General features: G+C 34.0%; 6 protein-coding genes and 2 long non-coding RNA genes across 13 annotated transcripts; 7 read left to right on the top strand and 1 right to left on the bottom strand.

Moving 5' to 3' along the window:
- The first annotated feature begins 4,450 nt into the window (after nucleotides 1–4,450).
- On the top strand, nucleotides 4,451–7,587 carry LOC142615245 (protein WHAT'S THIS FACTOR 1 homolog, chloroplastic-like). 2 transcript variants are annotated; one of them, XM_075787970.1, is made up of 2 exons: nucleotides 4,451–5,678; nucleotides 7,573–7,587. In XM_075787970.1, the coding sequence occupies exons 1-2, from the start codon at nucleotides 4,670–4,672 to the stop codon at nucleotides 7,578–7,580; spliced, it is 1,017 nt and encodes a 338-aa protein (XP_075644085.1). In that variant the 5' UTR covers nucleotides 4,451–4,669; the 3' UTR covers nucleotides 7,581–7,587. The 2 variants fall into 2 exon arrangements, with proteins under 2 accessions (XP_075644085.1, XP_075644084.1); XM_075787969.1 differs by lacking the exon at nucleotides 7,573–7,587 and having other exon boundaries at nucleotides 4,452–6,110.
- Nucleotides 7,588–21,154: 13,567 nt separating this feature from the next.
- LOC142616099 (serine/threonine-protein phosphatase 7 long form homolog) lies at nucleotides 21,155–23,763 on the top strand. The gene is made up of 6 exons (XM_075788986.1): nucleotides 21,155–21,525; nucleotides 21,729–21,819; nucleotides 21,994–22,392; nucleotides 22,616–23,329; nucleotides 23,430–23,570; nucleotides 23,720–23,763. The coding sequence occupies exons 1-4, from the start codon at nucleotides 21,155–21,157 to the stop codon at nucleotides 23,219–23,221; spliced, it is 1,467 nt and encodes a 488-aa protein (XP_075645101.1). The 3' UTR covers nucleotides 23,222–23,329; nucleotides 23,430–23,570; nucleotides 23,720–23,763.
- A 470-nt stretch (nucleotides 23,764–24,233) lies between these two features.
- On the top strand, nucleotides 24,234–25,859 carry LOC142616098 (acetyl-CoA carboxylase 1-like). Its single transcript, XM_075788985.1, has 4 exons — nucleotides 24,234–24,296; nucleotides 25,183–25,269; nucleotides 25,362–25,553; nucleotides 25,626–25,859. Exons 1-4 carry the CDS (start codon nucleotides 24,234–24,236, stop codon nucleotides 25,857–25,859), a joined length of 576 nt encoding a protein of 191 aa, XP_075645100.1.
- A 176-nt stretch (nucleotides 25,860–26,035) lies between these two features.
- Nucleotides 26,036–26,557, top strand: LOC142615576 (uncharacterized). Its single transcript, XR_012840790.1, has 3 exons — nucleotides 26,036–26,137; nucleotides 26,227–26,313; nucleotides 26,405–26,557. It is a non-coding gene; the product is annotated as an uncharacterized LOC142615576 (long non-coding RNA).
- Nucleotides 26,558–28,353: 1,796 nt separating this feature from the next.
- On the top strand, nucleotides 28,354–33,201 carry LOC142617414 (vesicle transport protein GOT1-like). Of its 2 annotated transcripts, none has more exons than XM_075790285.1 (6): nucleotides 28,354–28,429; nucleotides 30,874–30,965; nucleotides 31,054–31,134; nucleotides 32,104–32,201; nucleotides 32,288–32,363; nucleotides 32,845–33,201. In XM_075790285.1, exons 1-6 carry the CDS (start codon nucleotides 28,402–28,404, stop codon nucleotides 32,875–32,877), a joined length of 408 nt encoding a protein of 135 aa, XP_075646400.1. In that variant the 5' UTR covers nucleotides 28,354–28,401; the 3' UTR covers nucleotides 32,878–33,201. The 2 variants fall into 2 exon arrangements, with proteins under 2 accessions (XP_075646400.1, XP_075646401.1); XM_075790286.1 differs by having other exon boundaries at nucleotides 32,848–33,192.
- A 586-nt stretch (nucleotides 33,202–33,787) lies between these two features.
- LOC142618081 (uncharacterized) lies at nucleotides 33,788–35,901 on the top strand. The gene is made up of 3 exons (XR_012841152.1): nucleotides 33,788–33,928; nucleotides 34,889–35,008; nucleotides 35,457–35,901. It is a non-coding gene; the product is annotated as an uncharacterized LOC142618081 (long non-coding RNA).
- An 8,117-nt stretch (nucleotides 35,902–44,018) lies between these two features.
- On the top strand, nucleotides 44,019–55,300 carry LOC142615809 (UDP-glycosyltransferase TURAN). Of its 4 annotated transcripts, XR_012840860.1 has the most exons (18): nucleotides 44,019–44,210; nucleotides 44,332–44,459; nucleotides 46,074–46,107; nucleotides 46,368–46,423; nucleotides 46,521–46,661; nucleotides 48,360–48,508; nucleotides 48,592–48,681; nucleotides 48,793–48,859; nucleotides 49,248–49,311; nucleotides 49,402–49,516; nucleotides 51,670–51,836; nucleotides 51,962–52,072; nucleotides 52,155–52,216; nucleotides 52,532–52,584; nucleotides 52,707–52,782; nucleotides 54,253–54,381; nucleotides 54,986–55,136; nucleotides 55,255–55,300. XR_012840860.1 is itself a non-coding variant. In XM_075788652.1 (17 exons), the coding sequence occupies exons 1-17, from the start codon at nucleotides 44,204–44,206 to the stop codon at nucleotides 55,007–55,009; spliced, it is 1,473 nt and encodes a 490-aa protein (XP_075644767.1). In that variant the 5' UTR covers nucleotides 44,019–44,203; the 3' UTR covers nucleotides 55,010–55,244. The 4 variants fall into 4 exon arrangements, 3 of the variants coding, with proteins under 3 accessions (XP_075644767.1, XP_075644769.1, XP_075644768.1); XM_075788652.1 differs by lacking the exon at nucleotides 55,255–55,300 and having other exon boundaries at nucleotides 54,986–55,244; XM_075788654.1 differs by lacking the exon at nucleotides 55,255–55,300 and having other exon boundaries at nucleotides 44,073–44,210; nucleotides 44,362–44,459; nucleotides 54,986–55,244.
- Nucleotides 55,301–56,014: 714 nt separating this feature from the next.
- Nucleotides 56,015–59,885, bottom strand: LOC142615810 (xylan O-acetyltransferase 1-like). Its single transcript, XM_075788655.1, has 5 exons — nucleotides 59,063–59,885; nucleotides 58,741–58,912; nucleotides 58,049–58,248; nucleotides 57,499–57,657; nucleotides 56,015–56,485 (listed from the first exon to the last, which is right to left on the bottom strand). The coding sequence occupies exons 1-5, from the start codon at nucleotides 59,500–59,502 to the stop codon at nucleotides 56,137–56,139; spliced, it is 1,320 nt and encodes a 439-aa protein (XP_075644770.1). The 5' UTR covers nucleotides 59,503–59,885; the 3' UTR covers nucleotides 56,015–56,136.
- Nucleotides 59,886–62,354: the final 2,469 nt, after the last annotated feature.

Raw genomic sequence — 62,354 nt, 5'->3', positions numbered from 1 at the left:
CTGTCTCAATTTGTTTGTCATGTTTGAAAAGTCAAACTTTTTAAGTGAACATCATTTATTGTCTTATCTATCTTATAAAAATGTATAAGTTTACAAATCTAGCCTTAAATAAATTTATCAAATTTTTTTAAAAGTTATTCTTAATGAGGTAACTAAAAAAGTGTCCCAATTAGATTAATTTTTTTAAATATTTGTTATTTTTTTTCAAATTGTTTTGAAAATAAAGTAGGGTATAATATGAACATTAGTAAATTAATGACTTTTATTTTTAGAAACAAGACAATATTTTGGAACATTCCAAAATGGAATAGAGGACAAATATACTGGGACGGAGGGAGTAACTTACAACTAAACTAATGAATAGGTTTAGTTATTACATTACAATACTCTTTATTACTAGTAATAAAGTTACAATTTCTGTCGTAATCCTCATTCAGTGTACCAAACGTACCCTTAAAATTTTTCTAAAATAAATAATTAATGTGTACCTTAAAGACATGAGTTAACCGAACCCTTTTCAAAAAACGCCAATTTATCTCAATCACGTTTTCGCAACAAAAATGTCTCAATACCTAAAATACCCTCAAGTAATTTGCTTAATAATAAATTTATCAACTTGTAAAATTCTCATATATTCCTATGACTGCGACACACACCAGACGCTGATTTTTTTGCCATTTAGCTTGATTTTACTAACGATGTCATTAGTTAATAGGAAAACGAAACATATTTGTTAAGTAACATCTCAAGTTTTTAGAGACTCGATTTTGGTACTCTAGCAAAGGTTGATGTGGATTTTTTTTATCTACATGGAAATCAAGCCTTAGAGTCTCATTTTTCTTAAAGCGAACTCAAGTTTCTTAATGGAAAAAATGACAACACCACAGAGTCTCATTGTACCCAAACACAACACTCAACACTCTTTCCTCTCTTTGTCATTCTCCTCTAGTGGGTGTCTCCTCTCCTCGGTCTCTCCTCACTATCACTCTCCTTTTTATCTTCACCATCTCTTTGAGTCTCATTAGGTCACTCTTAGCCAACTCTGCCTGCCATTATCCATTCTTGCCTCACCATCTCATTATCATTACTTGCGTTCTTTGATTCCGTTTTTTCCCCTAGTAATTGATTCTCTCACTAATTGATTTTTTAATTTTACGTAGTTCTTTGATTTTTTTTTTAGGGTTTTGACCAAATATCTCAGATTCTATATATATATTTTGTGGCTATGATACTATTTTTGGGTATGTTTCCTTTTAGTGTAATTGTTGACACTCTATTTTTATTTTGCAACCTGCATTTAACCTAAAATGAAGAATAAAAGAGTAATTTCATCCTGGAAATAGGCATATGAATTGTGGCCATTAGATTCTTCATTTCATTTTCGAAATAATTTTGATATTGTAACGATCAAATTGACTGGTCATAAGCCTTAATCGAACCATCAGATTGAAAGTTATCATCAAATCGAATTTTAATGGTCAAGATGCACTATCACAAATCGAGTCCGACTATATGTGACTAGCATGTAACCCATACAAAAGCATAGGCACATTAAACATAATTTTATTATAAAATATAAATAATTAGTCAAATTATTAAAAAAATAGCATCTAACACATGCATACATATAGATACATTTAAAATTAAACACAAATTTTATCATAAAAATATAAATAATTAGTCAATTTTTTTTTTAAGTAAATGTAATTAGTCACATATTAAAATTCTTACTTAAATTTAATACTACTGATGATCATTTTTTTCTTCTAATTTTTAATAAGATAGAATGTGTAGTGATCTTTATTCTGTTGTAATTTTTATTGAGTATATGTGATTAGTTTTTTATTATTATTAATTTTTAGTTCATTAATAATAATTTTTTTAGTATTTTGCACTCATTAATAACTCACTTAGCATAAAGATTAAAAAATTGAAGTGAACATATGACACAAACTTAAGCAGATAATTATAAAATGATCTCCACATAAATTTAGACACATGACACAAAATTGAATTCTAATTGAACTTTCTTTGAGTTTTATCTATTAATATATATAGATTATGAACAATTTATCCTAATTGATTATAATTATAATCAATTTGAAATTAATGATGTGTCATAATTAGATTGGCTAGAACTATATGTTATGGTAAGGCTGCACACACTTGATTAATTATATAATCAAACATTAATTATTCAATGAGTAATTTGTGTAATTATCTTTTTAATTAGGATAATTTTGGGACTTATTAATTTTGAAATTTAAGTAATTGGAAACTAATTTGGGGCATATTAATGTTCAATATGTTGAAACTATTTTCCAACAAATGACCTTTGCTCAGTTTTCATTAGACAAAGAGAGATTCAGATCCTCTAGATTTCCACATACAGTTTTGGTGTTGGCGTGTGAGTGTATTCTCTTATCTTATCTCACTTCCCCTATATATATATATATATATATATATATATATGTGTGTGTGTGTGTGTGTGCGTGTGTGTCTCAAATAAAAAAAAGATCCTCTAAATTTCCTAGAGTACTCTACAAAATAGATTTCCTTAAATCTTAATAATTATTTAATAATTTAATGGTCTAGATTCTGCCATGTGAACATTCCACTAACAATAATCTTAATTGTTTTGTTTGTAACATTATTTTATTATTTTAATAATATTGTTAGTGGAATGCTGATATGGCAGAATCAAGACCTTTAAATCATTAAAGAGTGGTTATGATTTAAGGAAATCTATTGGTAGAGTATTCTAGGAAATCTAGAGGATCTAAATTCGACAAAGAGATACTCTTTTAATAATGACTTTTGGTATATCTAAATAAATAAATAATGACTTTTGGAAAAGTTTTATAGATTTTTTTTTTTAGAAATAATTACAACATGCTGTTAGCTTTGCAGCTAGAATCCTTTCCCTCTAGATTCTAAGCACTTTGTAATTTGTACATGAAGAGGTGCCAATAAAGAATAAAGATTGGTCTATTCACTTATGCACAAAATTACTATGCCTTAGAAAAGAATCATCATAATTTCTGATCGTAGAACTATTGCGTGTGATATTGCTGGAAGTCTATAGGTAAATTATATCGATGGAAAAGCAAATAAAGTAGCTGACTTCATTGCTTTCATTGGGCAAGACCTTCAAATGCACGTAGGTTAATTTGGAATTTCAATCCTCTTTACTTTTTATTGATAATTGTTGTAAACCCTATAAGTGGAATTGTTCTAGTAAATTTTCCTACACACCTAAAAAATATATATATATATATATATATATATATATATATATATATATATTTCTCTTTATTTGTACTATTAAATTTTCAAGAGTTATCATGTAATAACTTTCCCACACGCCTAAAAAAAGTATTGGGCATGACCTTCAATTTTTTTTTTTTTTTTTATAATCTATTTATTATAACAAGCGTTGAAAGAAGGTTCAGAATTTAGTTCTTCTTAGAAATGAGACCAAACAATGCTAATAAGTTAGCATGGTCATTAAGATTAAGAGATATTATTCTCATGAAATATATATATATATATATATATATATATTTATTGTTGAATTATTCTCATGAAATTGATATTTTCATTTTAATAACAACCTCATGCAAATAATCTATTTATTATAAAAAGTGTTGAAGGAAGGTTCGAAATTTAGTTCTTCCTAGAAATGAGACCAAACAATGCTAATAAGTTAGCATGGTCATTAAGGTTAAGAGATATTATTCTCATGAAATATATATTGCTGAATTATTCTCATGAAATTTATATTTTCTTTTTAATAACAACCTCATGCAAATCTTTTTTTGAGAACAACCTCATGCAAATCTTAACTATGTGGAAGGATCGTTTCAAAAAAAAAGAAAAAAAAAACTATGTGGAAGGATATAAAATATTAAGCTTATTTGGCTTATGTATATCTTTTTAAAACTTTATTTTTTTTAGATACAATTATAACTTTTTACATTGCTTTGGTTTTTCTTTTTCTTTTTTTTGGGTAAAATGCAAAATCATTCCCTATTCTTAATTTCTGGGACAAAATTAAACAGATCCTTGATCTTCTAATTTGAATTTAAAAGCCACTTTTAACTTTATTTCTTTTGATAATTTGGAAGATAGGGAATTTCAATTCCAAAATTCTCCATCAAAAACATCCATAAGTGACTTCCTCATTTGAGAAGAAGCATTAAAAATAGATCTTTAATCAAATTTTAATTTGAATAGTTTTTTTATTAAATTTATTTTAAAATAAGGTTTTTTTTTAATAAAAATGAAATGTAAGAAGACGAAAATTAGATGGAAGAATCAATTAGACTAATTTTCAAAATTCATGGATTCGTAGTTCTTAATTTAAAAAAATAGCAGAAAATCAGTTTTTTTTTACCCTAAAAAATCAGTTAAAAAAAAGTCCAAAATGTATTACTGAAAAAAAAAATGACACGGCTTATAAATTCCCAAACTAAAGTGCTGAGGTCCGATGAGGTCTGAGAGAGTTGTGATTTCGAAGAAACTTTTCAGATGTCAGCTAAACTCTTCTATTTCTATGTTAATTTCAACCTCCAAAGAAAGAAGCTCTCTACATGTGACCCTTAAAAGACCCTGCACTCCAACTGTTCGACGATTGGTCCCAGAGACACCTCTCTGTTCTTATTCGTAAATGCAGGGGACATTCATGTTCTTGAGCTTAAACAAGCTTCTCAAATGTTCAAAAACTGGTTCTATGACATGGGTTCCAGTGAGGCACAAATCAAGTGGAGGAAGAAGACCCAAGAAGAAAATCTACCACAGGGTCCATGAACTTGACAGAGTCATGGACTTGCAAAAGAAACCATCTTTGATCCTTCAGCTCAAGTCCATCATCCAATCCCAGAGACAGCAGTCTCTCTTTCTCAGGGACCTTGAAAAAGAAGTTGGGTTTGTTCAGAAATGGAATTTCATGGCTGTCATTGAGAAGTACCCTGCTATATTTTGTGTTGAAGGGGGTGGCAGTACTAACAGAACACCCCCTTCTGTTAGGCTCACTGATAAGGCCCAAAAGATTGCCAGTGAAGAAGGTGAAGCTAGGAACTTGATGGAACCAATTCTGGTTAACAATTTGAGGAAGTTGTTAATGTTATCAGTTGATTGTAGAGTACCACTTGAAAAGATAGAATTCATTGAATCTGAATTGGGTTTGCCAAATGACTTTAAGGAGTCATTGATTCCAAAGTACCCGGATTACTTTTCTGTGAAGGATGTCAATGGGAAGCCTTATCTTAATTTGGAAAATTGGGACTCTTCATTGACAGTCACTGCCCGTGAGGAAAGAGCAGCACAGGATGGGATTCCGGACTTTAATGGGAGTCGAAAGCGGGTTAGAATCTCGAAAGATGGTAACTATCGAGGTCCGAATGCATTTAGATTGAGTTTTCCTGTAGGCTTTAGGCCTAACAAGAGTTATCTTGAGGAAATTGAGAGGTGGCAGAAAATGGATTTCCCTTCTCCATACTTAAATGCAAGGAGATTTGAAGCTAAAGATCCAAAGGCCAGAAAACGGGTGGTGGCAGTCCTCCATGAGCTTCTCAGTTTGACTATGGAGAAGAGAATGACATCTGCACAATTGGATGCATTTCATTCTGAGAATCTGTTACCATCTCGATTATTGCTTTGCTTGATAAGGCATCATGGTATGTTTTACATCACTAATAAAGGTGCAAAAAGCACTGTTTTTCTCAAAGAAGCTTACGATGGTTCAAATTTGATAGATAAATGTCCTTTGTTGTTGTTTTATGACAAATTCATATCACTTAGTGGTAGAAGAGAGATCAATTTGAACGGCGAGATGCCTTCTTCACAAGTTGTTACCTGAGAATTTGCTTAGCTGAGAGAGATTCTGTGTAATGCTGGTAGATATGGACTATGCCTGTGAGACTTGCTTTGATGCCAGAATTAAGTCAGTCATTTTGTAGTTCATGATTTTGGTCTAGCTAACTGGTTTTGATCTACCCCAACAATCAAACTTATTTGCGTTGATTCATTTTATTGCCAGGGCTTGATATCTGTGTGTATAAGTACGCAGTTTCCATATATGTAAGCATATTTATATATCATTTTGCTTTTGATATCCACTGTTGTGTCTGAGCATTGGGTGATTACTGGAAGTTCTGTTTAAAAATCATACTTACAAAAGATCATTTTTAGTCAAGGTTATCTATGCAAGTATTTTGATCAACATGAGTTTTAGTATTATGGTGACTGCCTGACTGGGATCTATAGAATCTCTATGTTTAGGCTGTTGTACCTTCATTTCTATGCTTCTTGAGGCTTATAACTTCTTCCAATTATTGCCCCCCCCCCCCCCCCCCTCTTGTCTTCTGTATTATCCTTAATTAAACTGCATCTTCTGGTTGTTTACCTCATGTTGAATTTGATTGGGAATCCATGGTTAGACACTATTGCAGTTATATGTAGTGCATGAGCAAATTTTGAGAGCAATATCTGTTGAGTATGTAGTGGCCACTGCTACTCTCTGCTTCTTCCTCTTATCCACCATCTCTTAAATATCCAAAATTTGAATTTATTTCTTTAAGTTAGTTATCAATTTCGAAGACCTATCCAATATGTTCTGGAAAATTTAATAAAATTGCAATTTAATAATAAAAAAAAAAAATTGATCATATGCATATTGATGTATCCCTTTAAAATTCACATCTTATTTTCATTATCAACATATTTGTGTGAAATCCATCTCCCATATCTATAAGTGCTTCAAAGGCAGTGACTTTGGTCTATTAGATGGCTCCCCCCCCCCCCCCGAAAATTATACTGTGGGGCCCGCCCCTGTGTGAGACACCCGGCATATATGCTTGGGTGCAGGGATATACCGCCTCCCCCCCCCCCCGCCCTCTCTCCCCTCCCCAAATTTGTTACTATGATGTAAAAGAATTTATACCTTTTCTTTTTTGAGTACAAATAAGAAAAGATTTTCTTATAAAAAAAATAGAAAAGCTTTGATGTATATAATCTGTCCCATTTCTTTAAGAGATGTAAAGTGCTAGAAGGATGTTGTGAGGATATGACTGAAATTCATGAAACAGTCCAATCATCTGTCTTAGATTAGCTTAGAGAGCCAGAGACAACCAAACGAAATGGAGGGTTTCACCAGATGGTTCTATGTCTGTGCCATCTGTTTTTGCAGAAGATGTTGTGAAGTGGTATGTTTTCTTTCTTGTTCGTGTTTGGGGCACAAATATATCCAACAAAACCCAATTCAAATCAATAGATTATGGTGTTTGGTGGACAATAGCTGCTCTTTATGTGGTAGGGAATGTGACTTTGCTAGAGTAGCGTGGTTTGGATTAGGTTGGTGCCTTTTGTATTGATGCAATTAATGTGAATTTGAGTATTTATCTGATAATGTTGGTAGTTGCTCCCCCAGCTCAAGTCCTGGATGGCAGAGTAACAAACCAGTTGCCATTATTTGCTGCTGTGGTTATAGATTAATTACTGAAGCTAAGGAGCTTAACTTGATCTAATTCCGCTGAAGTTTTAACTATGAAGCTACCTGCCAGAGTAATGCAGAATTTTGAAAGCTTTGCTAAACTCAGACAAGATCTCTACTCAGGCAACTATGGAGCAGACAGAAACCTCCTGCATTAAGTTCAAGATGAGCTGTGATGTCGCTCTCGATTCAAAGTAGGCATGCATAGCCGGCTGTTTTGCGAGACTGGGAAGGCGGTGTTCTAAAAGGGTGGGCAATGAGGATTCCAAGTTTCCAAAGAAAAGGGTGTAAGGGAGCTGACAATGGAAGGGGAATCCAAGATGTGCATGGATGTTTTAAGAAAGGAGGCAAAGTCCAAGCTGGGAAATGTCTTCCATCCTCGAGACTATTATGTGCCTCCAGCCTCCAGCCTCCAGCATATATGTTTGATTGGGTTAGTAGGAATGCTAATGGCGTGGCTCACTCCCATAGCAATTGGGCTATTACTCGTTGTCCTTGTGGGTTTTTTTTTTTTTTTTTTTTTTTCACCAGAGGTTCCATCAGTCATGTGAAAGGATGAATGTACTCTAGTTGTTGATATTTAATGAATATCTCTGGTAGCTCCTCTGATTCCATCAGTCATTAAAAAACTGGATAATTGAATTGAATGCACATACACTAAAGTAGTTATTTTGTCAATTCATTGGCAGTGAAAAGTATATAGACTAGGACTCACCAGAGTTTCCAGTGATAAATATCTTTCCTTTGGGCCATCAAACTGAGGGGAAACATTGGTGGCGCGTATGAGTGAAACAAAAAGCAAGAATTTTGCAAGCCTCCAAGCTATTAAATATCTGCAGCAGCAACATGCTTATGACTGAAACTAGTTGATTTTTTGTAGTTGACTGCTGATATGAAAATTACTTGTGAAACTAAATGCAATATTTTAGTTTATAGGTTGACCACTGTCAGTGTATTACAGGATTTAGTTCAGTTGCACACAACTGAGGTGAATATGTGTATACAAGTGCAGAAAAAATTTAGAACTTGATTGTACCATATCTAAATGCTTCAACCCTAATTGGCTGAATTAGTTCAAAGAATTGACAACACAAAAGATGTGAAGAAGAATAATGAATTTCCTGAATGGCTTCTAGTTGGTGATTGTATTGAAAATTCTTAGACAGCTGCTTCCGGATTGTTCATCACCCTCGGCAATAGCTTGTCCGTCTGGACTACTATGGTGTGTTCTTGGAAGTACAGCCTAAGTTTTTGGGCAGCCGTGATCAATCCAAATGCCAGCTTTTTCATGGGGGGATACCTTCCTTCTGTCATAGTGATGACTCTAGAGAGGCACAATGAAGAAATTGCAAGATTCAAACACAAAGTCTAATGCATTTGCAATTCTAGAAGCAAACAAGTTTTGTCAAATTGCTCCACGACAATTTCTTGCAATTAATATTTTTATACCTATTCTACAATATCTCATGCAAGGATACAAAGAAGAAACAAATATAGAGAGACCCCATTTGTACTAAACTCCAACAAAAAAAATTTCATTAATCAAGATAATGTACAATGGTTACATGAGCAGAAAATACAGAAACAAGCCTTGTATTCACCCAACAAAAAAAATGACCCTACAGCCTTGCATTCACCCTTGCTAATGAGGTACTTTTACAAAAAAACAAGCTACCACCAGCCTAAGCATTTTCACAAACACCTTCACAGCAATTCATGGGTTACTATTGCTTCTTTTCACAAGTTACTCAACTTAGTCCTCAACCTCAAGGGTAGTAAATTTCAATCAGAGAAGGGAAGCTTTCAATACATTTGCTGTGCTACATAGTAATGCAAAATGAAGAAAGTCATAAGTATACTCAAATTTTTGCCACATGTACTCCACCGCTATCTTTTCATTCTCTATGGAAATCATTAATAATTTTAACACAAACTGAAAAAAGAGCTCCAGCTTCAGCAAGAGATGACTTCTTTGATCAAATTTCTCCCTTTCAAAAATTAAGGATAGGAAAAAGTAAGAAATACCGTGCAAGAGTGATGTTCAAGCTGTATCAAAAATATGAGAGAGATGGAGAGCGATATTACAGGATTTTAGTGGGAGGCAAATGATGGAAGGAGTCAAGGAGTCTTTGTGAAATATGATGTGGCTTGATAATTGATCCTTTGATTCAGTCTTGCTAGATGTCATGCATCTATTTAAAAACTGAAGAGAACGAGAGAAAAATAAACGGGAGAGGAGCCCATCCCATTTGAAATTGAAACTGGTCATTTTTTTCCAACTCTCACGTAGTGGCATTAAAATTCAAATAAGAGAAGTAATTTTTCTAAAATATATATAGATAACCGTGTGTGTGTGTGTGTTTTTTTTTTTAAACAAAAATGTAAGGTAGCTTGAAATGATGTTTAAAAGTGAGATGGAGATGGTGTCCTAATTTTGAGACAAAATGGAGAAGGTAATGAAAAAAATGTAAAATTTAAAAATAGTAAATTACTCTTTTAACCAATTTGTGTTTTTTAATTTAAAATTATTTAACTAAAAGATAAGTGTATTTTAAAAAGTTTAAGAATTTGTATCAGAATATTTTAGTACACAAAATTATGAAACCCAAACAGGAAATCCTATTATTAGCAGTATAAATTATCAACTCTTTCTTTGCTATTTTCTCTATTCTTTTCATTATCACTTTTTCTTCTACTATTTTATTGCATCCTTAGATAAACTATAAAGTAACAATGAGCATTTTCTCAAAACATACAGAGTTTTTTTCATAGTAACTTTTTTTTTTTTTTGAAAAAGCAACCATTTTTGTTCACAATAACTTCTTCTTATTCTTTTATTTCTTTTGATTAACAACTTCTTCTTATTCATGTTTGTTTGTTCCGGTTACCATATTTGTACGTTGGAATGTGACAATGTTTTTAATACACAGTTTCTTTTTCTACTTTTTCTTTTCTTCTTCTTCTTCTTTTTTAATGAAAACACCACCTTTAATTTTTTTTATCGACTTATTTTTTCACCATTATTAATAATTATCCTTCTTTTATATAATTCTTAAATTGATTAAAATATAATTACATTTTATATCTAAATTATAATGAAACATTTATAAATTCTCTATTAGTACATTGGAATTGTGCCTAGTGCTTATCTAACAATAAACTAAACTCTCATTAATTAGTTATTGCTAAATAAATAAATAAAAAAGAAATCGCAATCACAAAGTTTTTAATTTACAAAAAAGGAAGAATCATAAAATGTCCTATATAATTAAATGGGTAAACTCCAATAACATATTATGAGGTATGAGCTAAACTTAATCAGGTTTAAGAATTTTTATAATTGACCAATTTGATCCCTAAAGCTTACTTAGTCCCTAAGACAAGTGAGAAAATTGACCACCAAACCTAACCATGTTTAGGAATTAAGTTGATTTTAAGAATCAAATTAATCAGTTTTAAAAAGTTGTAAACTTGGTCGGTATTTATTGGATTTTACCCTAAATAAATTGATAAATTAAAAAAAAAAAGTTATATGGGCTAGGCAAATCCAAGTCCAAACAAGTCAAGTAGTCCATAACTTAAGCCCATTCTCTGCACATAATTTCTGGGTTGGGTTTGCTGTGAATTCGAAATCACCATCTCTTTCTAGGTTTCACATTTCCTGTAAAACAAGAGAGAGAGAGAGAGAGAGAGAGAGAGAGAGAGAGAGAGAGAGAGAGAGAGAGAGAGAGAGAGAGAGAAACTGAGTTTGTGTACAGAGAGAGAATTTGATTTTTCTAGTGGCCGGATTTGATTTTCTCAAATGTCAGGTAAACACAACAACAAAAAAAAATCATTTCTAATTTTACTTTTTTTGTTTTTTGGTTGAATTGATTCATACAATTACAAAACTACCGATACAACAGCTCATTTTTAATTCAGAATTTGATGTAATAATGAACAATTATGAAGGGCAAACCAGGAAGAAAATGGGTCAGGCACACTGACCTATTAAACACATGTAAACTCAAGGGGTTTATGTGTGAAGAAGGCTTAATTGATCTACGATCTTCGGGAAGCCCTTAAAAAAAAAACAAACTTAAGATATGGGTTCTGCAATTTGATTTTTTTTTTTTTTTTTGGGGGGATAATTCAATAGCTGGGGGAATGAGAATTTGAACAATGGAAACTAGAAGGTGCTAGATGAGCGACAGCCTTGTGAATGTACTAAGGTAGTTTATTCATAGCCTTGACATTCTAATTCTTGTTTATGTGGCAAAATTTGACAAATTCACGTAACGCTCCTCTATTATAACGGAAAGGTTAGAGAAGGACTAACTTGGTAAGTTTGCATTTTTTTTTTTAAGACTATAAACGAACTTTTCAAATTTTAGGGACTAAAATAGAACCCAAATCAGATTTTAGGGACCATCATATATTTCACATTTTTTTTGGGGTACTAGTTTAGTATTGTTAATCAAAGTTAGAGTTCGGCACTTGTATTATAACTTCAAATTTTGGTAAAGTAATTTTTTTGATGGAATGACATAAAGTATAACATGAGAAATATTATAAGGTTTGTAGTTTGTGGAGGTGACTCTACTTTAATTTTTGTTGTTGCAATATTTTTGTTGTACGTGTTCAAAGCATTATGCTATTAAAAAGAATTTTTCTTATTACTTTATTTTTTATTATGTCCTTAGCATTACCATATTAAAAATTTAACTATTCTCAAATTTTTTTGTTTTTGCATTTTTGTTGTGTCAACAACATTATTTTTGTTGTCACTGTTTTTCTGTTTTTACATTTATCAGTCTTTGTAATTTTCCAATTTCCTTTACTCTTTTATTTATCAACTAGCCATAATATTTTCAGAGTGCCAGCCATATTGACTTTGTCATTTAAAACAATCAATTTTTTTCCTTTAAGATTTAACATCAGCATACTATAAATTTTTGTTGTTGGGCTTGCTTCTTTTTTATTTTTTCTCCAAATTTTAGATAAATATAATTTGTTGTTGGATCTTTTCTTTTTGTTTTAAAATGTCAATAATATTGTTAAGGGATGCCAACTTTTAATTTTGTTGGACTTAATTCTGTAAATCAATCACCTAAAAAATTTAGGGTATTCATTTTTTTTTTTTTTATGATGAACAAAAAAATATTTAAAAAAAATATAAATTAATTTATTTTTCATGGTGAGGGTGTTCATTTGAAAACCCTCACCAGAACATTGAACCGTCCCTGGGTCCAACACTCCACATCAGTTGTCCACGGTCATATATGCAAAGATTCCTCAATTCTTAATAGTAATAAATATAGATGAACTCAATGTTTGATTTATTTATTGCTTTGTGTATAACATCATATAAAATCATGCATATAAGGAATTAATGCATAAAATTATTTAATTTTCTCGTATGTGTAAGTATACGTTTATGTTTAGATAAATGTTATGTTTAAAAAAGTTTATTACATTCATTAAAGATTAACAAATAATTAACATGCAAGTTGATCGATTTGTAATTTGATGTTATACGTGAAAAGGTATTAAATTCTTTGGAGTACAAGTTGAACATCATTTGTTGTAATAATTGTATTAATTTCTAAAAAGAGTATTTATTGATTTTATCTTTGGAGTACAAGTTGGACATTATTTGTTGTAATAGGGGTTCTTATACATATATAGTGTTTTGTGCATTAAAAAATAAAAAGACAAATGGAAATATTAATTTTTAAGTTAGTATGCTAAAAGTGGGAAAATCTCTGAAGCAATTTAGTCACGCATAATTCATAGAGGAGAAGTTTCCTAGAGACATATAATAGAAGTGTTTGGAACTTATCTAGTCACCATCTTAATCATCGATCAACATTGTTATGCATTACTTCCAAAAGAAGAATGCTGCATGCTAATAATGTCACAGTTTGAAGAACAATTTTACCCCAAAAAAGCTTTTTGAAAGATATTCTAGAATATTTGAAAATCCAACCAAATTTAAGGGATCTTTTGTAAAATGTTCAAAAACTTCATTAGGTTTTGATGAATTCTAGTTCAGAGTTTTGCTGGATGATAAATCGACAAAAAATAAATATTTGCAATTGAAGTGGCAAAATCTAAAATTCCCTCACACAAATTATTAAACTCTCTAAAATACCCATATCTTTTAGTTAAATAATTTTATATTAAAAAACACAAACTGGTTAAAAGAATAATATATTGTTCCTAATTAGGCTATAACAACTTGTCACTTAATTAAATTTGTTGTAGAATTTTTCTTATTCAAGTTGTTACCGGTAAGCAGGTAATATCTCAATTGTAATCACTTCCTACCTACATGACCTTAGACCCACTTTTTACACCTATCTTTATCATAAACAGCTCGGGTGCAACGGAACTATTATATATATATATATATATATATATATATATATATATATATATATATATAAACTTTAGTTTTTGCTTAATGGATGAAAGCTAAAACAGAATGAACAAATTTACCATATAACACTATAATCTGTTATATAAATAACAAATTTAATTGTTGTCCAAGTAGCTTAAATTTTATACGAACATTGATCGTAGTGTAAAAGCCATGTTTTACAGCACCTAATGAATAAACACCTATAAAATTACCATGAATAAGTAAAAGGTTTTTATAGTAACTTTATCTAGCACATAAAGTCTAAGTATAAAGGTTTTATACTAGATAATTAAACTTCTTTTATTATCATGGATTCCTTTGTTGTGGTAGTAGGTCAGTGATTTTTCTCTTGGAAATGTTTTCCGTGTACTTTTCATTTCTTCACCATATCATGTGTTCATTGTTTGATTTATTTACAATTTTTTATATAACATAGTATAAAATCATGCATATAAGGAATGAATATATAAAATTATTTAATTTTCTTATATGTTTAAGATCACGTTTATGTTTAGATAAATATTATGTTTATAAAACGTTTTTTTTTTTTTTTTGTTGAGAAACCATGTTTATAAAACGTTTATTACACTCTTTGAAGATTAGAAAATAATTAAATGCAAGTTGATAGTTTTGTTATTTGATGTACTTGTAAAAGGTTTTTAAATTCTTTCAAGTACAAGTTGAATATTATTTGTTGTAATAATTGTATTAAAAAGAGTATTCAATGATTTTACTTTTACTTGAATTTTTTTAATTTTGAAAAAATGGATGGACTTAATAAATGTTAGGAATAAGAGGTTCCACTACATGTATAGTGCATTGGGTTAAAAATAAATAAATAAAAGACAGATGAAAATTGTTTAAGTAATAGGATGGCAAAAGTGGGGAAATCTCTAAAGCAATCAATTCAACCCCTAAGTTGCGGATAAGAAATCTTTAGGAGATATATAATAGAAGTCTCCAATCCCTTGATTTGTATTTATTTCCAAAAAAGCGAGGCCACATACATAATTATAGGCAACATCAAATTATTAAACTATCAACTTGCATTTAATTAATTGTTAATCTTTAATGAATGTAATAAGTATTTTTTAAAACACTAAAAGTATTTAAAATTAAACTTGTACTTTAAACATATGTGAAAAATTATTTATTTTTATACATTTGTTTGTTATATGCGTGTTTTTATTCAACTTAGACATTTCGCCCAATTCCATTATAAAATAGTTGTTAAGTATGCAATTAACTAATAAAAAATCTTTTTTTTTTAATTCTTAGATAAAAGAATCTATAAATTTTTTTATTAATTTTATAAAAAATTTCATGTGAGAAAAATATTTTTTTAATGGCAAATTTTTTACGAAATTGGACAAAATGGCTAAATGAATAAATATGAAATTTAGATAACTCAATTTAATGAAAGTATAGTTAGAAGACTAAAATAAATTTCAATCAAACTTAAATAATGTAACTTACATTCTAATCTTTTTTTTAAAGCTCAGCTAAGTTTGACCTTGGATTAAGATTCTAGTTTAAAGCCATGTATCATGATTCGAGTTGCTAGGATACTCTAGATTTGCTTAATAAAAATATGTAAGCTGCCTTCTTGTTTTAGTTTTGTATAATAAATAATTGTATTTTTAACTTTTTTTTTGAAATAAATGTAAGACCAAGATAATATTTTCGCCATACTTTTTTTTGTAACCTATCATATCATATTATATTATGTACTAATAAATTTTGGGCTTAAAAGTTGTGGTTAGCCAAATAGTTGTTCCAAATACTATATAATAAAAGTTAGACTTACAAATTATGGACTAAATCAAATTACAGTAATTTTTTAAAATAAAATCAATATGTTATTTTTTACTTGAATACTTCTCTATGTGATTTTTTTTGTTCTAATTCGTTATTTGTACATAAGTTAGTGGATGATGTGAATGGAAGAAACTATTTGAAATTGAAATTGGTATTTTTTTTTTCCTAACTCTCATGTAGAGGCATTAAAATTCAAATAGGAGAGGCAATTTTTCTAAAGTATATATTAACAACCGTGTGTGTGTGTGTTTTAAAGGTAAGGTAACTTGAAATGATGTTTAAAAGTGAGATAGATATGGTGTCCTAATTTTGAGACAAAATGGAGAAAAGAAAGGAGAAAAATCTAAAACTTAAGAACAATAAATTACTCTTTTAAGTAGTCTGTGTTTTTTAAATTAAAATGATTTAACTAAAAGATATGGGTATTTTATAAAGTTTAAGAATTTGTATCAGAATATTTTCGTATGCAAAATGATAAAATCTAAACAGGAAGTCCTATTATTAATAGTATAAATTATCAACTCTTTCTTTGCTATTTTCGCAATTCATTTCATTCTCACTTTCCTCTACTATTTTATCGCATCCTTAGATAAACTATAAAGTAACAATGAGTGTTTTCTCAAAACATAGAGAGCTTTGTTCATAGTAACTTCTTTTTATTTATTTATTTATTTTTGTTGATAAAGCAACCATTTTTGTCACAAATAACTTCTTCTTCTTCTTTTTTTTGAGTGACAACTTCTTCTTATTCATGTTTGTTTGTTCCGGTTACCATATTAGTACATTGGAATGTGACAATGTTTTTAATACACAGTTTCTTTTTCTACTTTTCCTTCTTCTTCTTTAATAAAAATAAACACCACCTTTAATTTTTATCAACTTTTTTCTTCACCATTATTAATAATTATCCTTCTTTTATATAATTCTTAAATTGATTAAAAATCTAATTACTTTTTATACCTAAATTATAATGAAACATTTATAAATTCTCTATTAGTACATTGGAATATGCTTGTGCCTAGTGGTTATCTAACAATCAACTAAACTCTCATTAATTAGTTATTGCTAAATAAATAAATAAATAAGAAATTGCAATTGCAATGTTCTAAAAAAATAAAATAAAAGGAAAAATCATAAAATGTCCTATATAATTAAATAGGTAAACTCCAATAACGTATTCTAAAGTATGAAATAAAGCTAATCAGGTTTAAGAATTATTAACCACCGCTCTCTCTTAGTGCGGTGGTCACTCTACAAGTATAAATGCTTGTGGGGTGTGGGGGGCAAGGACCAGGGTTCAAGTCTCTAAGAGGGAACTTCACACACATATACACTTAGATTAGGCTAGAGTAGAAATTCTATCGTGTATAAAAAAAATAAAAAAAAATTCAAGAATTATTAAAACTGACCAATTTCATCCTTAAAGCCTACTCAATCCCTAGGTGAGAAAATTGAGTACTAGACCTAAACTTATTTAGGAATTAAATTGATTTTAAGAATCAAATTGGTCAGTTTTAAAAAGTTATGAACTTGGTATGTATTTATTGAAAAAGTAAATTCTAATAAACTACCTGAGGTTTGAGTTTAATACCAACAAGTTCCAAAACTTTTTAAAAGCGACCGAAGTGGTCCCTCTAAACGGCGTTAGGCCCGTTACTCATTGTCAACTTAACCTATCTTTTCTAATCTATATTCGAACACCCTTTCCAAATAACGTTACTGTGCTAATGATTTCGTTAGTTGGCTGGTTTTGAGAGAATTTGGGAAACTAACATCTCGAGTTTTAGAAACTCGAGATTTAATTAAAAATCGAGCTTTTAAAACTCGAGTTATGGCGTTTGTTATGGTCTTCGTTACTCCCATTACGTGGACAAATTTTCCACCTGGAGGAACTTAGCCACGTAGAAATCGAGTTTATAAGACTCGAAATCTTCACAATATTCCCCCTTTCAAACGCCTAACTCAAACACTCTCACTCTCCAAAAAATCTTGAAACACTTTCTCAATCTCTCAACTCTCAGTGTCTCAAACGCTCTCTCTCAATCTCTCAACTCTCAGTCTCTCAAACGCTCTCTCTCAATCTCTCAAACACCGAAACCAGTCACCCTCTAACACTTCTCGGCTCAGAACCCTCTAACGCTCTCCTCTTTCAGAACCCTCTCTCTCTCGCTTCTCAGCTGCTGCTACACCGACTGCCGGTCCGCCATAACACCGCCGGTAAGCCTCTCTCTCTTCCCTAATTCCATGGGTGCATCCTGTTTCTATACCTACCAAGCTGGTGGGGTTTTCTGTTAATGGATTTTTGTTGCTTGCGTTTTTGTGGGTTTTGAAGGCTTTTATTGAGGTAATTGTTTTCTGCTTTTGTTTTTATGAATTGGGTTGTTTTTAGTTTTCATTTTGGAATTCACTGTGATTCTTGCTCCTTACTAATTCTTCCATGTTCTACATTAGCTAATGGTGAGTTGCTTGTGATAATTTTTAGTGATAGTAAGTAGTCATTTTCTTCTCAAAAAAGAAAAAATAAAAGTTTTTTTTTTTTTTTTGTCATTTGTGAAGCTCAATCTTTAGTTATATAGGTTGGTGTTATGAGTCTAACTTATCTTGATTAAATAAATAATGATAGCGATGTGTTTTACTGATTCAAATAAATTAGTTAGGATTAGAATTAGGATGATTTATGATTAGTCTTATTTATATAGATTATAGGAACTAGGAAGTTAGAATTCATTTTTATCTAACTGGAAGTCTCTCTCTTATAAATTAAGATCTTGAAAATGTATGAAGAATAGTATGATATATTCAGTTATAAATTGTTAGTTAATCTAACTTGGAGGTTTGGGCTCCCTCGAAGTAGTCAATTTATCAAATTTTGAGGCCCAACCAAAAAAAAAATCATGCACTTAACAATTGGATTGATAGATGGATTGGGAGTTTTCTCAAAAAAGAAGAAGCAGAGAGAGAGCGAGAGAGTTGAAAATGTAATTTCAAACTGTGGAGGAATAACTTGGAGTCAGAGGGTTCTGAGATATGTCGGGTCTAAGTGGAAGAGGAATTTTTTGTAATAGGAGTACCAGTCCAAGTGAACTTTTATGGTTAAAGCTAGGTGGGCAGAAGAAATTACTCATATTGACTAATTGTAGTAGCTGACTTGACATAACATCAGAAAGATTGTGAGAATGTTGCCCACACAATAAGAGGTGGGTGCTGGTTGTAAATTTTCAGTTTCTGCTCCTTGTGTTTCACTGTTTCATGACTGCAAATTTTGTTCAATGACTCAAATTGTTCAGGACTTTGTTATGTGCACTCATGTGCATGTGTGCTAGGCAGTTGATTAGTCTAGACTGTATATTTTGCTACGTAGAGATAGAGCTCAGTTAATTGTATCCTTTATCTTGTTCCTAGGGTTCTATGGTTTCAGTTTGCTCTTCCTAGATTTTCGTGATTGTATGTCTACTTTTTGACATTTCCATGTTTGGATGGGTCCATGGACATGATCTACATTTGCTGGTACAAAATGCCGATTGGTCTTATTGCTAAAATGCATCACGAATGTTTTGGCTTTATAATCAGTGGTCTCAATGTTGTTTTGCTTATGTATGAAGAGTTCCAGTTGTGGGGTATCAGCTTCTTCCTTTTAATTGGCCTATCTTAATTAGGGATGTCCAACTTCAACTTCAACTGACAGTATCTTGTTTAAATGCCACGATAATTTTTTTGGGGGAGAGATGCTACCAAATTTTTTTAATGTTCATGGAGACATTAACTATACAATTGCTTAATTTTCATACAACATGATGCTAATTGAGACCCACAAAAAATTTAAATATAATTTTATAAGGATGTCTATAAAAATTGGCGAAAATGTAATTTTGTTCTAGTGTTAAAACCAAAAACATGAATAAGAATAATTATTCAATTACAAACTTTTATTCCTCGTAATACCAAATCCAATTCCTTAACTAATTTACATCAAATGTACTAAACCCTTTGTTTCAAGCCTATCATTTTCTGGTTTGGAACTTGCCTAAAGCAACAAGTTCAGCTACTCCTCAGCTTTAATTACTTTCAGACCATTATACTGATTTGGAACTAACCCAAATCATCAAGTTCAATTACTCCTCATCTTGGACAAGCATGACCAACATCCAACTCTTCAACCGGAATAGCATATGGCGAACTCCAGTCAGCATCAAAGATTTGTTGAAGTTGTGAAACAATGGCAGGGTTGTATGTTCCAAAGTTGACACCAGCTGTTGTATAGAAGTAATCCCAAATAAGATTGCTTGTGCCAATGTGGGCTCGCACATCACTAACTGCATACTTTCCATGGTTTACCCTAGTATACCCAGGGTAAACATTTCCTGTACTAGTTCCCTTTTGAGTAGCAGGTCCTGTCAAATTGAAACCTGGAACCCTATAGTACTTAATCTCAACTTTTCCAAAACACTTGTTGTACTTTGATGAATTGCAGAGAACATTGGAGTAAAGGAGAGACTTCAGATACTGATCAGTATTGTCGATAAAATGTGCCCAGTAGGCTACTAATATCTTCACTGTTGCATCCTTGGAGAAGACAACCTACTAATCATAAATTTTGTAAGACTATAAAACCTGGAACGTTGAAGGTTCTAATAAAGATATAAACAGGTGAAAATCTATTAAATGAGTAAAATCATGTTTGGTAACAATGAAAGATAATCCATTCCACCTTTTGGTAGCATTTGAAATAAGTCTCTCTTTTGGTAGCATTTGGTAACAATGAAAGATAATCCATTCCACAACTGCTCCAAAATTTTGACTTGGGATATATGTTCTTCATATCTTGTTTGTTGAGGTTATGTAACTAGGCTTAATATAATTGTTTGTGGGCATTAGAGTTATTTATGAAGACCTAATTCTATGGAATATTGTTGCACTCTTTGCAGTATGGAGCCTGGGATCGATGAGGAGCCAGAGATTGTGCGCCCTGGTCCAGAAGATCCTTCATTGTTGACGCGACAATGAAATCATCGATCAGAGGACATTTGGAATGGCGAGGTGAAATATCTAGTTTTAACAACTGCTTTAATTTTTACGCTGTCTTTGACTTTTAGCAAGTTCTTTGAAAGTTGTATATCTAATTCTAACAACCGCTATAATTTTTATCCATTTTACAGGACTCGGGCTCACTTACATGCCGTGGTCGCGCTAAGGAGATGGCAAAGATAACGATGCAAGATAATCGGGTGATTGATATTATCAAGTTGGTGGGGTTAGAAGGATTGTTTAGGGTCCTTTCCAGAGAGATAGATCATTGCCTAATATCGGCCCTAGTTGAGTGATGGCGGCCAGAGACTCATACGTTCCATCTTCCACATGGTGAGATGTCAATCACCCTAGAAGATGTGGAGGTCATTTTTGGACTTCCTATAGACGGTGAGGTCTTGGTTGGGCCGACTACTATGGTGGATGGGAATTGGAGGCAACTATGCGTGGAGTTGCTTGGTTTTGGCGTTCCGGAGAATGACAACCAAACTTTGGTGGGGCAAAGAATTCTTATTAGCCGCCTTGTTGAGCGCATTGCAAAGCCACTGCCTCATGATGCAACGGAGGAGCAAGTACATCAGTATGCCCGGTGCTATATTTTAGCACTACTAGGGGATAAGATTTTCATGGACAAGTCGGGAGATAGGGTGCATCTGATGTTCTTGGAGTTCCTGCGGAACCTTCATGATCCGCCAAAGTATAGTTGGGGTAGTGGTTGCCTGGCATGGTTGTATAGAGAGTTGTGCCGGGCAAGTGATAAAGAGGCATCGCAGATTGGTGGGGCGTTGTAATTGGTCCAGTATTGGGCATGGGCGAGGTTGCCATTCTTGTGCCCGAGGATAGAGCCACCACCTGGATGCGATTATGGCCCATGGCCAAAAGCTCCACTTGCATTTAAGTAAGTATTTTCCTGATACTTAGTGTGTTATGCAATGTACTATTCTTAGTAACTAAGTGGTAATATCTTATGTTATTCGATCGTAACTGTAGGTGGGTGCGGGTGCCAAGCCCGAAGAGTAGGCCATCCGGCACGACGTTGATCCATTATCGTGAACAATTAGTTAGAATGCAGCCGGACCAAGTAATAATATACAAAATTTCTGTGGAAGTTATGTTAATTTTCCTTAAGAATATGTTGAAATCATTGCTTTAACATATCTTCTATTTTAATTTTTGTTTTTCCCTTTTATCTATGTATTCTCCTTTGTTTCACATTTTAAGATATTATGATAATTGTTTTTTGTTTCTATTGTAGATTATATGGCAGCCATATGAGGCAGACTTCGGCCACCTTCCTGACTTCTACGTTGCAGGGAGGGATACGTGGACGGCAAGGGTGCCACTTGTGTGTTTTTGCATAGTAGAGACACACCACCCAGATCGTGTCCTTCGACAGTTTGGGTTGGCGCAAGAGCGGCCCGATCATGTTGTGTACGATGATAGACTGCATAGAATAGACTTGCGTGGGAAGGTGGAAAAGAATTGGAGGGAGGAGCATGGACCGTATATCCTTACATGGGATACGAGACAACAACGACTTTGCCATGCACCTCCTCAGACTGGTGAGATGCCTCGCAATCATGATTATTACCGCTGGTACCATCTAGTCACTCGAAAGTATGTCGATCGCAACAGCGCTAAATTAGATATAATGGTAATGTGTTAAATTAGATTTTATTGCCTACTTTGTTTTTTCTTCAGTACATGTAGGAACGTAGAATCAATTGATTTCTTTTTTCAGCAAATCTAGTTTGATCTGACTGACCTCCAATTAAAAAGACTTTCTATTACATATAGTATTCTAATAACACTTTTTGTTCTTAGTTGAGTATTTGAGTAGATCAAATCTGATTGTACTGGTTCTTTCTCCGTTTTAGGTTGAAAGCCATTTAGCACTGTTGGAGATGCTTCCTGTAGGCAGCCGAGCACACAACCATGTCCGACGTGTCCTAAATAATGTAGCTGGGCTTGGTGGTGGTCTTGCAGTAAATGGGCAGGCAAACAATGGGCATGAGACTGAGTTAACAACTATTGCAACCCCAAGCACAAACGCAGCACCGCGAAGTACATCGACCTGTGGTCAAGGTGCTACTGCAAGCCCAAGCACAAGTGCAGCTAGGGGCCGTGGTCGGCATGCAACAACCCCTCGGGTTGTAACTAGTCCCGAGGTACCTGCACCCATCCCACACGCATCTCCTCCACCTGAGGTTCCTCCACCCATCCCAGATGCATCTCCTCAGCTCGAGGTCCCTTCACCCACCCCACCTTCGCAGCCCAATTTTGATCTTGGTTTTGATTTTCATATGACCCCTCCTACGCACCCTGAGACACCCTCATACCCACCCACCAGCTACAATGCACCCACTTTGCCCATGACAATGATCCCCACTCCTAGCTATACAGAGCATCATTACCCACCTACCTCATCCTCATCCGACCCTTTAGGACCTCCAGTTAGGATTGACACTGATGTACCGGACTAGCATCCCCCTCAGCAGCCCTCACCCCCACGAGGTAGACCATAACGTACTAGAAGAGCACCCACTTGTGAGACTGGTGGACACAAAATAGGACACAAAGGCAGCTCTATGGTATGATAACATTACCAACAATGTAATGATATATCTTGTGGTTCACTTTATTCTTATCATTACACCGAATATTGATTGTATGCATCTAATGTCTTTGCAGCACGATGATGAGCCTAAGGATGATGCCCCACAGCCTCCTCCCCTCGCGCCCAAACATTACATAAGGGTTAAAAAACGCAAAATTGGTGAATCTTGAAAAAGAAGCAATACCTGAAATGTGGTGGATGTGGATGTGGATAATGTGAGGCAATGAGTTACAGTAAAATTAATTCCAAGCTTGGCTGCTTTTTAATTCATTTTTGCCACATGCTTTTTAGGAATTTTTTGATTTCTTTACTTGTTCAATTGTTTGTGATAGTGCTTCTAAATCACCTTTTATTTGTGATATAGGTTGTTCTTGCTGCTTCCATTGTAGGCAAGTCTGGGAAAGGTGAGTTTTTACTTGTTACTTACATTTAACACTTTCTTTTTTTTACTTGTCAAAAAAAAAAAAACTCATAAATTATATTTTGGAATTTTTTTTTTCATTCTATTTTATGATGCTTTAAATATACATCTCCCCACTCATTCACAACAAAATGTTTGAGTTAGAAGTTTGGTAAACATACTTTGTCACATTTTGAATGATGAATTTTGGAATATTGGGTTATATCAATAGATTTTGTATAATTCAAATTAAAAAGGAGGGCAGATATCCTTAGGAAGTTTATCTCTTCCTAGTTTTTCTGTTTTAGATTACATCTCAATATTTAGTTGGATTCATTTCTGTTGTATGACAGAACCATTATTTTTCCTCAATTTACTGTTACACATGGTAAAGTTTTAAAAATTGCAAGCTGGAAGGGCATGACTAAATGACCATAATCCTTGTGCATCTACTTTACATAGGAATACAAATTTGAGGATGAATGATTCGGAGGTTGAAGCAGAGATTCATGCTTTACGTGATGGAGGTTTATTGATGCAGGCAAGTTTTTTCTTTAGAACATGTTTGTATTTATTTGTACTAGCTACATGGGTCTTTGTGCTCTTGCTTGTAGCTGTTTATATTTAGATTGTGCATGTATGAGTATGCTCAAAGGAAGCCAATAAGATATGCAAACTCTTAGTACTTTTAACATTTTGTGAATGTAATCACGCATCATAAACTTGTTACGAAGTTGTCAAATATATATGTCTGTAAATTTGTGTGTGTGAGTCTGTCTTATGTCAAATATATATGTTTTTTATATGTGTGTGTGTGTGTGGATCCTTTTAACCTGGCTTTGTAATGTACATTTATAGTTGCTTTTGCACAAAGTATGTTCCCCTTATTTATTACTTTCTGCAAATTGTAAATGGGATGGATATGTATTTTGGACTTGGGAAGGTACTATTTTATGAACCACATGAACTTAGCTCTAAAATTAATCAGTGCATCACATCAGAAGTTTTAGGCAAGACAGCTTTCTATGTGTTAAAAATGATTGACTACTATATATGGTTAACTAGGTTCCTATTGATAGAAGCAGCACCATATTAAAAAACCCACAATTCTTGTGTCAATATGTGACAATACTATGTTTACTTGATAAGACTTGTCTAGACTGCAGTCATGCTATGTGTCCAATTCATGGGTTAAACCCATCCATACCTTGAAAAGCAGAAAAATTGTCTTTCTTAATCTGCTAAGCCAAAGCCTATTCTCTTATTCTAGTATTTGTGTGGTGAAGGAAGATTATTTCATTACAGGCTAATAAATGGGTTTGGAGGTAGGTCTACCATGGTGGGCCTTGCGGCTAAAGTGGTCTTTTATTACATTTCATATTTCCAACATTTCAGAAGTGTAACTGGTAGCTCCATCTTTTTTACAGTTGGATGGAAACAGTCATGTTATATATGCAGAGGAAGAAGCAGCTGGAACTCGCCTTCTCATTGATGGAAGGACTTGCTTACTTCAGGTACCCCCAATATTTTCTTCCCTCATGTCCTACCTTTTCTTTCCTCTTCTACAAGCATGGTGAGATTAATTATTGTTCTATGTTATATCCAGAATGATCATGATCCATCTAAGTTAATAGCAGAAACACCATGCAAACTGCTGAGGTATCTGGTTGCGGATGGTAGTCATATTGATGCTGACACACCTTATGTAGAGGTTGAGGTTATGAAGATGTGTATGCCTCTTCTTTCACCCGCTTCTGGACTTGTCCACTTCAAAATGTCAGAAGGCCAAGCTATGCAGGTAAATCATGTTCAACAGAAGAAGTATAAAATATTCAATTTTGACAGAAGTTAAGAAGTCACTTTTTTGTAGGCTGGTGAACTTATAGCTAGGCTTGATCTAGATAATCCTTCAGCTGTAAGAAAAGCAGAGCCTTTCCATGGGAGCTTCCCAGTCCTGGGGCCTCCAACTGCAATTTCTGGTAAAGTTCATCAGAGATGCGCCGCACGTTTAAATGCAGCCCGGATGATTCTTGCAGGTTATGAGCACAACATAGAAGAAGTAAGTACTATTTTTTCCTGTTTCCATCATGATTTAGAGCTTTGAACAATATTCTGAATCCATAATTCATTCCTTTATGTTTTGAGTTCCGAGCTTTGGCGTCTTGCACATGAGAGTATTCTATTATCTCATTTATTAGACCGTGTTACTACTACTTATCTATACTAAACTTGTGTCAAGACCAGTCTTATCAAATGGTTTGACTGTCTCAGGTTGTGCAAAGCTTGCTCAATTGCCTCGATAGTCCTGAACTCCCTTTCCTTCAATGGCAAGAAGGCTTGGCTGTTCTAGCGACCCACCTCCCAAAAGATCTCAAGACTGAGGTAATAACTTTCTTTTAGGTCTCCTATACAGTTTTATGCTCACATAGTGACTGTACTATAGTTTTCTCTCACCCATGTAAAATTTTCAGTTGGAATCAAAATATAAGGCATTCGAGGGGATTTCAAACTCCCAGAATGTTGATTTCCCTGCCAAATTATTACGAGCTGTTTTGGAAGTGAGTTTTACTATTTCAAATTCCTTATATTAACATTCATGTTCTTTTCCTTAAATTGTAATACACTAAAGTTATGTGCCTTTTGTGGCAGGCCCATCTATCTTCCTGTCCTGATAAAGAAAAGGGAGCTCAAGAAAGGCTTGTTGAACCTTTGATGAGTCTCGTGAAGTCTTACGAGGGTGGAAGAGAGAGTCATGCCCTTGTTATTGTTCAGTCGCTTTTTGAAGAGTATTTGTCAGTCAAAGAATTGTTCAGTGACAATATCCAGGTAAATTTGTCACTATGGAACACAAATTGTTCTTCAATGTTAAAAATAATAATGCCTTAGGTTTTGCTGCATATTAATACTGCCAACACCAATATGACTTGCTATAAATATTACTGGCTTTGATTGAAGCATTAGAATTTTAATTTCAAAGCTTCTAGTTATATTCTTTGTCTGCTCTCCCAGAGCCTCTGTTGTTCTTTTAAGTATTGTGATGTCCCAACTTGAATTGTCTGACTGGATTAGAGTTCTTGTGATATCCAAAATTGAATTGTCTGACTGGATTCTGGTTTTCCTTATATTAAATAAATTCCTCAATTGTTGTCTCCCTATCTTTTCATATCTTCTAGATTAAGCAAAATATGCTCGTTGATCATTTATAATACTCTCTTTTAACAACAAAGACTTTGCCCCAAAAATAAGAAATGGCTACAACAAATTTCTTTTTTCTTATAGTACACTCTTTGTCAATGGAATAGGGATTAGAATTTAGAAGATAAAACTGTTACTATGGAACCAAATGGCCAGACCAACAAGTATTTACTGTGTTGCTAATAGTTTATATGGAATTTCAAGAATTAACCCACTAGAAATTTTAAGAATGTGGAGCTTAAAATGGCTTTTATTGAAAGAGTTGAAGAAAAGTAATTTTTTTTTGGTTTTAAACCAAAGGGTTTAGTCTAGTGGTTCCTAGGTTTCATGTGATATATGAGGTTTTGGGTTTAAGGCCCCAAACCAATACCTTGGATCCATCCAAAGAGATTTGTCATTGTTATTACTTGGTGTATGTGTAGGACAAGGATATGACACACACACACACACCCGGAGGATTAGTCGGGTTCTAAGAGCCTTGGACACCCACATTAGCTATAAAAAAAAAAAAGTGGTTATGATTTTAGAGGTATTGTATGTGTGGGAGCTAGGTTGTCAAGTGCCTTATATCAAAAGCGACAAGTCACGGGTTTGAGTTTGGGAATCAACCTCTTCAAAAAATTGAGGGTAAAGTTTCCTACCAATCGCCTCTGATAGACCAAGCAAAAGGTGGAAGCTTGTAAAGTGGGTGTGACTGTGACCTTTTTTTGGATGAGTATGGTAGCAAGATTGGCAAATGGGTAGAACTGATGTTGTCATGATGAAGAATGAAAAGAAACTGATGAGGCAACAAAAAAATGAGAGTAATTAGAGATATGGTTTTTGAGGCTAGGAATTAGGATTTGAAGGCCTTTATTTTTTTGTTATCATCTGTAAGAATTAAATGGTGTGATGGAATGAAGGGTTGAGAGGATATGACTAGAAGATGTAAATTTTTAATCGGACTACTTTTGAGGCAGACTATGTAGTTGTGTTATTGCGAGACATGTGAAGACGTTCTAAATTAAGATCGAGGTAGTATATCGAAGACCAAGAAGAGTGCACGTGTTGATACACGGATTTATCAGTCAAATTTGTGTGCAGTGGGAACAAGGAGTAGGAACTCAAATTGTTGACTTTCCAATATTTGAACTGAGTAGTTAGTTATCTAATTTTGAAAAGGTTTATTACATTGGTATCGAGTCAAATAAGTTCTACATTTGTGTCGAAAGTTTGAAACCCGAAGGCTGTTAACATGAAAAGTGAAATCCTGAGATGATTTCAGCTAGGGGTCACACTAAACTTAGGTGTTAGCTTAAAATAATTCTAGATTTTTTCTGTCTGCTAGTTTATGTATATAATAAGCTTTAAATTTTTATTTACCTTCATAATCTTATATGTTATGCTTCGATGTTGTAGTTGAAAGGTGCTTCCTATTTGCTACCATCAAAGAGGCTAGTACAGTTATCACGATGGCGTATGAACTAACTGAGCAAAAAAGTGAGCATTATTCTGTTTGTTAATGTTTTTCACATGCATGGATTCTCAACTCTTGGTTCAGCTTCTAGTCAGTGTTTGCTATGAACATTTTTGCTTGAGGCTAAGTTCTTTTAATTAGTTTTAGGGCTCTGTGCTTTATTTGGTTAATTGAATGTTCTTGTAGAACTATTTTGTGAGTTATTGGTGTTCCCTATGATTACCCTGGTTTTGTAAAAGTTTATGATAAAGTTTATTTTGAAATTATTCATGCTTGACTTTTTTGTTATTACTTGTGTAAGTATGACATTAATCTGCACGTTTATCTTTTTTATTAGACCCTTAGTGGTATAGAAGAAGTATTAAAAACTAACATATTATATCTCTTGCAGAAATTAGAAAACTTATATCTCTTTGCGTCATGAATCTTATAAAACAACTTTCTAATGTGATTTTTTCATGAAATTTATTATTATTTTATATGCGTTATTATGCTTTTGAGCTTCACAGTTTGGAGGATATCTTATTAATCTTTTATTTTGAATTGCGGACATAGACACAAGTGTTTATCTGCTGACTCATGGTAAACTTAAAAAGTTGTTGATAGCATTAAACATACATATTTCTCTGTTTAATAAAACTGCAGATGTTAAACAATAACATAATAGTAATACCCTTTTAGCTTTACACATTTTGAGGTGAATGAATGTGAATTCTTAACTCTCTAAACCAGTGTCAAACATGGATAAATACAAGTCACAAGGTATAGTGTTTCAAGTGTTCAACACACCATTCTTCAAATAGGAGATGAAGTCATACAATTTATAACCTCTCATCTTATCAGAAATACACAGAGTCATACAGATTTGGATGTGTGTGTGGTTGCACATGTATCTAGTATGTGTAAAAAATGGTGATAAAAGAGTTTTTTGTTAAATTGGATCAAATTTTTTAAGATTTTGAAGTTCCCTAGTTGATGCTCAGAGTCATGATAAATAAGTTTGCTGATTGGTAAGAAATTGTCCATTCCTATATGTTATATGCATACCTTGGTCTATGAGAGATTGTAGTGTTGTACAGAAATTGTGTTAAAAAAACTGGGAAAGAAATAAGGTAAATGATAATGCCATAAAACTTGTGAAAATTAATTTGCACTCTTTTATGTATAGCTTATACTAACATGTGTAGGCAAAGAATGCTTTGGGGTAGAAGGGACCACATCATCAGCAATTAGTGAACAATTATTGATATTATATTATGTACCTTAATTTCATGCTTGAATAGCACAAATTACAGTAATTCTACCTTTTTCCTCTTGTGATTCTTTTCTAGATTTGTTAGAGTTTTGTAACTTAAGAGGCTGATGTTGGTGATTTCTTTGTATGTATACTTGGAAGTTTTTTCTTAAATAAATTTTGTTACTTATCAAAAGAAAGAAATATAGAATCACTCCTTGGCATATATATTAGGAATATATGCGTCCCAACCTTAAGAATACATTTATGTTGGACTGAATATCTGTAACAATGTCCTTTTTAGGGTTTTACTCTACTACAGAGCAGGATGTAGCAACACTAGCCTTTTTGTCATTTTACGATGTTCTTCCCTTCTCCCTGGCTTTGCAACTCTTTTTTTTTTATTTGTTACGTGTGTGTGCGCGTGTAAAGATATATGTATGTACATGCACACAAACATATTTATTTATATGTATTTTAGATAAAGTATATATACTGAAGTAACAGATAAAAGATAACAACATAGATGATAACATGTCCACACAAAAACTTCATAGTAGTATTAATATTTCTTTTAGATTAGATATAATAACCCAGAAAGCACAGTTGGATATAAATGCTCAAATACTTATATGTAACTGGTCTTGCAAAACTTAGAATTCAAAGGGAAATACATTTTTATGGTTAACAAAATTTTAGTGGCCTTGAAATTTCTTATTCCACTTGACTAGTTGGTTGTGTTTGTAACATCAGCACAATATATCTACATTCTAGCATTCTCCACTCTTTCTCCTGTCTCTGCTCATGCCAAGCTCCATGCTTTTGACTATCAAATGGGAATGTCACCTAATCCATACAAATAAATTGGTTGTTTACAAGTCTTGGGAATTGTCATCTGTTATCATTGAATTTATACATGAGCTGAACTTGGTGGTCTTGTTTGAAACTGAAGGGCGGCATTCTCAGTATCTGTGTACCTATAAGCTTTATAAAAAGTGTTGAGGTTCAAGTGTGAGCATATCCTTTAGTTTCTAAAATAAAAGGTCTGGTACTTTTTTGTTGAACATGGCTAAAGTAGGGATTTTAAGAATATGATTTCTATATCTGATTTTGTTGATTGAAATTTTTTAATGAGATGGCTATTGTAAGAAAGTTTTTGTGGTATTTCCCTGCAAATTATGTCATAACCAGTTTTTCTCTTGTAACCTTGGAAAATTTGGCTGAAACCTGCAGAGATTGGTTTGGGTCTCATTGGTTTTGGTATCGTTTTTACATTTCTTGGTGTAGTTCTATTCTTCGACAGGGGTTTACTTGCCCTTTCAAATGTAAGGCCTTTTATAACTTAAATCTTTATGGGTCAGTGCACCGGAAGAGGCCATGATTTTGTATACCTTTTGATAATTCTGTTATCAGATATTTTGCTTGACTGGGGTAGCCCTTTTGCTTGGTTGGCATTCAACGTGGAACCTCTTCACTAACAGAGCAAACTACAAGGTATGGCTAAGGAAATTCTTGTGCTAAATATTTTGAAACCATCCTTCTCATTTTTCCTGTGGGGGAGGGGGTTAATTTGTGAAGTTGTGAGCACATAATGTGTTCAAGGTGCTTGTGAAAAAGCTAAGGGATAAAATCAAAACCAAATACAGAATATACGATATTGTCAGACAGAAGTACTCCTATACTTCCCATGTAATTTCTCCTGGACAGCTGAGACATTGCTGTTTAAGCTAAACAGCAGGCATAACATTTCGACTGGCTCACTTCAATGGACCTAGGGCCTGGCTTTATGGCAAATCAAGAAATCTGAATGCATGTTTGATATGTGGTAGGAGAGGAAAATTCTGAAATTGCATTATGATTGAAATTTACAGCTGATAGGTTATATCCCCACCTTAAATACTTGTTGAGGCCCTTGAGGGGTTGCTTGCTAGTGGGTAAAATTGGCTTACAACCCACCTTCCTTTATCTTTGTAAAATCATTCAACTTCCTTGAAGCCTTTGTCTCGATCAGACACATGAATGCACTTGTAGGAATTAATAACATTGTGTACGGAGTGGCCTTCGATATTTGTTGTCCTGTTGGTTGCTAGCAATCCTCTTACATCAGAGTTACACTTTTCAAAAACAAATTATAGAGTTTGGGGGAGTGTAACCTTAATATTGAGTTTTTATACTTAATGACTCTTCATGTTTGAGCATTAAAAAGGATTTTTTTTTTTTTTTTTTTTTGGTGGTTGATAATTTGATAGTTACAATGGGGGAGGGAGCTTTGAATCTAGGCATTTCCGTTGGAAACACTAAGAGGTGCCAGTTGAGCTACAAGGCTCTGGGCATGAAAAGGGAAAATAGTGTGTCTGAATTATGTCATCTATAAATAAATTATTTACTTGGAGATAGATCTTTAATTACCTATAAAAAAAAAAAAAGATAGATCTTTGATTAATTTTCTATTCTCTTCTGCAGGGTTCTGCATCTTTTCTTCTAGGGCTCTTTTTCCTTTTTGTTCGGTGGCCAATAGTTGGTATAATCCTACAAATATATGGTTGTATTGCTCTCTTTGGGTTAGTTCCTGGTCTGAACTCCAAGCTCTAAACTGAATTATCTACTTGTGTGGCTTTTAATGTATTTTGCATTGATGTAAATGTAGCGGTTTTTGGCCATCTGTCAAGGTGTTTCTCTATCAGATTCCAGTTTTAGGATGGATTATACAGTATCCTGTTCTGGTGAGTTTAGTTTATGATGTTTCAATGCGCATAATACTCTTGAGGCCTTCACACTTCTCTCTCTATATCTCTCATGTTGTCTCTTCAAAGAATTCTTCTTCTTTTTAGAAACTAGTTACACCAACGCACATGCGTGCATGCGCGCGCACACTTTTAAGACCCCAAAACTTTCCCGTTATGTGTATGACGTAAACTCCATAAAAAATTTTGGCATGTCATTTATCAATAATTCCTATTTCCTACTATGCAGAATCTTATTTTCTGGTATAAAACAATCCTAGAAGGTTTTTTTTATGCCTTCTTCACAAAACAGACACTGCCTTTTATAACTAACTGTTTCTTGTATCTAGATTTTCCCCTGACATCTCTATCATATTCAGAAGATTCCCCCCCCCCCTCTTATCCACCTATGCTGCAGACTTGTTATGTCAGATAATTTGACTGGACTGACTGAGAACTTATGCTATCTTCTTATGGCTAGCAGCTTCTTGATCGCCTGAGGGGCTCTAGTTGAAAACCTGTTGGGTTCTGATGACTGCTTTTGAAGTATGCCAATGTATGCTTACCTAATACAAACTGGCATCTGAAGGCTTGACAGCTTAGTGCAACCCATTATCAGATGTGTAAAAGCAAAGGTATAGGCCATGTTTGGTTCCACTGAAAACGGCCTGTATTTTGTTTTCATTTCCTGTTTTCTATGGGCCTCACCACCCAAAAACTTGTTTGGGTTTGTGTTTTGTTCTCAGTATTTGAAATGTGGATATGAAAACAAAATATGAGAACAACTTTTCAACATTTTTGGATTCAGGAAAATGAGTTCAGTTGCATATTTTTCAAAAACTCAACTCAAGTCAGCCCACCAACAAATTTTTTTCTTTTTTTTTTTTCACAATACAAATTGCAGATATATTTCTCACCCTGACTTCATCTTCCCTCTCTATCCAACCCTTTCGTGCTGCATACAACCAAAACCCATCAAACAAACATTCAATTGTTTGAGATTTTGTGTCTCCTATGGGTGATGATTTTTGAGTGCGTCTTGCTGATTTTGGATCATTGCTAGGTTATTATTTTTGTAGATGATTGCAGAGGAACTGTTGGTGGTGGTGATGGGTTTGCGGTTGGGTTATTATTTTATGATTTTAGTTGAATGGTCCTAGGCAAAAGGAAGGCTCAAAAGGGCTGAGAATGCTTGTGGTCCTAAGTTCAAACCTTGTCTTAACTCTATCTCCCATTTAAAAATGTTAAAATCCCACATGTTGAACCCCACTTATCATAAGTTATAAACTTTTGAGTTAGGGGAGACACTTCATGTATGTATTTTGCAACTCAAATTCATCTTTCCCTGACCTGACAAGCATATAAAACTGGCTCAGTTTTATATTTGTCCATTATTTTTGACCAATATTTATTTGTAGGTGGAAAATCTCACTCGCAAAGCTCAACTTCAAGAAATTGAGCTGGATAGAACAACCAAACAGCTAAAAGAAGCATTAGCATTTGTGGAGGATGAAGCTGAAAGATGTAGAGCTGCAAAGGATGTAATCAAATCACTTACAGCCCAAGTAAGATTGATGTTTAATATTATGGGATTTTTCGATTATCGTGTACATGAAATCTACCAGTTATGTTCCGCATGGCAACAGGGAGGAGTCCTTGTTTCCCCCTAAAGCATTTCCAATTAGTCAATTTCATCTATGTCTAGTTCCAGTTTATGACATTCAGTTAAAAAAGAAGATGAAATTAAATTATCTGCAGCAATTCCTATTTTCTATTCCAGAATTTCTCCCAACTGGGAACAATACTCTTTTTGCTTTGCAAATACTTCATTTTTAGTGTTATATTTGTTCCTTCAAATGTACAATGGCTATCATTTGTCCTGGCTAAGGCTTCATTCTGGTACATAGTTGATACTTTGTCTTTCTTCATATATCTCAATTTAGCTAAGACCCAATGGTTACTAGACTGCTTATCTAGACACTTTGAGTCAAATATGGTTTAAATAGATTAAAGTGGTTCAAAGAAATGTACAAATTAGGCAAGAACAAAGTCAATACTCAAATTTAATGAAAGCAAGGTTTTTAGTGTTTACGACCAGTGATAAAGTTCTTAAATTTACTATAGAAGAAATCACTATTTAAGTTATAAAAAGATAATCATATCAGTTCCATTGTTTCCAATCATTTGGAAGATTTTCCTATGTTCCATTGCCAGTGTTCTTTTACAACATAAGTGTTGTTGTAAATTTCTCTTTAATCTATGTTGATGACTTGCTTTTGCAATTTGTGGTGCCTACACTATTAGGAACAAAGTAATAGTTTGTTGTCTCCTGTTATAATATCATGCAAGGTTCTGCAGAGACTGGCGATTGTTGGTACTGAAATTGATAAGTTGTTGTAGGTTTGCTTGATTTCTGCTACCCTTCCTCATGAAATTTTGGAGATGTAGATCTGAATGCAAGTTTTTATGTCATTGTAAATCTGTAGTTTGATACAGGTTTTCTTTTCATCTTTTTATGATGATAGGGCATCAAACAATTTTTTGTTGCCGTGGAAAGGGAAGAGTGGAAGTTTGATACTTTATGCGATCTTTATGATACCCTTACGATCACCCAAGCTGTCATGTTCTGCAACACAAAGAGAAAGGTAGTGATGTCCTTGATCAAATTTTGGATTCAAATTCTTGTAGTGTTATCTTGCCTAATATTGAGAATATAACGAAGAAAGCTTTCGAGTGTCAGTCTATTGTTAGGTTCATAGTTTACCAAGTAATATTCTTGGCCATATGGGTTTATGCAAGTTCAATAGTTAACATGAACACCAGTGAAGTAAAATAGAGACAAAGGAAAAGTTTTGGTATTGTCTTTTGTTTTCCACCATCTCAGCTGGACTGGGTACTTATCTGTTAAGCTTCAATTTCAGTTTCAGGACACATTAAATTCAATATGTTCCAGTATACGCCGCTGTTTATCTTATTGTTAGACTAAAACCTCTTTTAAGAATTTCAATTACAGCATAAGATGATACATAATTCATTTTTGACAACAATTCCATAATTCATTGTCTCTGAAAATGGCTATTTGATGTTTGCAAGGTGTTGCAATAAACTTTGTCGAAAGGGATGATATTAAAATCCTACGAGACATTGAGCAGTACTACAGTACTCAGATTGTGCAAAATGCCTATGAATGTTGCTGATCTAATATAAGTTTTGCTGGCCGTCTTGTTTGTTGATGCATCACAGTTGTGCGGTTGACGTAATTTTTAGTTTTGCTGGTAGAGGGTGAGATGACATTCTCCTGTGTTCTGTGACAACATTACATATGTTAAAGAGTTGGATTCTCTCCATTAAGATTTATGTGATTGGGATTTCTCTGCATTGTGCTCACATTGTATGGGGGATGGGTTGTATTTTAACGAAAGTTTAGTTTCTGTAATTTGCTAGGTTTTTTTTTTGTGATGAGAATTTTGGACTAGCAGTCGCTCTCTGTCGGTTTGTTTCTCTCCTCATGTCTTTTTATTTTTTTGGTGGTTGGCTTCGTAACATGACTTGCATTGAGTTTTTACTTTACTGCTATCTATGCTCGCCATTTGAATGTGTCTTGTACATCTTATTATAACAGCCAAAAACCACCTAAACCAGTTGATGTTTTTGAACAGTGATAGTATCTCTGCATGTGCCCTGTGTTGAGTACCTTTGCAACTTGTTTAAGCCTCTGGGCTGGCTCCTTTAATTGATTCAACAGAGAACTTTTTTTTTTCCCATCTGCTGTATGTAATATAAACCAAAACACATCAACTATTACAGGTCCACAGCCATTCAAATTGAGGGGTGCAATTAGAATGATTTTTATTAATATTTTTAAGGACATTCGAAGAAAAAGGGAAGTGGATGAGGTACATATAATATAGGATTATATATAGGATCAAGTTGAAGATGAAATCTATGAATATATCATATTGCTATTAGAAGTATAACGGATGGGCTGAACTGCTCGTGAGTGGGAGTGATTTAAACATTTCTTCCCACTTGGCATTCATGAAAGTTTTTTTTTTTTTTTAGTTTTTATAATACGATAATCACAACAAATAAGAAAAGGGAATTGTGGTTCTCTTTATTGAATTACAAATTACAAGCCTCTTTTATGCATTTGTACTATAAAAAGTTTGCAGAAACTAATCATACTATCCCGTTTGGCAGTATAGTTTTAACACATTTTAACATATTTTAAATAACATTATCAAAACATTCAAATAACATATGGCATATTACTGTCTAAGTCAAACTCTCAATATTAATCAGAGCCATATTCAAAACTACTGTGACTTTGGAGTCGTAAAAATTCTCAGATGTAACAAGTACTGTGTATTCATGGTGGGCAATACCAACTGTGTGATGTTTTTATTGAAGCAATTAAGACTTTGTCTGCTGGGAGTGATCCAAGGTTTGAGACTGATAGGAGTTAGAGAGAAATAATTGACTTTATCCATATGCTGATATGCATACCATTTGAGTTTAACTTGTTTCTATAAATGTGTACATTATGTGAGTTTAGACCATAATTTACACCAAGCACTTATAATTCTTGCAAACACTAATACAAGTACACCTTTTCATAACATACCAACAATGAACAGCAGGGAAAAATGAGCAAGTGATTTCATATAAACTTAGCCAAAAGTAATGAACAATTCATCTTTAGATTTGCAAAAGGTGCACGTACAATAGGATCATTTGCCCTCACGATCAACAACATTTTGTATTGCACAAAACGTGTAGACATCAACAACAACGTTGAATGTTCGTAGGTAGAAATTTTTGGAAATCATCATTGCTTGAATTTGAGAAGTCTGAAATGTCACTTTCATCATCTAACGCAGTAATTTCATTAATAGACTTCATGGCTCGCTCTTGCGCCTTCCCCTTTAGATGCTTCCTAGCTTTTTGGATTGCATGAAAATGGTCTAGCCGCCTTTGCATTTGATTGTTCTCTTATTCAAGGCGAGCAAGTATGTTGGCAGGTTCATCTCTAGGTAACTCGGCTGAGCGTGCCTTACGAACTCGTAACTCGTGCCATCGACAATACACCTCTAACTCACACCTCTTCTCGTATAGGGTTGACCATGGTGGTTCTGCTACGGTGAACTCCACTGCGGTGGTATCTGTACTTAGTTTTGTAGGTTTGCCGACCATGATGTGGCCAACGCTTCCAAGACTCTCGTACGTGTATATTGGCATATTAACAAAATCTCTCTTCTTTCCAACCCATTTCCCTCCATAGTGGTCTGTGTATGTTTGTAGTTGTTGATTTGCTGGAACTTGTGATAATTCATTTGTTGAAGTAGATTGAAACTTGTTTCTATGTGTACGAGATGATGTTGAGGCGTTGCGACTCATAGCTTACTCAACCTACAAAGTTAGTGGTGTAGGAATAAGAAAAGAATTGTGGTACATTTATAACCTCATTCCACTGTGTATTCAATAATAAAATTTAACATATTCAGGCTTGTCATGTCAATACAGGCTGGAAAACCACGATACAAATTTTTTGTTCAAATGTTCCCAATGTCACAGTGAGATTCCCTTGTTCTGGGCAGTAGTTGCAGTGTACTGCCATGACTATTCAGCTGAACAGTATTCATGTGAAGAGTATTTATCATGCTTGTGTTTCATCTGACATGAACTTGACAAGACAATACCGAGTTGTGTTAAATGCATCATTCATTTTTTAGGGGTCTTCTGCATCCTTGAAAACAGTGCATTGCAAAAGGATGAAGACCTGTGTATTGACGTGACTGTGAATGATATGACTAGATAGGGTTCAACAGTGCCGAGCTATTGCGAACATCAATGTAGCAATGGTGGACAGTTGACCCCCAAACTCGAGAATTTGTTTTAATAAATTTAGATTTAGAATAAGGGCTCTCAACCTCAACCTGTTGTCTCCAATTATATATGTAAGTGCACAAAGATGGATCGAACTGACCAAAATGGACCAAAGTGATCTGAATGGACCAAATCAGACCAACTAGAACCGAATGACTGAATAAGATCAAAGTAGACCAAATAGGACCAAAGAAGATTTCAAGGACCGAATTGAGACCAAATTAAACTGAATGGACCGAATTAGACGTATTGGACCAGAGGAAACATGCTGTACAAAACTCGAGTATTAAAGACTCAAGATTCCCAGGAACTCGAGTTTCTAAAACTCGATTTCCACTGGGCAAATTTTTTTTTCCCCCAGCAGGGGCATGCTCTGTTTCAGGCAGAGAGGCATGCCCTGTTTCAAAAAAATTTGCCCAGTGGAACTCGAGTCTCTAAAACTCGATTTTCACTGGGCAAATTTTTTTTCCCAGCAGAAGCATGCTCTGTTTCAGGCAGAGAGCAATGCTCTGTTTCAGTGAATATAGCCCAGTGGAACTCGAGTCTCTAAAACTCGATTTTCACTGGGCAAATTTTTTTTTCCCAGCAGAAAATGCTCTGTTTCAGGCATAGTTTTACAATGTAAATGCACTCAAATCACAACAAAAGTCATTCTCAATATATCATCATTCTAAACATGTCCAACCACGCTTAATTTGCAATTCTAACCATACTACTCAAATCACAATCTTCATAGAGGTACATTGGATAGAGAATTACAAGTACATTCAACAACAATCAAAAAGTTCACATAGAGCCAATACAACGTAGTCACTTTTCCTAAGATCAGCGGTCCGCATGACAAAAACGTCGTCCATGGAAGGATACCTGAAAAACGTAGAGTATTTACGTTAGAAGACAAGATAGTAAACATTAGGTAAACATCGAATGAACAACAATTATTTAACCAATGCATAACTTTTTGCCAACCTACCTAGTGTGGAACATGGCCGCTTGTGGAAGCACCACGGGACTGCGGACATTTTCTGTGGTTATGCCCGGAAGCATGACACAGTCCACATGTCTGCTTGGGTTGACTCTCTATCAAATCTGCGTCCTCCCTCCGCCATCCCGGTTCTTGATCCTTATTCCTCACTCCATCCATCTCATTCCTTATTCGTGACTTCACCGGTCGACCTTTGGCCCGCAACAATGCCGGATTAGGCAACCACTTTGGCCCCATGGGATCCCTCTATAATGACTGTGACTTAGGAACCACAAATGCATGCTCATAAGTGTTAAGGGCATGGTTCAAACCATAACATGGGTGAATATACGTGGTCGAATTAATATGTAAATAGTCACATACTCTAATTGCATGTGAACGCGGGATCCCTATATTTTGCCATTTCCCACAACTGCATGTTTTTTCCTATAACCGAACTTCGTAATTGTGGTTTCCCCCTCCTGCGCTACACATGTTGAGTTGGGTAACTACTTGAAATATCAGCTCTTCATTGCTAAATGGCTTGAGATAGTGTTTCTTAGATTTACGCTTACTTCCATCCCACGTGGATAAGGCATATTCACTCCATTTCTTACCCTCTGACAACTCATAATGGTATTTTTTGTGCCGGTCGTGGAAATATTGAACAAGTTTGTTCCAAGTGAACTCAACCAACGCGGCAATAGGAAGGCCCCGTGCACCTTTCAGCACACCATTGAAACACTCTGATATATTGGTTGTCATTGCTCCAAAACGTCTTTCACCATCGTATGACTGGGTCCACATGTCCACATCCTCGCTCATTAGGTATGTGTATGGAAGATAATCTTGATTCTTTTCCTTACCATCCCTCCCCGTCACCTTCTTCTTCTTCCTAATGGCCTCAATTTCCACCTGCTTAATGGAGTCCATTATGGTAGCAAATTTAACTACTTGACTAGCATATCCCGCTTTCAACGCCGCTGACTTTAGAGTCGAGTTCTGAAAATGGGTGTTGAAGTTGCTAGCAACATGTCAAAGACAATATCTATGAAATACCCCTGCTTTTCCATCATCCCTTCTAGGCAAGTTTGCAATGGCGTTTTTGATACCGAGATGTCGGTCAGAAATTATGCAAATGCCATCGTCAGGTATCAGGTGGCCAATCGTTTCTCTGAGGCATCGTAAAAACCACCTCCAACTGGACCCTGACTCACAATCCACAACAGCAAAGGCGAGAGGGAATACCTTGTTGTTAGCATCGGTTGCCATTGCGACCAACAACTTTCCCTGATATTTACCATACAGATGGGTCCCATCAATATTGATAACCGGCTTGCAGTATTTGAATCCTGATATGCATGGACCGAAAGACCAAAACACATAACGCAACAATACGGTGTGATCTTCATCGGTGGGTGTGACACGATAGCAAAACTGGGTAGTCGGGTCCTGATCAATATACGCCATTAACAACTTTTGCAACCTTTGGTAAGATTCTTCCCAATCTCCAAACATAAGCGCAATCGCCTTTTGTTTCGCATCCCATACCTTGTAGTAAGAAGGCTTATGGCCATTATATTTTGCCTCTATCAGAGATCTGAGATGCTTAATTTGAGTGGTGTGATCCTCACGTAACTTGTTATGGATTTCTGCTGCAATAAAATTACAACTCATCATTGTACCATCATTTCGCACCCCAGTCGGTATACACGTGTGAGGACCCACATATACGGTGACCATTCATAGATTTTGGAGCTCGGGCTTTATAACTGCGTAGACATACCACTTGCATGACTCATGCACGCATTTCGCACAAAAATTTTTCCTCGTCGACCTAGTGATCTTAAAGTGTTTGTTTTCCTTGAGGGCACAAATTGTTAATACGCACTTCACCTCCACTATACTGGCAAAAGTCAACCCTTTGCACAAATTCATCCCCTCTCTCCAAGTAGACACAATTGGCACCTCAATATGCGAAGGATCAACCATATTTTCCCAAGTATTTGCAGAGAATGACAACGCAGGAGGTGCGTAGGCAGGAATTGTGTTTGTAATGTTTTGGACACTAATAACATTGTCTGCATCAGGTTCAGTACCGTCCAATGTCTCATCGTCATCAATGTCCCTCTCAAAGTCCTCAAAGTCCCGAAAGTCCCCTCTGTCAATCATGTCTTTATACTCATCTTTATCGGCAAAATATTCACCGTTAATGGCAAGATTCTCATCAACATAGTCGTCATCATCATCGTTATCATCATTGTTAACGGCAGTAGTCTCATCAACGTAGTCGTCGTCGTCGTCGTCGTCGTCATCATCATCATCACCACCATCGGCATGAACATTATTATCCTCTACATGTGTAGAATACTCATATTGAGTATCCGGAATCGTAACTTGTAAGCTTGTGGTTGTTTGTTGGATATCCTCTTGCCATCCTGCACGTGGCTCCAACTGTATGTACAACTCAATGTTACTTACTTCAGCTATACTCTCTAACTTGTCAAACATGATCTTTACATGTCTATCTATTTCTATTACCATATACTTGTAATTAATACGATGCTTGAAGATTTCATTTGGCATACGATAAGTAACTTGTATGTTGTGCGTATCAGGATTCTTACACAACTCTTCCATGACGAACATCTTCAATTCATCAAGGGTTTTCAACCTATGATCAACTTGGGCATAATAGGTCTTCATACCCGGCCCCTCAAATGGCAATCTCTTGTTCGCATTGGGATTGATAAGCGGACCACCGTGGTATATGATTATAACAATATCAGGCATTATGAACCTGTTCAAGTCAAGTCCTATGTTAGTTAAATCACATAGTCGTAAAGTGAGGGAAAAAAGTAATGCAATCTTACCAATGAACATATTCAAGCCAGGTTATAGAGTGCCCATTAATATCTAAAGGCCAAGACGTAAACCTTCTAATCCTAGTGGATGGAGAGACGGAATTATCTATTACTTCATTGTGTGGTGACCTATAATGCCTAAAAGGGTTCTGAAAGAACTAGGTGGGTAGAGGAGCATGATTACATACCCATTCACTACATTCATTCACTACCCATTTTATACCCAAACCAATGATAAATAAAGTAAAAAAAACTTGAAAGATCATGATAAAAATAAAAGCCTAGAAATGATGAATAAAATTTTGATAATTACATACCCATTCCCATTCATTACATTCGTTCACTACCCATTTCATACCCAAACCAATGATAAATAAAGTCAAAAAAATTTGTAAGATCATGATAAAAATAAAAACCTAGAAATGATGAATAACATTTTGATAACAAAAACTATACAAATAAATACTCAAAAAATTAACACTAACAAAACAAAGTTCTATAATTCACAATATTGATAAATTAACTAAGTTATGTTAACTATCTACAAAATAAATGGTAAAACTCTTTAACCCACACCCATAGACAACATACCCAACTACAATGACAATCAAATTATGCAAACCCTTACCTGAGATATGAATTTGCTGAGAGGGAAGAGCAGTGAGAGTGGACAATGTGGTTTTGTGAGAGTGAGTGGTGTGAGAGAGTTATGGGTGAGTGAGAGTTAGTGAGGGTGAGTGAGTGAGAGTTAGTGAGGTTGAGAGGAGCTCTGTTTTTAGGCTTTCTCTGTGAGTACACAATGTGAGTCTCTGTGAGTGTTAATGCCACGGGCTGTGTTTTAAATAAACTGTCCAGAGGAAATCGAGTCTATAAGACTCGAGTTACTGGAAAAACTCGAGTCTCTAAGACTCGAGTTTCATGCGTATGAAAACATAATTTAAAAATAAGATACAGTAAAACTCGAGTTTTATAGACTCGAGTTTCATTTGGAGTAAAACGAGTTTTAGAGACTCGAGATTTAGGTGGCATTTTGTCCACCTGAGCAAGTGCAAAGCGAGCATAAAGCGAGTTTCTGAGACTCGATTTTTTATGTGAATCTCGAGTTTCAAAAACTTGAGTTGTTATTTTCCTTTATAGTTTCAAACAGTGCCTAACTTACTATATTCATGCCATCCACACCGCTAATCTGCACATTCCCCCTCTATATTCTCTCAAACCCTTATCTCCTCTCTTTCTCTCTCTCTCTCTCTTTCAGCCGCTTTCTAGCCTTTCTCTCTCAAACTTTCTCTCTTCTCTTTTCTGTCTCAGACACTCTTTCTTCTCAGGCTCCGATCAGGTGCTCCTGACATAAGCATTTGTGTTCCTCAGCCATGGAAGGAAGAGTTGGCATTTGTGTTTCTGTTTGGGTTTGGGTTTGAGTGCGAGTGCCAAACGTCAAAGGAATGTTTGGCTGAGACCCACGACCTCTGCAACCACCACTGGCGATAGATCTTTCTCCTCCTCCTTTGTTGGTTCGGGTCTTGGTTAGTTTAGGGATTGGGTTTTCTTTGGGTGACAAAGGATTTGGTGATTTTTTTATTTTTGATTTGGGTTTGATAGGTGGGATTTGGGTATAATTATTTGTGTATCTGTGGGTATTTTTTTTAATTTGGGTTTTGTCTCAAAATTGTTCTGATATTAGCATGAACATATATATAAACATTCGGTAAAGAAGGGAGATTCTAAGTGAGGAGAGGCAAAAGAAAGGCTGAAAATGAATAACAGCCTAAACGCCGTTTGGGAACCAAATTGTGTCCAAGGATCAATTTGGTCATTTTTGAAAAGTTCTGGACCTTGTTAGTATTAGCCCAAACTTGAGGGATAGTTTATTGGAATTTACCTAAATAAACCGATAAATTTAAAAAGAAAAATCATTAAAATGGGCTAGGGAAATCCAAGTCCAAACAAGTCGAGCAGTCCATAACTTAAGCCCATTCTCTCTGCATATTATTTCCGGGTCGGGTTTGCAGTGGATTTGAAGTCACCGTCTCTTTCTGGGTTTCACATTTCCTGTAAAACGAGAGAGCTAGAGAGTGAAACTGTGTCTGTGTAGAATTTGATTTTTCAAGTGGATTTGATTTTCTCAAATGTCAGGTAAACACAAAAAAGATCATTTCTAATTTTACTTTTTTTTTGTTTTTGTTTTTGTTTTTTTTGGTTGAATTGATTCACACAATTACAAAACTACCGATACAACAGCTCATTTTTAATTCAGAATTTGATGTAATAATGAACGATTATGAAGGGCAAAACGGGAAGAGAGGGAGGGCGTGCGTGGTGGTATTGGGAGACCTCGGTCGAAGCCCTCGGATGCAGTATCATGCTCTTTCACTTGCCCGACAGGTTCATCTTTTTTTTTTTTTTTTTTTGTGTGTGTTTCTTAGTCCACATTAATTTAAGTGTATATGCGTTAATTTAAGTGTATATGCGTGTGAGTCTTGATCACGGAGACTTGAACCCGAGCCTTGCCCCTCACTCCACGAGAACTTGTACTTGTGAACTGAACATCAAGCGGAGGGTGTGCAGTAGTATTTGGATTTATTTATTGACAGTGAATTGAAGGTGGTAAATGTAATTAATTGAAGTCTTATTATAGATGAGCAATTAATTTGACTTGTGTACTAATATGCTGCTTGTATGGATCTTAATACAAGTGCTGTTTGTTCGTTGGGTAAATCTGGATGATTTCAACTATGTTGTTGTGTTTTATTTTTGGCAACAAAAAAAGAAAAAAAGAAAAAAGGGGGTTCAGGCACCTAGAATGACTATCTACCAATTTTGTGATGCAAGAGAAAATGGGTCAGGCACACTGACCTATTAAACACATGTAAACTCATGGGGTTTATGTGTGAAGAAGGCTTAATTGATCTAGGATCTTCGGGAAGCCCTTAAACTTCATCTAGCAAAAAGACTAGGCCATGCAACCAAAAAAATAAAAAACTTAAAGATATGGGTTTTGGAATTTGAATTTGAATTTTTATTTTTATTTTGGATAATTCAATAGCTGGGGGAATGAGGATTTGAACAATGGAAACTAGAAGGTGCTAGATGAGCGACAGCCTTGATGCTCTTGGCTTGAAACTTGAAAGGTAGCTTTTAGTCCTAAAAGAATTGTGAAATGTACTAAGCTAGTTCATTCATAGCCTTGACATTCTAATTCTTGTTTATGTGGCAAAATTTGAGAAACTCACGTAGCGCTCCTCTAATGGAAAGGTTAGAGAAGGACTAACTTGGTATGTTTGCATTTTTTTTTGAAGACTATAAACGAACTTTTCAAATTTCAGGGAAAAAAATAGAACCCAAATCAAATCTTAGGGACCATCATATATTTCACATTTTTTTTGGGGTACTAGTTTAGTATTGTTAATCAAAGTTAGAGTTCGGCACTTGTATTATAACTTCAAATTTTGGTAAAGTAATTTTTTTTTGATGGAATGACATAAAGTATAACATGAGAGATATTATAAGGTTTGTAGTTTGTGGGAGGTGAGATAAGAAAGGAAATGGCATTGTAACAGTACTAGGGTTGATGATTGATTATTATTTGCTGCCTCTGCACTCATCTTATTTTTGAGATTATGGGTTCCTTGAACATAATCTTTAGACATTGGCACAATAACATTAGCATGCAGTGATCGCCATCTTGTTTTTTTGATTGCTTTCCATTTTCTAACTGCATCTATTAATCCCATTTAACATTGTTTGTTGTCACACAAAGTGATGACTGGTGAAATGAGTATTGTCCAGGGTTATTGAAACTGTTAAAGGAGTGCTGAAACTGAGCCTTATTTTGGTTAGCTTGGAAATATATGTGGAGTAGTGTATATCTACTAGATCAAATTTTCCTCTTACAGCTCCATATTTCTTCAAGTTATGAAATTTCTATCATTTTCATTCCGATCTCTCATGTTTCTTGGTTTCTCAACTCATCTGCAAACTTTTCTTTTGATTTTGCAGGCATCTCTAGAAGTGGACATCATTGCATATGGAGGTAAACCTTTCTATTATTTGGAAAAAAAAATAAAATGTAAAGAACCTTTTTTTTTTTTTTTTTAATCCAATTGTTGCAGGCATCTCTCATTTAAAAAAAAAAAAAAATTTTTTTTTGGGGCTAAACTGATCTTTTGGTGAGTTTTACTCTTTAGTTATCTATGAACTCTCCTATCTGTTTCCTCTCAAGGGTTTTGGGGTCTTTCAGTCAAGCTATTACTAAGTGTGCTGCTTTAACCACAAATTTGAATGTTTGAATAGGTTCTGAGCCCCACATTGCAGTTCTAAGTCACCCATCCATACATATTCACACAATGGTATTGTGGTGGAGATATTTCAATATGTTATTAGACTGGGGATTTTGTGTCTATCATTTTCTTTTGATTATTTATTGTATATTGTTTTGATTTGCAGACACAATGGCCAAAAATCTTTCAAGGATTACCCAGGATATTTCGCCCCATAATACTTCTGCTCAAGCCAATAATTCAGTTTTTCATGCTTCTCTGGTTTCTTTGTCTAAAGATACCTTCTCCTGATGTTTTTATTGTGCAGGTGAACCCTCATATTTCATTTTGGGAGTATACGGTGTTTCTTATTTAACAACTGTATGGCATATGTAGTATTAATAGTCTTTGATTGTTCTAGGCAAAAAAAGTTTGATCGTTGATTTTATTATATTTACTTCGCCCTTGAAATCCTCATCTTTTGTGTTGGTTCTTGCTTAATACATGAAAGAATCCTATATTGATAAAAGCATTTTTTAGCAAAAGTTTGACTTTTCTTATGACAAAGGAGGTCAAGTGATAGTTAAATACAAATGTCTCATTTGTAAGTCTTTCCTGTTGTTGCAGTTGCAATTGCATATTATTTTATGGGTTAATTGTAGCGATCTGGTTTCTCAAAAAAAAAAAAAATTTGTAGCAATCTGCCTTGAACTATAAGAAAATTTACAAATGTTCGTCATAAATTTAAAAATGCTGCAATCAACACCGTAATTCGAGAATAATTTGCAATGTCCATGCCACCATCCAAATTAATCTCAAATTAGGATAATGATTGTGTAACTTTTGTAGTTTAGGGTGCACATTGCAAATGCTCTCAAAGGTTATGGTAGATAACTATCCGCTAGTTTGTTAAGTGAGATATGGATTTGGATCATAGTGTGGGAATTAGTAATATTTTATTAATTAATCTTGAATTAGGGTGTTAATTGCAGAATACTGTAATTAGGGTGCATATTGCAATATCTCCCATAGATTAGGATAACTGCATACAGCTTTTCCGGGGGAAAAAGAAAGACATGTAGAGGTATGGTGGCTTATGGTCCAGGTACATACATCCTCATTTCTAAATGAAGAAAAATGCTACTCTTCCACGCCAAAAAAAAAAAAAAAAATCAATTTTTACTAAATCTATTGTCATAATGGCTGGATGAGTGATTGTGATAACTAAATGGCCAATGAGCTATAGCTTGACTGGCACTTCCTTCTTCCATAATAATTGGTTGGAGGGTGAGGTTGGGTTCAAGATCCACTTGGGTATGCGTGTAATTTATCACTAAAAAAAAGGATTGTGATAACTAAATGATATATTTCCAATAGTTTTTTTTTTTTTTCAATTTTTTATCAACCATAGCATATAATGAGATGTTATTATACCTGATTGTATCAATTGCTATGATACATCTTCTTTCTAGTGATTACTAAAAGTGCTACATGCAAGTACATGGTTGAAGTGAAGGCATCTCTGTGCAAACTCTGAATTTTTTTCCCTGGATGGTTTTACCCATCTTGGGAGGTCTATAGTTGGCTCTTTACACTTTCAGGTGACTCTGAAGGTTGTGGGTTTATGTTTGAAGAATAACAGCCATTTTGGCACATGTCCTGTAAAAAAAGCGGCCTATTTTGGCACATGTACTGAAAATTTCGGTGGAATATCACTACAGGCACATTTTGTTATTGCTTGAATCATGGAGTATCTGGACCATATTCATTATTGTATATCATGAAGATGAATGAATGAATTGGAAATAATCACATTTTGGATCCTTTGTTCTTGTTAATCATATAGTTCATTAAAATCCTTGTCTTTAATTTTTCAACATTTTTTGTCACTTGATTATATATGTTGTATTTTGTCTCAATCGGTGTGTCATTGTGTGTCCCCCGGATTCTTGATTTTTTATTTTATTTTTTTAATTTGTCTTAGAATTCTAATAATTTGAGTTCTAATTCTTACTTGCTTCTGTAGAATCCTCCTTCCGTTCCAACCTTAGTGGCTGTAAGATGGGCAAGTTCGCTTAGGAATTCTGCGTTTATAATTGATTGGCATAATTTTGGATATACACTACTCGGTTTATCCCTTGGGAGAAATAGTCGCTTTGTCTCTGTATATCGCTGGTACCAACTTGCATCCATGCTTTTGTGTATGATATCCTTTTTTAGATGTACATTGTTTTAATAATTTTTGGATGTGTTCTTAGGATTGAGAATCGTTATGGGAAGATGGCAGATGGTTCCCTATGTGTAACAAAGGCAATGCAACATGAACTGGCTCAAAACTGGGGGATAAAGTAAGATGGTCAGCTAAAAAGTTTGCAATTTTTTTTTATTGCTTTATAAATATTTTTGGTAAAAAATCCTAATGGTTATTTTCATATCTTCTTCTGGTTTGACATTGATAGGGCAACAGTGTTATATGATCAGCCACCTGAGTTTTTCCATCCCACTTCACTAGAGGAAAAGCACAAGGTGAAGCAAGTATTTCTATTCATACTTTCAACGATGAGCTCATTCATTAACTCTTTATTGTAAGGTCTTTGTTTGCTTGGATGCATGCCCTAGGTGGCACCCCTCCATGTCTTTTATTGATTGGATTGACGCTCTTTCTTTTTGAGTTGTATTATCTGTAAAGGGATTTTATACATTACTTTTTGTGTCTTTCCCTTTTCCTTTTCTAATAAAAGTTTTAATTATCAAAAAAGAAACATCTAGTATACTCTATTGGCTTCCTTTGTATGATTCTTTTCTTTTTTGGTTAATAAAATTGTTATTACCTATAAAGATAGTATTTCTTTGTCAGCTTCTAATCAAGATTGTTTGATTGAAGAATTATGTCTGACATGTGGATCACTTGTAGTTGTTTTGTAGACTAGATAAAGATCTCCGTCAACCTCTTGGATCTGGGGATTGTGTTAGTGGTGGTAAGTGTAACTTTTGACTATCTGTTATTCCCAATTTAATTGAGGTTTAGTGGAAATGACTCTTTTGGTCAAGTTACATACTTCTTGCAGGAAGTTTAGGAATGGGGAACTATGAGCTAAATGAGACTCTGTTTACTACCCAGGTTGGCACTGACATTTTCTTGAAGCCAAATAGGGCAGCACTTGTTGTAAGCAGCACCAGCTGGTGAGCTCCTCTTCCTTTGATGAATTTATTGATCTTGTAAACTCTGAATATTTATTGCCATAATCTTTGAATTTGGTTTGGCATGTCCAATTGTTATGTTAAATTGGTGCTTCTTCAGCTTAATTCCCTTTATCAGCTGCCATGATTATGTGATTTTTTAAAATTATTTCTCAAGTTTTTTTTTTATAACTAATGAATTATTATTAAAATAGAGGAGAAAACATGATTTGTTGAGGGTTCCCCTAAAGAATAATATGGTTTTAGAGTTAAATACAAAAGACGGAATTGATATTTGGAAGGCCATTCCCTTGTGTTTAATGTGGTGTATTTGGAGAGAAAAGAAGAGGGGGATATTTGAGGGATGGGAGATATTGGTTGGAGGATTGAAGAATGTAGTCTTAAGGACTCTTCACATGTGGACCAAGGCTATGAATCCTTCTTCTCCCTTGAATCTTTGATTTTTTCAGATATGCTATATAGAACTTAATTTGTTTAGGTACTATTGGGTTTACTCTTGTGTACATCCTTTCTAATAAGGTACTACACCCTTGTTCTTTTTTCTCCAGTAAAACTATTTATTTTTAATCAAAAAAGAATTTCATACGAAAAAGAAACAAAATTAATGAAACATATAACTGGATGAATATCATTTGGGCCAAGAGTAAGGGACCACTCAATCAACATTTTCACACATGATGATTTAAGTACTGCAATTGACTGCTTCACACCATTAAATGTATAATTGTTGTTCTCTCTCCATATTGCCTGCGTTGAGCATAAAGTGACTATATTTAAAACAAAAGAACTCTGACATTCACCTCTTTATTTTTCTGTTTCCTTTGTTTATGGCCCGTGTACATGGGTAGCTCTTTTTGATCATTTATGAATTTACTTATAATAATAAAGAACTTTATGTTAAGATGTATGCTTAAAGTTAGACATTTACGAAACTAATTTTCTCATTATTATTGCACAACTACCAAGTAAAACAATCTCTTAACAAGTAAATTCAGCGAAATCTGTGTGCTTAAAGTCACATTTATGTTAAGATGTATTATATAAAAAGCAAGTGATAGTCCATAATAAAGGACTCTGACATTTACCAAACTAATTTTCCAATTATTATTGCACAATTACCAAGTAAAACAATCTCTTAACAAGAAAATTCCGCGAAATCTGTATGCTTAAAGTTACATTTATGTTAAGATGTATTATATAAAAAGCGAGTGATAGAGTACATGATCAAAAGAGTGTTAACAAGGCTCCTAGAAAGTTTGCTATTTTCGCTGGTCAGCTGCTCCGGAGAAGATTCATACTGTGGTCAATCTTATTAAAAGATATATCACCCTAATGAATTTAGTTTAAACACAGTGGAGAGTACATGAATTCATACTGTGGCTAATCTTATTAAAAGACATATCACCCTCCAAAAAAAATGTTCTAGTGTCAAATGAATAGTAGTAAGAATTAGCGCCCATGTCATGTTTCCTGCGTTACTATCAATATGATGTCTTCCACCAAAAAAAGGGGGACAACAAAAAAGAACAAGTCCTCCCATATTATTCGTTTTTAATTTCTTTTTGATAATTCGATAGTTACAATTGGGCTAAGGGATTTGAACCTTGGACGTCTCCGTTGGAAACACCAGGAGGTACCAGCTGCAACTCTCTAGGCATTCTTCTAATTTCCATAAAGTAATAAATAGGAGAAATGAAAATAGAGAACAGTGGCCCATATAATGAAAAATTGTATCCAACAAATGCAAGATACTGCAGCAGACTCTTTCCTCCTACTACTGGTGTCCTCTATATTTAATAACATGGTTTAGGTCTGTGGTCTTGACAATTATTGGTTGCGATAAGAAGGAATGCTATAGATGATAACAGAATGAGTGTAAAATACTTGGACTGAATGTAATTTGCTATTGTTATCATTACATGATGTCTTGTTTGTTGGCATGGTAAGCCACCGTAGGCTAAATATGAACAACCTTGCAAGTTCACTTGTATTCTGATTTTATGGGTGTTGCATAACATTTATGATTTCTTATAGGTTTTTCAAAATACCCGCATCTGAATGTTTTATCTTTCAGATAAATCTATGATGAAAAATATTCTTTTCTTGGTGAATGAAACCTCTTTTTTATTCCCCAGGACCCCAGATGAGGATTTTAGCATTCTCTTAGAGGCAGCAGTAATGTATGATAGGCGTGTTGCTGCAGTATTAAATGAAGATGATTCAACCAATGAAGAGTTTCTATGGAAGGCAATCTCTGATGGAAAGCAATATGTGTACCCGAGGTTGTTGTTCATCATTACAGGTAATAATGTATCTATATGTATGTATATATGTGCAAGTGTGCTCTCTCACACACACACACACACATAAGTGAAACATCAATTTTGATTCAGACACCTTTTGACTTGAGATCTATTTTTCATGAAGGTAAAGGACCTGAAAAAGAAAAATATGAAGAGAAAATAAGGAGGTTACACCTCAAACGTGTGGCATTTCGTACCATGTGGCTGTCAGCTGAGGATTACCCATTGCTCTTGGGTAGGTTCTTTATTCTTTGTTTCTTCTTCACTTCTTTCTTCCAAGAAGCTATCAAATGCCAATATATTTGCTATATTCACAGGATCAGCAGACTTGGGCGTATGTCTGCACACTTCCTCTTCAGGGTTAGACCTTCCAATGAAGGTAAGTTATTGTCTGTTTCCTGTTATAGGATAAAGCCATGTAGAGGGTATAAGGATATTTTTGTGGGCACATAAGCAATCTTTGACTTAACAAATAATGTTGTTAGCGTTACTCATGTTATTATTATTTTTGTATTATTATTATTTTTATATGAATTTATTGTTATATTTTAGCACAAGGGTATTCTTTTAATCTTTTCATATCATTCTAATATAAATATCTGCTAAGGTGAAGGACTGATTGATTGAGTCATAAACCTTTTCTCAAATCTCTTTCCATTCTCCGCTTCTAAAATATAACAATGTTGGCTATCAGGTTGTGGATATGTTCGGTTGTGGACTGCCTGCTTGTGCCGTTTCCTACTCTTGGTAAGATTTTGTTGTATGTTTCTTGGTATGTTGACTTCAATGTGTGCTTGAGCAATGCTATATGTTATTTTAATGATATTATCCCATTATTAATGGTATTATTTGTTTCACATTTTCTGAAGCATTGAAGAACTTGTAAAAGTTAAAAAAAATGGTCTCCTCTTTTCTACTTCTTCAGAGCTAGCTGATGAACTCATGGTAAGTTGAAAAAAAGGCCCCTTCTTTTCTCCTTGTTCAGAGTTAGTTATTGAACTCTTCATAAGTTTATTAGTTGACTAAGGTCATATATGGTTAATCGGTTATACTAAACCCAGGTCACACTTTTTTTTTTTGGTTGGTTTTTTATCTAATGGAGGAAGAGAAGATAATGGATGATAAAACTAGATAAAGTTATATATATATTTTTTTCCTTTAGTTGTTGAGAAGACTAAGGGGAAGAAATCAAATGTTTCATTTTACTATTTCTGTTTACTGTTTTATGTCATAATTGGTACCGTGTTGCATTATTTAGTCACATGACTTGCAAGTCTCCTAGTTTAGTAACTTTTTGTTCTAGACAATGGCCCACTAATGGAGGTGAAAAATTGTTGGAATAGGTTGGAGAGTGCAATTCAACCCAATACATGAGCAGGAAACTGTAGTTTTTATTATGTATAAGTATGCATTAACCAACCACCCACACAGAAACCAAATTATATTACATTTAAAACAATATAAAATAAAAACCGAACAAACAATCTAGTTCAGGTTTTCCAAATATGAGGTCGGTTTTTTAGAACATGTTCTTCCACTTATCTGGGTCAGAACAGAAAATATCATAACTCTTGTTCATTGGCTAACTGACCTAACTTTGATTTTTTTTTGCTTCCTCTTTTCTTTATATCTTTGGCTTCAAAGAAAAAAAAAAAGAAGACTACATGACTGTTAACTTTCGTGCTTTCAACCTCAACTAATGCATTGGACAGTGTAACCACTATATTCTCTGACAATATTATTTTTTTATGGCCCCCACCCTCTTCTTTATGGATAATTTTTCCAAGACAAATGAAAAAAATGGTCTGGTTAATGTATGCCCTTAGGGCGTATATTAATCATCCATTTTAGGAAACTTTTTATGGGAAATTGAAAATGCTTTCAAAAAAGTTAATCACTTTTCCATAAAAATTTTCTTAAAATGGTTTACTAACATATGCCCTAAGGGCATACGTTAGTAGAACCCATGAAAAAATATCATTATTTGGCGTCCCTTGGCAACAAATAATTGCAATTTTCTCCTGCTTCCTTCCTAAAAATATATGGCTAGCCAAGAGCCTTGTAGCTCATCTGATTGGCACCTCCAATTGTTTCCAATAGAGACATTCAGAGTTTAAATCTCCCCCCCTTCCCTCAAAGGTTGTAACTATTAAATTATCAAAATATATATGGCTAATTTTGTCCATGAGCAGATTTGTTGCATTTCCATGAATTTTACTTGTTTCAATATCTTGGGGCATTATCTAACATCATCTAGTGTTCTGCTATTGAAGTAAATAATTACCGGAAACAAACTAATGCAGTAATTCAACTCAAAATGAGCTTAGTTTCATTATGTTGACCTGTCAACATAATTGCCTCAAGTGTTTTGCGTATTGTTTGGGGCAAAGCTTTATGTTCTCTGTATATCTTCAGATGCTATTCAAGGGTTTTCCAGATGGTTGTGATGCTTTAAAGTCACTGAGAAATGGTACCTTGGAAATGGGTTCATCTGCAAGATGGGCTACTGAGTGGGAAAAGCATGCCAAGCCATTAGTATCCAAGGCAAGTTGATTCTTTCATATGGGTATCTATAATTCTGAGTGTAGGTGGGTGGGTGAGTGGGTAGGTGTTGAACACTCCTACCCAGAATGTATGATAATGTGATTTATATATGCCCATCATATTTGTCAAATATCAAGATAATTGAAGATTAAGAACTACCTCGTATAAAACAATGTTTTATTTTTAAAATATTTATGAAAAATCTAATAAATTAAATGAGCTTTAAATCGGATATATGGACATGTTTGTGTCAATGGTGGACTCGGAAAAATATTAATTTTAACTAAAAGCTATTAAATGGTGTAGCAGTTCAAAGAGTTACATTAAGTGTAACGTGAAGCCAACTAATACATACATAGATACTTGTGGATTTTTTGTCTGATACATACACAGATACATTGTGGATTTTTTGTTCCTCATGTTTGTAACTTTGAATTGCTATAGCTGGCGTTCAATTTAAGTGCATATACAATTTGCACTAGACTGATATTCCTATCTATCAAATTTTGACTTTGACTAGTTCGTTCTTCCTCATTACAATTGTGTCTGTTGTCTTTTATCTTTTATATGCCTCTGAACCTGATAAGAGGTTTTTGACTTGCAGGTTCTCTCTCGGAACTTGAATTGATTTCTAGTATCCAGATGAAATGGATAAGGTTGTAAAGTTAGCAATGTTAGCTAGGTTTATCATCTCATCTGTTGGATTATAGTATAAGGTGGATTACACATCATATTGATATATCTCAGGGAAACAAGTATGTGAGTTGGAATTTTTGTCTCTCATTTTTTTATTTTTTCTTTACAAGTTAATGTATACACCATTTGCAATGAAAATTGAAAAGTAAATTTGATTAATTACTTAATGGAGTGCAGTTATCCCGGTGCCACTATACTGCTATAATGGAGTGCTGTTATCCACAAAAATAAAATAAAATAAAATAAACTGACGTTTGATTTGGCATGGAAATCTTCTGCCCCAGTCAAACAAGGAATAATAGTTGTTGATTTTTGCTATGTACAAAATTTAGAACTCAATGAGATCTTATGCTACTTGTTATACAGTTAAGTGGTAAGTTTAGACCACTCAATTGTGTCATATTCTTTTATGTTGTTAATGACAGTATAAGGGACGAGACTCTTTGTTTTATGGTTCTCTTGAAGCATTTAGTTGTGGCCAGCCAAAAAAGAGAAACTTGTGGTATCTTGTGTTTCCCTGCCGATTGTATTTGCCGTATTGTTTGGTTGACAATCATTAAGTTTTGGCTGATCTGGCTTTGAGTGGTTCGAGAAATTGACAGTTTTGTTGGATATATGTCAATAATCACTGCAATAATGGGAGTTCGGTTATTGGATTAACACTGAGGAACAGAACAACTACTGCACGATACGACACCAACATAATTTAGGCCTGATTCGCAACACCTGTTGAGATTGAAAGTTTAAAAAAGAAATTTTCAATCTAAATAATAAAAAAGTTAAAAAAAACAACTACTGCACGATACGACACCAACATAATTTAGGCCTGATTCGCAACGCCTGTTGAGATTGAAAGTTTAAAAAAAGAAACTTTCAATCTAAATAATAGAAAAGTTAAAAAGTTAAAAGTTAAAAAAAAAGGCAAAAAAAATTAATGTGAGTGGATGTAGTGTAATTGCATCCGGTGCAATACCCGGATCCAAATTCCCCATTGCTTTTTCATTTCTCATAATTTTGGTGAGAAAATTTGGTTACAAAACTAGTTGATGAATCTATTAATTATGGGCGAGAAAGTATATGTGTGTAAAGGAACTCATTCCATGTATCAGGCAACCCGGGTAGGCACCAGTGGATACAATCCGCATATTTAGCCGGGTCAGACATTTGCTCCGGTGTGAGTAACTGGCCTCCGCGATTGGTATAAATCGAGGTGTGTGCATCTTTCCGGTACTCAGAGAGGATGGTTATGTTGAGGAGGTAAACTGGAACTTTCATGGATTGGGTCACATTTGATGCAACCAAGAAGAGCCGGTGGTCCGTGCCCACATACAATGGGGTTGACATGTTCAAGTATGGAGTTGTCTCATTAGCACATTTGATCCCATCTGGGTTGTTCCAGTCTAGGCTCCTGTGTGTGCATTTGCATTCACATTAAAAGATAAATGAAAGTTATCAAAGTGATCCTCTCAACGAAACAACGATATGTTATATTATTTCAATAATGAATTATAAAGCAATTGTACATTACAATTGGTTCTATCATCCAGTTATTATAATTCACATACATCTAAGTTTCCTCACATATTGGATCTACAGTATCATCTTAAATGAGATGAGCCATAATGATACACACATTCCAACAATTTGTCTTTAAACTAATGGCTATATAAATTGAAAAAGGATTTTATGGGCAACGGTGACTCCAAATAGGCAAATACTAAGGTCTTGTAAATTTGTTATTTGTAATATATGTTTCTGAAACTGACAGAACATTCAAAATTAGTGAGTCACCAAATAAATAAATAAAACTTGAAGATACAATTTTTTTATGGGTTTTAGTTAACTTGATTGATAAAATTTATTTTTCCTAACATTCTTCCTTAACTCAAGCTAAGTAAATATTTCAAAGTTAATACTTAATACTATGTCTTTTTCCAACAAAGCACTTGAAAGTTAGAGTAAATAACGAAATATTTGTGAAATTAGATGATACTATATAACATATTATATTGATTTTTTTTTAATTTAGAAAATTTCAAAATTAAAAAGTTTGATTGAAAAAAATCAACCATATATTAACAAAACAAGACCATAGCTAATTTATCCTTGCAGAAAAGAGTTAATAGCATGCTCATATTGTGTGGGGGCAATGTTTTGTTGCACACAGTGTATGCATACACATTGTCCTGTTTAATAGAAATTGTAACTTGAAGTCATGTTTCAAATTGAAAATTGTGACTTCAAGTCACAATTTAACTATAAAAGATTGTATGTCCACACACTATGTGCAATAGGTTTTTCTCTATTGTGTAATGCAAGTGTACCTCTAGACTCCAATGCTAATCCAAATAGATAATTATATCATTATAGAAGTAGAATAACATTCAAAAAAAGAAGTAAATTAAGGGTATGTTTTTTTACTTGATATGAGTAGGTGACATGCTTCTGAAGAAGACAGAGGTAGACTTAGGATCCACATTTTTCTCCACCCACTTTGCCCATGTCCTCAAAACTCTCTCATATGCTATATGCCGTTGGATTTCATCATACTCAATGGTCACCTCATCAAATGATCCTCGTCTATTTTATCAACCCAAATATGAAGAATTAGGCCTATTATGTATGTATAAGAGAGAAACTAAATTACAATTGTATTTGAAGATTTAAAATCAAGGGATTTTGAGAACAAATGTTATTTGCTAGTATAAATTGCTTGATATGAAATTTTAATAATATATGATGATTTGGGTTTTAGAGATTTTACCCTAACCAAAAAAAAAAAAATTGTGATGTTATGGATTTGAAAACAACATTTTGCATCTACTTATTTCAAATCGATAAATTAATATATCTCAAGTTCATCCTTAAATTAAGGCATTTAAATTAAAAATTGATTTCCAAACATTCCTTTTAAATACTTCTATTCAAATGAGCATTGAGTAAATTAACTTTGAACTATTTTAGTACTTACAAGACTTTCATTTTGGATGATTTCATCCACCATATATATGTATTGAATATAAGGTAGTCTACACCTTCCCAATGAACTCCATGCTTTGAAATTGATTCAGGCATTATTATGCGTTCTGATATGCTGTGCATTCTAGGACTGTCTGAATTGGATTCAACAAGAAACGGTGCCCAATAAAATTCCACCGTAGCATTGTATTCCTGAAAGTACAAAGAATATGACTAATCCAGAGTAGAAATCCTTTTTCTAAATCATGAAAAAACTCTCTCTATCACATATAATCTGCATTGTTCAAATTTCTATGGTATTTGTTCCCCAAGCTCAATATAAGCTTTACATCCTTAGATAAACATGCAGTTTTCAAACTATGCACTGATGTGTTATTACCAAGATACAGACAATAAGGTCCATAGCTAAACATCTTTCAAATGTGTATCCACTTTTCAGTTTGCAGTGTTTCAATACATGGTTGAAGACTCTTAGTCTAATTTCAAAAGGTAATGTTAAATATATTACAAATTTTACTGCATAGGTTTTACTAACTGATGAATCAATGTAAACACATTTCCAAAAAAATAAAAAAGAAATATTAATTTTTTTTATTAATGTGGCACTAATCACATTCATTGTAATGGGTCCTTTACTTTGTGTGTGTGTGTGTGTGAGAGAGAGAGAAAGAGAGAGAGAGAGACCTCAACTCTGAAGACAGAGAGGGAACCAGAGTTGCTCATGCTCTTTTTGGTAGGAGGAATGATAGACTGAACCAGGCAAACCATGGATTCCCATTGGTTCCTATTCAAGGAGTCGCCTACAAACATAAGCCTCTTTCCCCTTAGTTTCTCAAGCAACAGTTTTGCTTTAAACCTTTGCAAAACCCAATAAAAAAGAAAACCAGGATTACCAATCTCAAACAAGAGACAATCAATAACATTGAAAAGTACAGGGTCCAATCCATATATATGTGCTACTTGACATAACTCACAATGCATTAAAATTTTTCTTTTTATTACTTACTTGGGCAAAGAACAGTCTCTAGGCTGCCATCTCCAATGCTGGTACAAAGAATCCTGTCTTCCATTCTTCAAACAAGTCACCTGTTCTGATAGAAACTCACACTCATTTTCTCTGTACAAAGGGTGGTTTACTTCATCCAAAACCCATTCTCCTACAAAGATATCACAATTTTCTGGTGGCAACTCAATTTCTTCATTGTCCTCTCCATCTATCTTTGCCATAGTGGATATGCTATTCTTGTTGCTTTCTATAATTGTGTCATTTGGTGCTGATCTCTGGTATTGGATTTCTTGAGGGCTAGGCCTTGATAATGGAAAATAAGACATCCACTCAACCTTATCATTGATGAAGAAGCACCCAAAGAGAAATATTGAGACGAAAACAGTAACATAGATTGAGAGGTTGGTGCCCTTTTGGCTGCCATCACCACCAAGCTTCATTTTTAGAGGGCAAATTGTAGTAACACAAGGGAAATCAGTAATTAGTCATGAGATAAAATAGTTGCAAGAAGCTATGGATACACGCTTCATGACTCCACACTCCACAGACAACCTTATTGAGATCCCAGAGAGGACAGCAACACATGCATATCTAGAAAGAGATGTACAAGATAACATGGGAGAAATGGCTAGTATTAAATATGTTTTAACTTATTTGGTATAGGAGACAGAAAGATAGAGGTGTGGATTCAAAGCAAGTGGTTCTCAAGAGTTTAAGGCCTTTTGGGACCTTGATGCATCCATTTCTCTATCACTTTCACCTTCATGGAGTTGGAGAGAGAAAGATACCTAATCAAATTTGTCTAATCTTAAGATTAGTCTACAACTTTTTTTTTTTTCCTTTGCTCCTTTGGGTGTATGTGTGTGAGGGATAGTGGGGTGTGAGGTGGGTTTGGTAATCATGGAGGGCTACTCAAGAAGTTTTTAACTTTTTGTATTTTTTTTTCTTTCTTTTTCTTTTTGTGGAGGTTGGCTTTCGATGTTAGTGGCGCATAGATTAAGAAATTAAGAATAACCCTTTTACGCTTTTAGAAAATGGCCAAAATTAATTAGATTCCAAACAATAAATATCAAGACTAAAGCAAAAAGTCTAAAAGCCAATGCATATATATTTGTTTTTATGATTCAACAATTATAATGGATAATGGAGGATGGAGAATTTGAAACCTGATTTTTTTGGAAAGATGAGAAAATATTAATTAATTGAGTTATAAGATTTTTAATAAAACAATTACACTTCAAAAGATAATATGGTTCTTGCTTATACCAACGGTGTCCCCAAATCTTGGAATTGCAATGAAAACTTCCCATAAAGACAAATTATAGGTAAGAAATCATCAAATTTAGAGTAGATGAAGTAGCAGCAAGCAGCAAGCATCAAGATTTTTTTTTAAATCAAATAAAAAAAGAATCCAATTGCATGTTGGTGAAGCAAGAGACAACCCCCCTTGGATTCCTCGCATAAAGTGCCGAAACGAAGCAATCAAGCCCGTAAATAATGCCACGCTTAATGCAATCAAGGTACTAAAAGTCTTTTTCTTTGTCTTTTTTTCTTTTTTTCTTTTTTTCGTTAAGCAAAAAGAAATCACCATGTAAACAACTGATAGAGAATGTCTAGGTATCCGTAGCATAGATTCAATTCTCTTTTCTTCTCAACAAAAAAAGAAAAAAGAGATTCAATTCTCTTATAAATACATGTTGAGTTCCACTATATCAAGTGTTTATTAGGTCAATTTGGACCATGTAAGCAAATATTAGAAATCTTAATTGGAATTTGACTAATGTTTTTGAAGGATAGTGCGAATGTGGTTGTCATTTCTTCAAATTATGACAATTGTTACAAGGCTGAATTATTAAAATTCGAGGCCTAAAGGCCACAATTTTAAGTGAAGTATTTTATATATATATATATATTAAATTATATTTATTTGAATTTATATATCATAATTTTTACTTTAAATTTATTACTCTTTTTTAGATGCAAAATTACTAATTAATTTTCCTATATAAGTTTTGCTAATCATTTTTTAGTTAATTATATATCTAGTCTTCCTAATCTTGTAATAGTTTATCAACAAATGCTTTTAAAGAGAAAAAGAGTATGTTGAGTCGTCTCATATTGATAAGGTGTGATATTGAGAAGTAGTTTATCACTTGCTCCGCGACACTAACTGACTTGATGTTGGCGTGTGAGTGTATTCTCTTATCTCATCTCCATTCTTCTTTATATATATGTGTGTGTGTTTCTCAAAAAGAGAGAGAGAGAGAGTATATGTGGTTTAATGATTGCTAGTTACAAGAATTATTCTTTTAAAGAGAGAGTGGCTATATCTGATTTAAGATGGCTAGTTATAAGAATTATTTTTTAAAAGAGAAAGAGAGATGTGACGTTTGGTGGTGCTTTTCTTCTTTAAGATTTAAGTAAGACAGAGAAAATAATTTATATACGAGTCTCTTCAAATTTTATAAAATTATGGGGCCTTATTTTTTTTAGGAGCCTTAAGAAATTGCCTTATTTGATGAAGGGTAAAGTTTACCCTAAATTAGTAATAGAGTCAACCTAATAATAAGGTCATGCGACCAATGGTGGGATTCAGAATTAATTTTAAAGGTACAAAATTTACAAGTGATGTATACATGCACACACGTTCACAGTTCATGTGAGTACTTCAAACAAATCCAAATAAAAAAAAAATTATTTATGTGAATACTAAATAATATTTTAGTACAAGAAAATTAATGGAAAATAATGTATTTTTAATTTTGTGTTTATTTTTTAACATATGAATAAGTTTTTTTTTTCTTTTTTCCTTTTCTCTTTTCAAATTTAAAATTCCACTTATGATTCACATGAAAGATTTTTAGTAGTTAGACAAACCTTTAAGTACAACTAATGTGGACTCCGATGGTTAAGATAGAATCATAAAATGATCAAATTTTAATATTTTTTTAAAACTATACTATGAACATTAATGAACTTGAAATCTCACAAAACTAAACTTAATATTTTATTATGTAATTATATGTATATTTAATATTTTATTACTTGTACACTAATTTAATGAAAAAGAATAAATTATTACATTAATAATTTTTGAAATTTTGAAACATTAATAATAGTTTTGAAAGATAAAACATACCATCACGCACCCTTGGTGCGATGCCTACTTCACAAATATAAGTACTTATGGGTGTGAGGGATAAGGGCTGGGGTTTAAGTCTCTAGGAGGGAGCTTCACATACATACACACTTAGATTAGGTTATAGTAGAATTTCTATTTTGCATCAAAAAA

The sequence above is a fragment of the Castanea sativa genome, chromosome 11 (assembly GCF_040712315.1).
Source record: "Castanea sativa cultivar Marrone di Chiusa Pesio chromosome 11, ASM4071231v1".
Lineage (NCBI taxonomy): Eukaryota > Viridiplantae > Streptophyta > Magnoliopsida > Fagales > Fagaceae > Castanea > Castanea sativa.
Note: the sequence above shows the minus strand (reverse complement) of the source record. Positions and strands in the feature narration are given on the sequence as shown.

Bases quoted from the DNA above. Each gene is read 5' to 3' on its own strand.
- LOC142616099 (XM_075788986.1), top strand. From the start codon at position 21,155: ATGGTGGATGGGAATTGGAGGCAACTATGCGTGGAGTTGCTTGGTTTT. The intron at 21,526-21,728 runs GTAATTGGTCCA...TCGTAACTGTAG, and splicing joins TCGCAGATTGGTGGGGCGTT to GTGGGTGCGGGTGCCAAGCC. The intron at 22,393-22,615 runs GTAATGTGTTAA...TCTCCGTTTTAG, and splicing joins GCGCTAAATTAGATATAATG to GTTGAAAGCCATTTAGCACT.
- LOC142616098 (XM_075788985.1), top strand. From the start codon at position 24,234: ATGAATGATTCGGAGGTTGAAGCAGAGATTCATGCTTTACGTGATGGA. The intron at 24,297-25,182 runs GCAAGTTTTTTC...TCTTTTTTACAG, and splicing joins ATGGAGGTTTATTGATGCAG to TTGGATGGAAACAGTCATGT. The intron at 25,270-25,361 runs GTACCCCCAATA...TGTTATATCCAG, and splicing joins GAAGGACTTGCTTACTTCAG to AATGATCATGATCCATCTAA.
- LOC142617414 (XM_075790285.1), top strand. From the start codon at position 28,402: ATGGCGTATGAACTAACTGAGCAAAAAA. The intron at 30,966-31,053 runs GTAAGGCCTTTT...TTCTGTTATCAG, and splicing joins GTTTACTTGCCCTTTCAAAT to ATATTTTGCTTGACTGGGGT. The intron at 32,202-32,287 runs GTTAGTTCCTGG...ATGTAAATGTAG, and splicing joins GGTTGTATTGCTCTCTTTGG to CGGTTTTTGGCCATCTGTCA.
- LOC142615809 (XM_075788652.1), top strand. The intron at 49,312-49,401 runs GTAAGTGTAACT...TACTTCTTGCAG, and splicing joins TGGGGATTGTGTTAGTGGTG to GAAGTTTAGGAATGGGGAAC. The intron at 51,837-51,961 runs GTAATAATGTAT...TTTTTCATGAAG, and splicing joins GTTGTTGTTCATCATTACAG to GTAAAGGACCTGAAAAAGAA.
- LOC142615245 (XM_075787969.1), top strand. From the start codon at position 4,670: ATGCAGGGGACATTCATGTTCTTGAGCTTAAACAAGCTTCTCAAATGT.
- LOC142615810 (XM_075788655.1), bottom strand. From the start codon at position 59,502: ATGAAGCTTGGTGGTGATGGCAGCCAAAAGGGCACCAACCTCTCAATC. The intron at 58,913-59,062 runs GTAAGTAATAAA...GGTTTTGCAAAG, and splicing joins AGAGACTGTTCTTTGCCCAA to GTTTAAAGCAAAACTGTTGC. The intron at 56,486-57,498 runs GTAAAAAAACAT...ATGCACACACAG, and splicing joins ATGTCACCTACTCATATCAA to GAGCCTAGACTGGAACAACC.